Source organism: Cyprinodon tularosa, unplaced genomic scaffold (assembly GCF_016077235.1).
Source record: "Cyprinodon tularosa strain WSP-4 unplaced genomic scaffold, ASM1607723v1 ctg361, whole genome shotgun sequence".
In the NCBI taxonomy this organism is placed as follows: domain Eukaryota; kingdom Metazoa; phylum Chordata; class Actinopteri; order Cyprinodontiformes; family Cyprinodontidae; genus Cyprinodon; species Cyprinodon tularosa.
The window spans coordinates 321,735-381,358 of NW_024039076.1; the positions used below are offsets into that span (position 1 = coordinate 321,735).

The window sequence follows — 59,624 nt, forward strand, 5'->3', positions numbered from 1 at the left end:
CATAAACGCCGACTAAAGTCGAGAAGGTGAGAGAGAAGAGACGCAGTAACAAATAGCCGCTAACGAGTGAAGCTAGCAAGCCTCGAGAAGCAGCGCCTAAAAATGACCGACACCGAGTTGATCTTGCAGGAACTAAAAGGGTTTCGCCAAGAAAATAAAGAACAATTAGAGACGATAAAAGAAGAAATTGCTAAGATAAACACAAGAATGGAGGAGGTGGAGGGGCGTATGGAGAAGGCAGAAGAAAGGATTCAAAATACGGAGGAGGTCATCACGGCTATGCTAAAGCTACACGCTAAGATGGAGGACAAACTGACGGATCTAGAGAGTAGATCCAGACGCGAAAATATAAGGATGTATGGGGTACCGGAGGGATCCGAGAAGGAATCGACCATGATCTCATTCGTCGAAACCCTGCTACGCCAAGGTCTTGAGTTAAATGAGGACACCCCTGAACTTCACATTGAAAGAGCTCATCGGTCAGTGGGACCGCAGCCACCAGCCGACATTATTATCCATCATTATTAAGTTCTTAAGCTTCAAAACTAAAGAGATGATACTCCGCAAGGCCTGGCAGAGGAAGGGGTTTGAATGGCACGAAAACCACATAAACCTGGACCATGACTATCCACCACTCATACTTAAAAGAAGAAGAGAATATACAGAGATCCGCAAAGTTTTGAAGGAAAACAACATCCACTTCCAGACCCTCTTCCCCGCGAAGCTGCACGTTCGATATGAAGAGGGAACCAAAACTTACGATACGGCAGAGGAGGCATCAGAGGACCTGCTGAGACGAGGCTTCACCGTGTCAACCATCAAACCTCCGGAGACACTCATGGAGAAGGTGCAGCAACTGTCCTGGACGAGAGTGGAGAGACGAGTGGCGAGAGGCGCATTCAAAGCCGGCCGCGGTGCCGGCTACAAGGAGAAGCTGCGAGCCTTCAGGAGAACATCTGCGGCTCCCTCCGGGACCTAGCGGATCCTTTCCAAACTAACGACGGCGGGACGAACTGTGAAACATCTTCAACCAGATCCGTAGCTAGTGGTGGAAACTAATTATAGAATAATCCGGTTTGATCGGGACTTTTTCTTTTTTTTTTTCTTTTTTCCCGACATGCGACTGTGGCAGGTAAGGGCCCCTCCCTCCGGTCGGAGGAGGGGGAGTTTTCCCTTCGAACCCCTTGTGGGGAATCAACAGGGTCAGGTTAATAGACCCCTACCTAGGAAGTTACATGGACACACACTGTTCAGTTTTATGTTTATTATGTTCATTGTTTGTTCCCTGCTGGTTCTCGTGGGGAGGGGGAAATGCACCCGATTTCTGAGTAAGATGGAGGGGAATTCACATAGATGCAAAATGGATCTTTAAAAGTAGCATCTTTTAATATAAATGGAGTACTCAATCCAGTTAAGAGGGAAAGAATCTTATCAAAATTAAAAAAAGATCAAATACAAATAGCTTTTTTGCAAGAGACGCACCTAAACGAATCAGAACATGTTAAACTAAATAAACGAGGATTTAAGCATGTTTACTTCTCCTCACATGGATCAGGGAGGCGAAGAGGAGTGGCGACCCTCATATCCAAAGCTGTAAATTACGAGCACATCTCAGAATATAACGACAATGAAGGAAGATTTGTAATGGTTATAGGAAAAATAGAAGGAATGGTGATAACTCTCCTTAACGTGTATATTCCACCTGGAAGTGACTGGTCCTTTTATAAACAAATAGTCGATGTAATGACAACAAAAAGCAAGGGGATTCTGATATGTGGTGGAGATTTTAACATCAGACTAAATCCAAAAATTGATTCATCAAATGGGAAACCCGATACAAAAAACATTAGCAGGAGATTAAATACCTGGATGAGTGAGCTGGGGCTCGTAGACGTTTGGAGAGAAAGAAACCCAAATAAACGAGATTATTCACACTACTCACACGCTCACAATGTCTACTCCCGCATAGATTACTTCTTTATGTTCAAGGGAGATCTTTTTAGGGTAAACAGCTGTGAAATAGGACCTAACACTCTTTCAGATCATGGGCCTATATACATCTCAATCCAGCTGAATAACAGGAGAAGGTCCACTGTGTGGAGACTGAACTCTAACATTATGAACAAAACTGAAATCAAGGATAAACTAAAACGTGAAATTAACTTATATTTAGAAAAAAACGATAACGATGAAGTGACTCCTCCTATAGTCTGGGATGCTTTAAAAGCAGTGATTAGGGGTAAAATCATATCCATAACATCATATGAGAAAAGAATCAGAGAAAATAAACTGCAGGAATTAGAAGAGGATCTGAAAAGACTACAGAGAGAACATGCAAAGTCTCCCAAAGGTGACAATACCAAACATAAAATTAAAAAACTAAAAAAAGAAATAGAAGAAATAAACACTCATGAAATCCAAAAAAAGCTTACTTTTATAAAACACCAATACTATGAGACAAATGGAAAATCCCTGAAACTTTTATCATATAGGTTAAGAAAACAACAAGCCAACAGAACTATACACAAAATAAGAAACAATGTAACAAAGAAAATAGAAACTAATCCAGAAGAGATCAAAAACTGCTTCCAAAAATACTATAAAACACTATATACCCAACCAAATACAAGCAGCGACAGCCAGATCAATACCTTTCTGGAAAAGATCAATCTTCCAACGATCACTGACGAACAAAATAAGAAATTAATATCCAAAATTACAAAAGAGGAAATTCAATCAGCAATCAAGAGAACCAAGAAGGGAAAATCTCCAGGGACAGATGGATTCACTACAGAATGGTACAAAGTTATGCAAGACCAATTAATTCCTATATTAGAGAAAACATTCAACTGGGTTTTAGAAAATAAAAACATTCCCCCCTCATGGCGAGAGGCAGTGATTTCAATCATACCAAAGGAAGGGAAAGACAAGTTGGATTGCGGGAGTTATCGCCCTGTAAGTCTCCTAAACAATGACTATAAACTTTTCACCTCCATATTATCAAAAAGAATAGAAGTCATATTACCAGCTTTAATACACAAGGACCAGACTGGCTTTGTCAGACAAAGACAGACCCAAGATAATATCAGGAAAACATTGCACATTATGAGAGAAATCACACAGCAAAAACTAGAGGCGTTGGTATTAAGCCTAGACGCAGAGAAAGCATTTGATTCGGTGGGATGGTCGTTTTTATATAAAGTGCTCTCAAAATTTGGATTTCATACAACAATAATTGACACATTTAAATCATTGTATAGTAAACCAACGGCTAGAATTAAAATTAACGGAGACCTGACAAATTCATTCATCTTGGAAAGGGGAACGAGACAGGGGTGTTGTGCGTCGCCACTTCTCTTCGCCTTGTTTATTGAGCCCATGAGCCAACTGATCAGGCAGAGGCCGGATATAAAAGGGGTTACAATGACATCTGGGGAGCAAAAACTATCCTTGTTCGCTGACGATCTATTGATAAGTATAACACAGCCCACACAGACTATACCAAAACTGATGATGTTGCTCGAAGAGTTCAGTTTAATTTCTGGTTATAGAATAAATATAAATAAAACTCAGGTATTAATATTTAACTATGATCCACCGCCTTCAATTAAAACTGTGTACAATTGGAATTGGGAGGCTGAATCTATCAAGTATTTGGGTGTTTCACTACCGAAAGACCTCTCAAAACTGTTTGATAAAAATTATGGACCACTAAATTTGAAAATAAAATCAGACTTACATAGATGGAACGTTATTCCTTTTTTAAGTTTAAGCTCCCGGATAGAATCCATCAGGATGAACATCCTTCCACAGATGCTCTACTTATTTCAATGTCTACCAGTCAAAATCCCACCTCAACAGTTTTTAGAATGGGATAGATTAATAGCGAGGTATTTATGGCAGGGTAAAAAGGCCAGAATTAAGTTTAGAACTTTGCAATTAAAAAAATAAAAGGGTGGGATGGGCCTTCCCTGTTTACAGGAATACTATCATGCAGCCCAGCTGAGACCTTTAGTCTGTCTCTGTTCACCATCATACACCGCAGCCTGGAAAGAAATAGAAGGCACGACAATAACAGGAATCCCAATAACAGCCCTTCTTTATGATTATAAATTACAGGAAGAACAGCAGATCCCAGACGACTCCATAACAGGTAGTTTTTTCAAGTCCTGGCAGGAGTTGGCTAAAATTTGCAGAATAGGAGACCCGTCTAAAATCATGAGGTGGTGTGCCTATGATTCTGATTTTGCACCAAATAGACTGGATGACAGATTCAAACTATGAATCTCTAAAGGATTAACTTCCTACTATTCATTTGTCCACAAAGGGATATTTCAAAGTTTTGAAACCTTACAGAAAGATCATAAACTGGGAAAAGAGGATTTCTTTAGGTACTTGCAGGTGAGATACTATTTCAACAGTAACCTTAAAGAGGTGCTGAAAAAGAGCGAGTCAAGTTTCATGGAGGCATTTTTATCACTAATTAAACCCGGATCAGACGGCAAAATCATCTCCAAATTATATAAGGCCATACAGCTGTCTAAACAAGAGAATACAGAATACATTAAGAGGAAGTGGGAAAAAGAAATTAAGGTTAAAATCTCACAAGAGAGCTGGGAGGATGTTTGTCAATTGCAGTGGGTCTCGACCAGATCAAACACATGGCGGGAGTTCGGCTGGAAAAACATTTTGCGATTTTTGGTTACACCCATTCAGAGACGATATCAAAACAATGGGGACGCCTGCTGGAGACTCTGTGGGTCTGAAGGAGCGAACCACTTTCACATTTTTTGGGACTGTCAGGTAATAAAACCATATTGGGAAGAGTTCCACAAACATATTGAAAATATATTCAATGTAAGTATTCCATTAAAATGTGAAACATTGTACCTGGGAAATCTACAATTGGACACATGGACAAACAAAGACAAAAAACTTCTGGCTACACTACTGGTTGCCAGTAAGAAGGCCATCACGAGGAAATGGATGAAACCAGACCCACCCACTATTGATGAATGGATTGAAATTGTTTACCAGATTTATGTGATGGAAAGGATCTGTTTTTCCCTCCAATTAGACAAAGAAAAGTTTTATAAGATTTGGTCCAAATGGACTGAGTACGTGAAACCAGTTAGATCCGACTTCATTTGATTGTTATTCTGAAATATGTCTTGCCCTCTAATGTCTTTGTGGTTTTTATTACTCGAGGTGGTGCAATCCCCATTACTGTTTAATTCTGTTCATTTTTTGTTATCTTTACAACTACGTTAGTGATATTCTGTTAAAAATACCAGAAAGGCAACACGGACAAAATCACTTGATCTTTCTGCTTATATCTTTAGTTATAATCTTGAATGCTTGAAGCTGTGATTACTGATGTAATGGAAATCTGTCTTTCTAAATAAAAAATTATAAAAAAAAAGACACTGGGGACGCTGCCTAAACAGTCCCAGACATTGACTAGTACGCTTAATATTATACAGTAGTAGCCATTCAAAATCTCCCCACTTTCCTTGATGGGTCCATGGCTGGTCCCCTACAGTTCCTATTTAAACATCAATCTTTGTACTAAAATATTCTATTTTAGTAATAACAGCTGTATTAAACATAAATGTAAAATGAGTTTTAACGGGCCCCCAGGAAATTGGGGCCATAGGTAACTGCCTAGTTTTGCCTAATGATAAGTCTGCGCCTGAGCTTATTTAATTGGCTACTGGTTTTTTTGTATCTCACCAGCGTTTATCACACACGCACAATCTCTCTCTCACACACACACGTCAGGTACGTAAAGATATGTGTTGCCCCTTGCAATGATGTAATTCAGACAAAACATATGAGAGTATAGAGTGGTGTGCAAAAAGACAGATTTCAATTATGACCTTTAGCGAAATATTCAGTTGTTTTTAAAAGCCTTTAATTCTGATACTAAAATCAATTTAATACGCATTGCTCAATGAAAAAAATTAACGCTTCACAGCCATTCACTTGATTATCGCTCGTCTCTGAGAAAGAGAAAATGAATCAATCAATCTCTGCTCTGACTCAGTACGCCCCCTTTCAGTGCAGCAGAGTACTGCCCTGCCTAAGCGTGATGGAAAATGGATGGATTAAGACATTAGCCAGACTGGAAATCAGGGTATATAAACATAAAAATATATATGCAAACATTATATTTCAGCGAACCAGCAACAGGTACGCACCAATTGCATTCATCAACCCAGTTTGTGATGGCTTGCGCAATTGGAGGTGAGGTGAGGCTCCTTGTATTTGATCAGGAAATAGCAAACAGCAGCAAACCATTTGAAAACAAACGATGCAAAGAGCAGCATTACCAATTTAGCGCTTATGTCGCTATATTTTGCAACATTTCAGACACCTCTAGCGCCTAGCTCCAAATCTAGCAACGTTTTTCTGCTACAGGAGACTTTGGCGACAACATCTAAAAGCAGCGAACTCTGCTCTCCAGAGCGAGTAGATTGGTAACCCCGCCTCCTGCTCTCCTCTATCTTGTCTGCTGTCATGATTCATGCAGCTATTATTTCATCCAAATGAAAAATGGAGAACAGAGAAGCAGATCATGGCTTGTCTACAGTGAAAAGAAGGACTGGGTTATTTACTTTGGCCTTTTTTGGAAACAAAGGAAGGAGCAATCAGCTAAGTGAGCTTAGTGCTTGGAAAAAATCTTTCATTCCTTTAGAGACAGCATGAAAAGTCAGCTGAGTACAAAACATAGAGAGGAAAACAAGAAGAAAAGGGACAAGAAGAGAGGGACACAACCTAGAACAGATAATAGATGTCTATTCTATTAACATTTTTCTATCTGTATAATGGGTCTATTTTATGTGTTGTCTTCTCAAATAAAAGGGCCCCCTGTCGGTCTTTGCCTAGGGCCCCAAATTTCCACCCCTCACCTGCCTGCCTTGACCGCACGACCCTGGTGATGTCACAGATGTATCTCTGAGGATTCTTGAATCTGTCCAGGTAAGCTGGGTGGAATCATCTTTGACAATTACTCGCTGGTCTAAAGCAAAGCACAGGGTCAGAACCTAGAGAGCAGAGACAGGCAGAATGATCAAAGGGACAAACCAGAGTACAGAATCCAGGGGATCCGAGATCCAGAAACAATCCAGAGGGCAATTCAAGAGCAGGGTATGGCAGAGAAAGAGATCCAAAAACACACTATGACAGGTCTGATAGGGATCAGGCAGTCTCAGAGATCAGTCAGGCAGAATCAGGTCAGAATCAGGCAGATAGACAGATAACAGGAACGCTGGATTAAACTCACCAATGGCTTGTAACAATCTGGCACTAGTGACTGGTCTGAATGATGAATTAAACCAGTACTAGTGCCAAGAATCATAACAATATTGGTATAAAAGTTTTGACTCCTGCTAAGCTAACAAAGTGATGCCAGACAAACAACAGAGACAGATGTCTTTCATTCACATAGTGTGGGAATGTTGTTCCTATGTCCATCACCAAGCTATAATGAGCAGGTTTATTTGTACCTAGAGGATATGAAATGGGCTCTTCGTCATGTTATACATTCATACCATAAACCTAATTTAAACAGGAGTGGAACCACATCCTGCTCTAGAGGAGTCTTCCCTCTGATTTCCAAAGAAGGCTGAGGACAGCTGCTGCTCACCAGGAGACCAATGCAGGCCTTCACTGCACTGATAAGCTCCTTCTGATTACGCTCTTTCTGCCGCCATGCACCCCTCTGGGTCTGTCTCTTCGCTGACAGCACAAGCTATAGATTCCCTCTGCAGCCAGACGACTCCAGCTATTAATGGATTTGGATTTATTCCTGAGAGGGAGAGTAGAATGAGTTTGCATTGAAGCTAAATCTTCATTGGCAAGTTTCTGGTAAAACCTCCTGAGCTGTTTTCTGACAGATTTATTTTCTATTTACACGATCAAGCACAACATTATTATGAGCCTTTTGAAGCACCGATTCCCCTTGAGTTGGAGGTGTGCTGTGACTGTTTCCTGTTAGCCGTTCCTTTTTTAATGGCATTAGTAACCTTTGTTTTTTATTGAGTTTGAGGAGAAAAATGGGCAGCAAGAGGGAGGACCAACAGCCGAGGGTCTCAGGGAGGGATTTAAAACCCACTGTGTCGAGAACTAAGCTTTGCATATAATCACAGGCTCTAACTCTACACCACATATAGGCCCATTCCTCAAACCATTCTTGGTTTAAAGAGGGACACATTATTCTGTAAAAAGAGCCCATCTAGGAATACAATGTCTAATTAAACATATACATCTATGGTCTCAAATGCAAAACCCTTCAGGGCTGCTGTTCTGCAACTTTATGATATGTAACTTTCTCTTTACATCATCAAAAGCATAAAAGGTGCCGATGCTGTGTGAAATTCTGTTCCCTTAAAACATTCTGTTCCCTAGACTTTTCAAAGTATTTTTTTTCTATTGATGCTTCTATATGTTTAGGCTGCTGGAGGACATAGGGACCACTTTTCATTATTTTTCTTCATTCTATCTCTATTTTCCCATTTTGCAAATTTTCCACCCATAACTTTCCACCCTTTCTGTGTTTCTTGTCATAGTAGCTACATCTGTCCTGCCGCTGTTGGCTGTGTCTCAATGCTGGATTGAAATATAAGCAGTACTGCGGCCTGTTTTGTGTATTCCTGTTTCTCTTACTGTGACTAACTGAATGTGCTCTCTTTCTGACCCACTCACCCAATGACCATGATTAAGACATAAAAAAAAAAAAACAAATGAAATTGAATTATAAGATTAAATTATTTCGAAATATATTAATATATTTTTTTAGATGGGCAAGATAAAAATTTAGTCTTTAATGATGAGTAAAGCTGTTTCGTTCGTCGGAATGGTGGCTTATTTCTAGCCTGGGTGCCATTCCGAACTTAGTCCCGCCCACAAAGTTTGAGGTCGGGAAGTTCGGTCTGGCTCTGCTCCATAGTAGCGCGAGTATTATCGCCCACTGTCAGGCGATCCAATCAAATTGTCAGGGCGGGCTTTATACAATGATGGACAGATGACCAACAGTAACGTAATCAACCACGTGACCAATGCGCGCTTGGGTGACAACAATAATGGCTGCCGCTGGAGAGTTGAGGTGAGTAGATTCTGCTATTAGGTCTGTTCTAGAAGATATCGACAGCAAATTAATTTTAAAAGAGGAACAGAGAAACGCGATCAAGGCTCATCTTCTTATTCTAGGCGTGCAACTGCACGCTTTGATTTTTGTGGACAACAACTATGCCTCGCTTAACATACGTCACGCACTCCGTTGCTCTTATTGGTTGTAGGTCTATCGAATTGAGTGCAGAGGCATTTTTTTTCCTGGTTCGTTCGAAACACGCCCCATAATCACAGCTCTATGGAGCAGCATCAGACTCATATTCTGACTAGAATTGAGTAGGACTACGTCAGGCTAGCTTATTTCCGCCCTGGGGCGCAAAAAATCTTCCCCCATAGACTGCATCTGTGCGTGTCTGTGTGGCAGCGCACCTGGACTCCATTGGACTCTGAACCTGCCTGGGAGCTCTTGGATTCCTGGAAGCCTGGATCCTGCCTTATCTTTCTGTTCCTGCCTGATATATCTTCCCCTGACTCTGATCGGCTTCCTGCAAGTCCTCTGGGGCTACAGCACCGGGGACACTCTGGGTGACGCGCGCCGCGTCAGTTTGCAGTCCAGCGGCTGGATGGCGCTCCTTTCAGTGCTTGGACTGAACTGTTAAACCAGGTCAGTGATCCACTCTGATAATCGTCTTCTGTCAGAGGATCGTGGTCACTTACCTGTGTTTCTCCCACAAACAGAGTGTCTGAGCCTTCTGCAGTTGCCACGAGCCACAGATCATCAGCAGCTCCACTTTTGTTGCGTCTGTTTATGTCTTTGTTTTAATAAACGTTTTAAACTTTGTTACTGGCTGTCTCACCTTGTATACTGGGTCCGCCTGTCCCCGTTTTATGACAATGTGGCAACGTCACGCCAATCATCACTGGCATGAAGCAGGACCCGAGCAGATCTGGTACCTACACTGGCATACCTGACATGTAACAACCATACCATGCAAATGGTTGCTAATAACTACGCAGGCAATAAACACTACTGAAAATAAGAACAAATAAACAAATAAAAGGGGAAGAGGGGTTTCAGAGTCCAGGGTGTAAAAGGGGGTTGGTTTTTTTCGTGTGAAGTCATGGCTCTTCCTCAAAATGCGTTTTTTCCCCCTCCTCCTTTTGTTGCAATAATAATAGCTAATATTAGCCCATCCTGTATACACCGCTCCCGTCTCTATTAAATCTGAAGTGTCTATTCCAACAGTCAGGGACTCACCTGCAAGCAGTTGATAAGTGTTTGTGTTTGTGTAAGTTTTACATAATTGTGTAAGAGACAATGGTGAAAGAAGCATGGCTATTAATGTTGCTAACGCTACATCCAAATGAACACTCGGACACACAAGTCGAATTCTGGTCAGTACCTTCATGAGAATAAGAATGGAGGAATAAAAAGGGCTTCACATGAGCTCTATTAACTAAATGTTTTGTCTCTGTTCACTGTAGTCTATAAAGTGCCTTGAGATCACATTATAAATTTGCGCTATATAAATAAACTCATTTAAATTACTTTTTTATTCTTTATCCTTAAATTGATCAAACATTAATTTAAAGAAAATTGACAGTTGCATTGCATACATACCAGTTAATGATTCTTCTACACTTAGTATGTTCTTGTTCAGCATAATTTTTCTGCATTTCTTTGCTAAATGAACCCTTCTGTGTTTACTCTGCTGCATCAGAATTGCACTGTTCCTGTGACAGTTTATTCTTTGCACCATGTCATGCAAAACACTCACATGACTAGTACTTCCTGTGCAAGATATTGGTCACCTGACCCACCATCTTCAGGACTCCACAGCAAACACATGGCAAATGGCGGCCATCTTGGGAAGCGATTGTTGTCTTTGTTGTCGAATCACACCTACAGCCACATGCTCCCACAAGCACTTCACTTTAAAATATATGCATTTCCAGCTGCATATAAGGGACATACAATAAAATCTATCTTGGTAATAACCAATGTTAATGATTTTGTGAATGTAATAAATCAAGTTTATAACACAAATACCATAAAGTCCCTATTGTGGAACAATAAAGGGATTTTCTTTTCTAATAAATCAAGTTGTACCCTTAAAGTAGATGTGTTGTTGAGTTATATGACAGCTGTGTCTTCCTCCATTAGAATAACTCATTGACTAACTCTAACTGGTTAATCGATAAAATTTTGGGTATATTAGGTCTTTATTTGGAGGTTGACACCACAGCTTTTTCATAACATTTAATATCTTTAGATCAAAGTTGTCCTTCTTGACTGTAGAACAGTAAACAGCAAGCTTCACAGACAGACAGCTATCATTGGGGAACACTATTTGCACATTGAGGGTTGAATGTTTTTTGTCTATTTTAAGGGAACGTTTCAAACTGATTGTAATAATAAACACAGGCTTAAGAGTTTCTGGCTTAAGAAAATAAGAAAATCTCTGTGTTCAGGTTTTCCTCTAACATTTACATGGATAGTCATGTTTTCCCTGTGGAACATTGTTGACTTATAGCAGATGCTATGACATATAGTTTTTGTGGGGAAAGAGAAATGCTGAAACATCAAGCCGAAGGACCATCTTCCATTGGCCAATACCAGAGGTTTTGCTCAAACGCCCACTGCTGGAGCTACAGCTGGTAGCGTGGGTGGTGACTGGTCTGTTGGTCCCCTTACTAGTCCCATCTGGTCTCTCTTTGCCAGAACCAGGACTGCCTTCTTTCATCAATTAGGCCAATAATAGTTGCTCCATTGGACAGAATGTCTATGATCTCCCCAGGAACAGCGCTGACTCTTGGCTGCCTGTGACCTGTTCTGGTTCTCTGTTCTTTCTCTTGGATCGCCTTGAGTGGGTCCTGTTCAGGATATTTATGACCCGATGACTCCAGACTGGGAACAGCCACAACAACTGCCTGTACCGAGATGTTTTCCCAGTTTTTCACTCAGTGCAGTTGGGCGTGCGATCTTCATACAACCTCTTTATGGTGTATTCAGTGCGCCTTGTTAGTCAGTTGATCCCCAAAGTTTAAACAACTGTAGGTTCTCCAGTAACCCAATAAGATTTAATAATATATACAAATAGATCTTGATTTTAATTGTTTTTTGACAGCCAAAATGTTTATAAAACACTTTCATATGGTTTGGACACACATACATGCAAATACAACATTTCTTTTGCTTGCAATACAAGATATCTAGGCAGAGCTATTAAAAAGTATTTACATCTTATAGACTCCTTCTGTTTTCATTTTTTATCTCTTGAACCTTTTTAGATCATTAAAACACGTCAGATTAAGATGACCTGAATTTTTAAAATATTTTTCAATAGATTGAATTAGATTCTATTTTTAAATGTATCTTTTGAGGATATAAATTAATCTTGGCCAACGACTCTTTCTAGGAAAAGGAAATTGCCTCCTATACCTATTCCAAAAAGAAAGTTAAAAGTTTGAAGACATTTTGCTTCCCATCCAGGAAGCTTTATCAACTCAAAATGTAAGAAACGGTGTTGAGTTCGAGGCTCTTATACAGTAGACCGTTAAAAACTTGGATTTGTTTTGAAAACATGCAAATTGAAACGGACAAAGAGGTCCACCCCTTTGGAATGGTGGTTGTTTGGCTTCTTTTGTTATCCTGCAATGCCCCATACCCTAAGTCTATGGGTATGGGGGGTCATTAAAGGGAATGTCATTCTTTTGAGGACCAGAATGTTGACATTTTGGACAAAGAAAATGGGTTGTTTGAGGGGGATGTGAAGGAAGCCATCTATGTTAATAAAGAAAAAACAACCTTAAACAGAGGAGGTGGACTCAGATTTCAGCTTTCAAAAACCTACAATGCAGAAATAGAGTTGACCCCTTCATGCTATCATGGCAGCCCCAACCCCTTTACAGGGGAACAGAAGACCTTGTCGGTTCAGTCAAGCCAACAATTCCCTTTAACGACCCCCCCGTTTCAGAGACATAGACAGGTATGGGGCATTGCAGGCTAACAAAAGAAGCCTAACGACCCCCATTCCAAAGGGGTGGACCCGTTCGCCTGGTTCAATTTGCATGTTTTCCATACAAAACAAAGGTTTTGTTGGGCTACTGTATAAAGCCTTGAACTCGACGCCATTTCTGACATTTTGAATTGGAAAATCTTCCTGGGTGGGAAGCGAAGCGTCTTCAAACTTGGAAGACAAAGTCCAGTGGATTGTTATTCTTTCTTTTTTGGAATGAGTATGACCCGGATGACTGAGAATCTTCCCCCTCCTATACCTAATACCAGGTTGTAAGTGTAGCCATCAGGTGTTTTAAATAACAGAGTAAATCATTTAAATGGTCTTCAACTTGAGCCAACTTAAAACACATGGTTGAAGTCTCTCTTCCAGGATTTTCTGCTAGAGAGCAGAACTGATGCTGATCCATCGATTACAGCAAGTTCTCTGCCCCTCAGCATCACTTTACCACCACCATGTTGGTCTGTAGCTATGATGTTCTGTTTCTTCTAGGACTACATCCAAATAGGGATAATTATTTGACCCCTTTATAAAACATAAAATCATAATTTAGAAATAACTTTTCGTGTTTCCCCAGGTTTTCTTGCTCTCATATGAAATCTTGATTGATCACATGAAATCGTGGGAGAAAAAAATTAAGTAAACACTGAAGAAATCTCTAAGGGTTCACATACTTTTCTCAGTGCCCTCGCTAACTCTACCCATGCAATACTGACATTAGATATCAACCTGAAGCTGTTAACAACCTTCACTAACGTGCATCCATTGTGTTAATAAACACATTTTACAACAAAACAGACTAACTGCAGCTTCAGGAGGGAACAACAAACAAACACCAGGGGGTGGAAATTAGCATCAGTGGATAAATGGAAAGATAAATCTGAATAATGGACGTGATTTCCTGCTGTTGGGAAAAGCACCAAACTCTCTATGGAGAAGTCGACAGCTAACCTAAAGTTAATCAGTAGCTTTAGTGACTAGTTTGGTTTGCACAGTCGTAGCTTTGCTTTAGTTTAGTCCCTTTACCATGATGTACTTTTACTGTTTTAGTTATAAACACCTAAATTTTTTTACAAATTGTTACCAACTGATGATATAATGAATTCTTTTTCTAACCTCCATATTTTCTGTAAATTACTGTGACAGTTTGACTATATGAAAGCCACTTTCCCACTGAAAACCTGTGTTTTTCAAAACTGGGTTGACCCGCTAACAATCGGCTTTTGGCTCTTTACCCATTTGACCAAAAAGCCCAGTCAGACCCCCTGCTGGCAGCTCTTGACCACTGTCCCCTACCGATACGTATCTGATGTCTGAGGGCATCAGGCTGGGTGAGTGAGCGTTGATGATGTCGACAGTTCGATCGAAATCAGGGAAGTAAATAATGGAGAGCAAAATGGGCGGGAGCAAGAGCGTAGTCAGTATTCATTATTGTTTCGCTCTTTTATCCATCCCAATCCCTCTCACCAGAGCCGCTCCATGTTTATCGAATGTAAACAGAGTTGTTTCGGGTTGTTAGACTAGAAGCAACTGTCACGGTTTTTTGACATCCATACATTGCGCTCAGTAAGGACATGTAATTTAGGAGGTCAACCCAGCTCTGGTGTTCCCACAGCATGCCAATCAGAGACCGTAGATACGGATCAGTGAGCTGTTCCCACTGCCACTAAAACCCGATTGTTCCTGGTAGGGCTGCAACTAACGATTACTTTGTTAATCGATTAATCTGTCTGTTTTTTTACCTTAAAAGCAAACTGTTTGACTTTTTTTTGACAATCTTGGTTTAATTACTGCTTTAAGTGGGTTGCTCTGTTAGCTCAAGGCATGTTTTACAGTCTCTATACTCCATTTAACGATTAATTGGTTACTAAATTAGTTGACGATTTATAATCGATTGATCACAATTAATTCTTTCAGCCCTAGTTTCCAGGTTTAAACAGGTTTTTCGGCCAGTGGGAAACAGCATGTGAACGGAGTGGAGCGTTACGCAATTCTCGCTCCCTGTTCAGGAGGATGATCGCTCATTCGCTCCACCGCTCAAAGTTGCGACAGGACGCTCCACTCAAAATCGGCTCCGCGCTAACCTTAATTTTCCTGTTGCTCCGGTGAAATCGCTCAACGGTTGCTCAAATTTTCAGGAGAAGGCATTTTCTGACATTTTTCCTTCATGTAATTATGCCAGGGCCCTGGGACACACGGCGTTTGATATAACGATGTCACCGATACATGATGTGTATTGTCTTATTTAACTGGCTGTTAAATTATCGCACTGTTTCCCAGCTATGAACCTAACACCTCGCATCGGAATGTACTGGATCGAAGCGAAATTCTCACTCGGGCCTTTGAATTGAAAACCGCTCAGCGCTCCACCATATTTCTTCCGCTCCGCTCACATGCTCTGGTGGGTAAGTAATATGAGTATAAGTAATATGAGGAGTTCTTTGGAGTTATCTGGGTTTTCCCAAGGTTGTCTAATTTCATTAAATTCAGATGGCCTGACTTTTGATAAAATTATCTAAAATCCTGTTGGGAAAACGTGTCATTAAGTTAACAAAAAAAGGATATTTTCCACCATTTATCTTCAAATTTGTAAAAATATGTAGCTATTAACAGATTTGTAAACAGCTTAGAAATGTTAAAGTGACCCATAGCCATCAGCAGAATTCAGACACCAGAACCGGTTAGTGTCAGAACATGTGTGGATTAATAACAGATGATCGTGAGATTTTTTTAATAAAAAGACGAAACTGATGCACTTTTTAAAAAACCTAAGGCAAGTATTATGAAGAGTTGTAGCTTGTAACATGTTTATAGGTTAGTACATGTTGTTTAGTGAAAGGAGTTTACATTTCCACCCCTTGCATTACACAGAACCAAAGACGTGTATGAATAAATAAAATCTGTCCTTTATGTCCCTGGTGTTCAGTATCAGCTGATGATCCTGTAACATCCGCCCGTGTCTGCAGACGCAGCCACCCTCTGAGGTTCCTCCTGTTTATCAGTCGTCGACTTTATGAACTCGTCTGCAGAACGTCCAGTGATGCTCCACCGTGTTCTCGTTGGCTCGTTCGCTCATGTGAAGAACCCGTGTGTTTCTTATGGTGAAACCCTGAAATGCATAGACAGTCAGCAGATGACTGTTCAAAGCTCAGCGTCTGTTTTTCATTCAGACTGATGTGTTAAAACAGACGTACAGCTTTTGAGATGAACTCCAGCAGGTGGACACGCAAGCTGACCTCCTGCTGGTAGTCACACGGCCCAAACGTGAAGGAAACCTGGTAATCTCTTGTGTCCATCATGTGTTTGTTCCATTTGGTGAAACCTTTGGAGATGGACTCCAGGAACCCATGAACCTGAAGGAAAAAAAAAACACAGGGGTTCCTCATTTCTATTCGTAAAGTCCAAATTATCGAACTATTCAGGGAATCTGCATAAAACGCTGGTTTGGAACCAGTGAGGGAGTAAGTTTAGACAGACTGATCTGACAGAACCAACCAAATGATCAGGTGATGGCCTGAAAATTGGTGGGGAAAAAGCAATAGACCAGAAAGCCTGGAGAAGAAAATCAATCTAGACTGACCCTGAAACATGTGACTAAAACTCTACTAATGTAGATCTAGGTCGGTCACCAGCAACCCATGACTAGTTATGCACGGATTGCTCTGTTACTCATATGACCTATAAAGAACCTTGAGTTCTAGACTGAAGGAGCTTCAATTAAGACAGACATTTCTTACAGATTTGAAGATTTTAAAAATTGTGACTCCACCCTTAACATTATAGAACATCTAGGTCTTTGAAATTGTAAGAAAAGGAGTGGTTAGTTCATGCAGCCTGCAGAGGCGAGACAAAATAAGAAGAGGATGTTAAAGGACCTTGGTAGTGATGGTGAGCTGGGTGATTATGACTGCGACAGGGTTGGAATACTTTGAGAGCTTCCTGGTGCTGGATAGCTCCACCACCTCCTCATAAGTGTCTGTGGGGTACGGCAGCAGAGGTTTGGGGTCTCCCAGGCACTGGATCAGGGGCTCAATCTGGTAAAAGTCTGCCTCTTTCCGCAGCAGCTCCAGCTCCTTGAAGTCACACGGCAGCGTGAGCTCAGACGTCCGCAGGAAGTTGAGGATGTAGCTGAAACAGCAGGGAAAAAAAGGAAGGAGATCAGCGGAAAGACTGCTGAGCTGAGAGTTGTGTCTGACGGCTTGTGTCAGACAGGATGGAAGCTGAAGTCCTGCTGGTTGTAGAGCGAGAAAAGGCTTCTGTTTGGAAACATAACAGTTTAAACTGCCTGAATTCACTGAAACCTGTAAAACGTGGGTTAGTTACTGGGGAGAAAAGCTTTAGTTTTTTGTTTTTTTTTTGTTTTTTTTAGTTGCTTCACTCAACCCCCAATTGAAGCTTTGCTTCACTACCTTTTTTGTATTTAAAGCTTTTAAGGTACTTTAACCCTTTCTATACCCTAACTCTGACAATAATCTTAAGCCAATCCATTACCAATTCATGTCTCTAACCATAAAGCCTGGTTTATGCTCAGAAACCAGGTCGTCTGTGGGTGTGTCCCTTATGCAGACACTCTGAGGCACCTCCCTAAAATTGTAGGTGACCGCAGGTAGTGTAGCTATCGCAGGGAGGAGAGAAAGGAGGCCTCTGATTGGCCAATTTTACATCCACTATCCATATTTCTTGTTTGGTACCTAATGGCAGAAACTCTCGCTGTAGTGCCGTCCACAACGCCTGGCATACCTCAGACACTATCCCAGACACCGTGTAGCAGGGGTTCTTAACCTTTTCGACCTTGAGGCCCAATTTTTATAGTACAAAATGGCCCGGGGCCCATTATATATTAACACTGTACAGTTTGATTTGTATTCATTAATAAACCAAATCCACTTATTGCTTAACAAGCAAAAAAATTGTCTAATAAAATGGCATGATAAAAGGGGATCATCACAAAAACTTTTTTTAAACGTTTACATAAACCTGCACACATACATCAAGACACCGAACAGGCTGATAATTCATGGACCAAATCAAGCTGTGATAAGAAAAAATTTTAAGGATCAATTCAGGCTTTTTAATCATAATAAAAAAAGACCAATAGTAGGATTTTTACTTTAAATTAATAAAATAAATGATATATATATATATATATATATATAAGTATAAATAAATCATGAAATCAATAAAAAGGGGGTGATAAAATAAATGCTCAATAATTAATCTATAATAAAAATAAATGAAATTAAATGCAAATGAACATAGCTTAAAATTGCAAGCATGTAAAATCTCAGCATCTCCATTTGCATGCAAGAAATCTATATTGTGACAAATGAATGACCACATTCAACGTATTATCTCATATACATACTGCTTTCTGCGAATAACGTAATTCCGTATCTGGCTTTAACACCTTTGATAACTGCAAACCATTTCAAAATTGCATATCAGCATACTCCTACTTTTGTGCCAAAAGTCTAACTGTGACACATGCTGGAGTAATACCATGCCTAACACTGTTTAAATTGAAGTCAGAATGTCTAAAACATCTCTTATTGGCAGCTTAAAAACAATGATGACTTACCTGCCAAGTGGATGTCATAACTCCATCCAAAGCTTCATCAGTCAAAATGAATTTGGAGTGGCCAGGTGGCCATTGCTTTGTAGCCCATAATTAAAGCTTGTCATTTGTTTGAGAAGCCAAAAAAATGAACCCACTTCGGAATTAACTGGCTCCTGTTGGTAAAGGATGCTACGAACACTGTCAAATTTCAACAGAAATCAGCAGTTAATGAACTTTGGTTGCCGGTTGAATAGCATGTAGCCCGTTAAAGCTTGCTTCAAACATATCTTTGAGAATGAACACTGAAGGGATTAACCCAAATGTGATGAAGGGTCAGAGTCCACCTTGTTAAAGCTTGGTCTTTTTTGTTAAAACACTATGGCTAATGCATATATGTTTCCAAGTTTGAGGATGTTTCTCTTCCCATCCAGGAAGCTTTTTCAATTCAAAATGTCAGAAATAATGTTGAGTTCCAGGTTGTATACATTAGCCCATTAAAAGCTTGTTTTTGTTTAGAAAACATGCAAATTGAAACGGATGAAAGGGTCCACCCCTTCGGAATGGGGGTCGTTGGGCTTCTTTTGTTAGCCTGCAATGCTACATACCTGTCAATGTGTCTCAAAGAGGGGTCGTTAAAGGGAATTGTGGGCCAGGCTGAATAGGCGAGGTCCCTTGCTTTCCTGTACAGGGGCTGGGGGAGGTGATGATAGCACAAAGGGATTAACCCAATTGCTGCATTGTAGGTTTTTGAAATCTGAGTCCACCCCCTCTTTTTAAGCTTGGTTTTTCTTTCTTAACATAGATGGCTTCCTTCCCACCCCTCTCAAACCACATATTTTGGTCCGTCTTCCCTCATACTGATTCTGAGAGTTTCAAACATTTGAACAACTTTAAACTTGGAAATGTTAGGTTTATTCTTTATACATCATGTGCATTGTTATTCTGTTAGTCAGATTAGACAGAGCAGAAGGCCTTCCTTCACATTGTGGATGTCACTGTGTGTACGGAGGTCATCTAATCAGGACAGCCTTCGTGTCTTTAGAAGTACAAAGGATATGGGCACATCTTGGAGCCGGTCTGATAAAGGGAAACTATCTGTAATTCTTGGGCATAGAGGCAAGATGCAACCGGTAGGGAAGTTCCGAGGTGCAGCTGCCTTCAGGGGGACATAACTTCCACATATTAACAGAAACAAAGTCCGATGATTGTTTTTAATGTTCTTTTTTTGGAATGACTATGACCTGAATGAACGAACACAATCTACATAGCGTAGACCACGTTTCAAAATTGGGCATAAATCAGAAACATCTGCGTCATACCTTTGGCAAGCTAACTGACACACTGCTGGGGGAGTATAACCAGCCCTAAACTGTTAGTAAAAATGAAGGGTGGGCCAGAAGAATGTCCTTACTTTGGTAAAACATCATCTATATTATGAAAAAAGAAAATTAAAAACAATCTACTGGACTTTGTTTCCAAGTTTGAGGATGTTTCTCTTCCCATCCAGGAAGCTTTTTCAATTCAAAATGTCAGAAATAATGTTGAGTTCCAGGTTGTATACATTAGCCCAATAAAAGCTTGTTTTTGTTTAGAAAACATGCAAATTGAAACGGATGAAAGGGTCCACCCCTTCGGAATGGGGGTCGTTGGGCTTCTTTTGTTAGCCTGCAATGCTACATACCTGTCAATGTGTCTCAAAGAGGGGTCGTTAAAGGGAATTGTGGGCCAGGCTGAATAGGCGAGGTCCCTTGCTTTCCTGTACAGGGGCTGGGGGAGGCGATGATAGCACAAAGGGATTAACCCAATTGCTGCATTGTAGGTTTTTGAAATCTGAGTCCACCCCCTCTTTTTAAGCTTGGTTTTTCTTTCTTAACATAGATGGCTTCCTTCCCACCCCTCTCAAACCACATATTTTGGTCCGTCTTCCCTCATACTGATTCTGAGAGTTTCAAACATTTGAACAACTTTAAACTTGGAAATGTTAGGTTTATTCTTTATACATCATGTGCATTGTTATTCTGTTAGTCAGATTAGACAGAGCAGAAGGCCTTCCTTCACTTTGTGGATGTCACTGTGTGTACGGAGGTCATCTAATCAGGACAGCCTTCGTGTCTTTAGAAGTACAAAGGATATGGGCACATCTTGGAGCCGGTCTGATAAAGGGAAACTATCTGTAATTCTTGGGCATAGAGGCAAGATGCATACAGGTCAGGGCATGGATGGCGTGTCAGTTTCTGATACGGACAGCTGAGCTTCCACCTGATGCAAAACATGGACTCATGAGCTATAAGAAGAAGTAACCTTGTTCGGGGCTCAATCTTTGCTCAACTTTGCCGGACTCTTTTTTGAGCCCACAGCTGTGCAAACTCCAAGCATTTTCTCTGTCCTGTAACGACCTGATCTGGAATAAACGCTGTTACTTTTTTACTCCTGTTTTTGTAGTCCTTTTTTATATGGCTTTACCCAGTTTGAGTTAAGAGTAGTAAACAACTTGCTCCCAGGAAAAGAACCGGTAGGGAAGTTCTGAGGTGCAGCTGCCTTCAGGGGGACATAACTTCCACATATTAACAGAAACAAAGTCCGATGATTGTTTTTAATGTTCTTTTTTTGGAATGACTATGACCTGGATGAACGAACACAATCTACATAGCGTAGACCACGTTTCAAAATTGGGCATAAATCAGAAACATCTGCGTCATACCTTTGGCAAGCTAACTGACACACTGCTGGGGGAGTATAACCAGCCCTAAACTGTTAGTAAAAATGAAGGGTGGGCCAGAAGAATGTCCTTACTTTGGTAAAACATCATCTATATTATGAAAAAAGAAAATTAAAAACAATCTACTGGACTTTGTTTCCAAGTTTGAGGATGTTTCTCTTCCCATCCAGGAAGCTTTTTCAATTCAAAATGTCAGAAATAATGTTGAGTTCCAGGTTGTATACATTAGCCCATTAAAAGCTTGTTTTTGTTTAGAAAACATGCAAATTGAAACGGATGAAAGGGTCCACCCCTTCGGAATGGGGGTCGTTGGGCTTCTTTTGTTAGCCTGCAATGCTACATACCTGTCAATGTGTCTCAAAGAGGGGTCGTTAAAGGGAATTGTGGGCCAGGCTGAATAGGCGAGGTCCCTTGCTTTCCTGTACAGGGGCTGGGGGAGGTGATGATAGCACAAAGGGATTAACCCAATTGCTGCATTGTAGGTTTTTGAAATCTGAGTCCACCCCCTCTTTTTAAGCTTGGTTTTTCTTTCTTAACATAGATGGCTTCCTTCCCACCCCTCTCAAACCACATATTTTGGTCCGTCTTCCCTCATACTGATTATGAGAGTTTCAAACATTTGAACAACTTTAAACTTGGAAATGTTAGGTTTATTCTTTATACATCATGTGCATTGTTATTCTGTTAGTCAGATTAGACAGAGCAGAAGGCCTTCCTCCACATTGTGGATGTCACTGTGTGTACGGAGGTCATCTAATCAGGACAGCCTTCGTGTCTTTAGAAGTACAAAGGATATGGGCACATCTTGGAGCCGGTCTGATAAAGGGAAACTATCTGTAATTCTTGGGCATAGAGGCAAGATGCAACCGGTAGGGAAGTTCCGAGGTGCAGCTGCCTTCAGGGGGACATAACTTCCACATATTAACAGAAACAAAGTCCGATGATTGTTTTTAATGTTCTTTTTTTGAATGACTATGACCTGAATGAACGAACACAATCTACACTTTCATGGTGCAATGGGGAAAATGGTTCTAACTTTTATCCCAAAACAGCAGCATACACACACGCTAGGAAAAAAGAAAAAGACTCACTAATCCAATCAAACATTTGGAACATCCAAAATAAAAACCAGTTTAATCATCTTATTAGATGCAGAAAAATCTTTTGACAGGGTTAATTGTAATTTTTCTGTCTGTGACCCAACATACATCTGGGTTTGGATATAATTTCCTGTCATTGATCAGAACACATGGGTGCCTGCATGAAAAGAAATGATTGGATTCCTTTGAACTTCCATCCGGTAGGGAGGCACCATTCAAGTCCCTCCACTTTATATTGGAACCACTGGTGGCTGCAGTTCATCAGAACAAACATCATGGGACTGAAGCGGCTAAAAGAACCAAATTAAATACAGCTGCTTTGCTACATGAGACACACACAGGGCTTTGGGGCTGAGGGAACTCTGCATTTAGCCAGCAGTAGGATCTCCGTCGCTCCAACTGGATGCCTTATTTTCATCTATTGCAGAGAAACAAACCTTCATTCACAGCAACATTTCAGCACTACTCCACCAGTCTGCTCAGAAATCTGCTATAATGAGTGAAAGCTTGAGTTTGCAAGTGTGTGAGGAGAACCGACCTGACCTCAGCCACAGTCAAACACATTTGCATTTTCTGAGGTTGAGTGTGAACGGATAAGCGACTCTACAGATGTGGGTTGCCGACAGCCAATGAAAAAGAGGCTGTGACACAATGTCAGCTACAAGCCCAGTCATTACAAAACCTAAATAAATGTTTGAAACTCAGAATGAGTGTAAACGGAATGAAAATCTCCCCCATCAGTTCCCCTTCTGGGCTGAATGTAACATAATGTTTTCAATAGATGGGGGGAAAGGAACACAATTATAATATGCCAGAGTTCTGGGGATATCTTTCATTTTCGTACCTGGTGGTTTGTTTGTTTAAATAAAAAGTTTGATAGAATCAAATGGGTTTATCTGATCAATCATGTAGTCTGAGGTCCATCACTGGATACCACTTGCTTGGTCTTTTATCCATTAGTTGGTCCAATTTCTTTATTTGGGCTCCAACAGTGGGTCCAGTTTTTATATGGATCCTGTACTTGGTCCAGTCCCTATATTTGGGCTTCAACAGTTTGCCCAGTTTATTTATCTGTGATTCAACAGTTGGTCCAGTGTCTTTATTTGGGCTCCAACAGTTGATCCAGTGTCTTTATGGATCCAACAGTTGGTCCATTTCATTTATTTGGCATGAGTTGGTCCAGTTTCTTTATTCTGGATCCAACAGTTGGTCCAGTTTTTATATGTATCATGTACTTGGTCCAGTCCCTATATTTGGGCTCCAACAGTTGGCCCAGTTTATTTATCTGTGATTCAACAGTTTGACCAGTTTTGTTATTTAGGCTCCAAGAGTTGGTTCAGTGTCTTTATGGATTCAACACTTGGTCCACTTCCTATAGTTGGGCTGCAACAGTAGGTCCAGTTTCTTTATTTGGGCTCCAATGGTTGATCCAGTGTCTTTTTGGATCCAACAGTTGGTCCATTTCATTTATTTGCCATGAGCTGGTCCAGTTTCTTTATTCTGGATCCAACAGTTGGTCCAGTTTTTATGTGGATTCAACACTTGGTCCAGTCCCTATAGTTGGGCTGCAACAGTAGGTCCAGTTTCTTTATTTGGGCTCTAACGGTTGATCCAGTGTCTTTTTGGATCCAACAGTTGGTCCATTTCATTTATTTGCCATGAGCTGGTCCAGTTTCTTTATTCTGGATCCAACAGTTGGTCCAGTTTTTATGTGGATTCAACACTTGGTCCAGTCCCTATAGTTGGGCTGCAACAGTAGGTCCAGTTTCTTTATTTGGGCTCTAACGGTTGATCCAGTGTCTTTTTGGATCCCACAGTTGGTCCATTTTATTTATTTGCCATGAGTTGGTCCAGTTTCTTTATTCTGCATCCAACAGTTGGTCCAGTTTTATGTGGATTCAACACTTGGTCCAGTTCCTATAGTTGGACTGCAACAGTAGGTCCAGTTTCTTTATTTGGGCTCCAATGGTTGATCCAGTGTCTTTTTGGATCCAACAGTTGGTCCATTTCATTTATTTGCCATGAGTTGGTCCAGTTTCTTTATTCTGGATCCAACAGTTGGTCCAGTTTTTATGTGGATTCAACACTTGGTCCAGTCCCTATAGTTGGGCTGCAACAGTAGGTCCAGTTTCTTTATTTGGGCTCTAACGGTTGATCCAGTGTCTTTTTGGATCCAACAGTTGGTCCATTTCATTTATTTGCCATGAGCTGGTCCAGTTTCTTTATTCTGGATCCAACAGTTGGTCCAGTTTTTATGTGGATTCAACACTTGGTCCAGTCCCTATAGTTGGGCTGCAACAGTAGGTCCAGTTTCTTTATTTGGGCTCTAACGGTTGATCCAGTGTCTTTTTGGATCCAACAGTTGGTCCATTTCATTTATTTGCCATGAGTTGGTCCAGTTTCTTTATTCTGGATCCAACAGTTGGTCCAGTTTTATGTGGATTCAACACTTGGTCCAGTTCCTATAGTTGGACTGCAACAGTAGGTCCAGTTTCTTTATTTGGGCTCTAACGGTTGATCCAGTGTCTTTTTGGATCCAACAGTTGGTCCATTTCATTTATTTGCCATGAGTTGGTCCAGTTTCTTTATTCTGCATCCAACAGTTGGTCCAGTTTTATGTGGATTCAACACTTGGTCCAGTTCCTATAGTTGGACTGCAACAGTAGGTCCAGTTTCTTTATTTGGGCTCCAATGGTTGATCCAGTGTCTTTTTGGATCCAGCAGTTGGTCCATTTCATTTATTTGCCATGAGTTGGTCCAGTTTCTTTATTCTGGATCCAACAGTTGGTCCAGTTTTATGTGGATTCAACACTTGGTCCAGTTCCTATAGTTGGACTGCAACAGTAGGTCCAGTTTCTTTATTTGGGCTCTAACGGTTGATCCAGCGTCTTTTTGGATCCAACAGTTGGTCCATTTCATTTATTTGGCATGAATTGGTCCAGTTTCTTTATGGATCCAACACTTGGGCCGTTTCTCAATGTGTTCTTGTGCGTTCTTGTGTGCTCGTGTACTTGTGATACGTCATCAGCCCGACCACTGTTCCAATTGCAGAGAACGCAAGACCGAGAAGGCACCAAATCCCCGGATGTTGTTCTCGCCCCGCCCTCTTTACCCAGTATGCATCAGAGCAGACTTGTCCGTTCTTTAAGATTGAAAGCTGTCCCAGCATGCACTGCAGCAGCAGCAGCTTTCAATGTAGTGCTTCATTGAAAGTTAAAAGTTCTCTTTTCTTTTGCTTTTGTTTAATAAAAGTACGTTTTAAGATCATTTGAGGCGAGAATATAATACTTTAAAGCGTCACTGTATGGCCCATTTACAGATTTAATGCGTAATAAAGAAAAAAGATTTCCGAAATTGAGAGGACCGTGGCAACCAGCGGAGTTCCAAAGCTAGCGGCAGCCAGGGCTAACTGCAGCCCGTCTGCAGCAGCCCTTTCTCTGCATAGCCGTGTGTGAAGGACAGCTGGCTCTGATGGCGATTTTTTTTTTGTTTTTTTTGGCAAAACGTTCATTTGATTTGTGTTTATCTGACTGTGTTCATTATTATTCCCCCACTAAATGTAAAAAGTCATGATTTATTATTATCAAGAGACTATTAATAACAGGAGGTGAAATGCAGCTCTAGACGAGCTGAGCGTGAGGTGACGTCATGAGTACGCTTCTGTTCCAATTGACCCAGATTTATCCTGCGTGCTCGAGTTCTCACCAAGTCCAGACTTTCCTGTGTTCTTGCCAAGACCGGACTTAACGAGAACGCGAGTACGGCCTCGTGTTCTTGTGAATTGAGAAATGGCCTTGGTCCAGTTTCAATAGTTGGGCTCCAACAGTTGGTCAAGTTCCTTCCTTTATGGAACCAACAGTTGGTCCAGTTTTTTTATGGATCCAATACTTGGTCCAGTCCCTATAGTTGGGCTCCAACATTTGGTCCAGTGTCTTTATTTGGGCTCCAACAGTTGGTCCAGTGTCTTTATTTGGGCTCCAACAGTTAGTCAAGTTCCTTCCTTTATGGAACCAACAGTTGGTCCAGTTTTTTTATGGATCCAACACTTGGTCCAGTTCCTATAGTTGGGCTCCAACATTTGGTCCAGTGTCTTTATTTGGGCTCCAACAGTTGGTCCAGTGTCTTTATTTGGGCTCCAACAGTTGGTCCAGTGTCTTTATTTGGGCTCCAACAGTTGGTCCAGTGTCTTTATGGAGCCAGCAGTTGGTTAATTTCGTTTATTTGTGCTCAAGTTGGTAAAGTTTTTAATTGGATCGTACAGTTCGTGCAATTCCTATAGTAGGGCTGCAATAGTTGAACCAGTTTCTTTATGGATCCAACAGTTGGTCTAGTTTCTTTATGGTCAGTATTTCCACTGATGCTTATTTGGTCTGCAGACTGCTACTCCTGCAATTCAGTGTCAGCCTGACGTTGTTTGGTGTATGGCTAATCAGTAGGAGAGGCTGGTGCCTGCAGGCTACAGTGACCTTTAGGAACCGAGGCCATCTGTCCTTCACCTCTCCTGGCTGCCCTATAGTGAGGTTACTACCCTTCTAACTATTAAAGTTCAATCAGACTTACTCCACACACTCATCTAATGTGCTGCCGTTATTCTTTATACGCCTCGGCCGTATCTAGACCCACAGCTAGTTCGTTAAAGTCCCTCTTGCGTTGTAAGGAATAACATAGTGCAGACCATGCTTCAATATTGGGCATAAATCGAAAATATCTGGGATAAGTTGACTGAGACACACTGCTGCGGGAGTATAACCTGCCCTTAACACTACACCACACAGGATTTCCGTCTCTTCCGTGAAGCTGCCCGGGGGTTCACATCGGAAGAGGAAGCCAGCATGGAAGGCCCAGTCTCAAGTTTCAGATCTCCAGAAAGACCAAGGCTAAGCAGTAATGGTTGACATGTCAGAACCAACTAGCTGCAAAACAGACCTTTTGCAACATTTCTTTCAGAGTTTCAAAACTTACAGATGGAGAGTGGCGTTAGGAGCCTCCTAAGGGAGCTCTTTCCCTGATGTTTACCTAGCTGGAACAAAGGAACCTTTGATGTGTGTGACCTGCTTCTAAGTGCTAGAGGAAAACTCAAGCCTTCCAAATTGATTCACAGAAGTCTGCAGGTCTGGTACTGTTGGGGACAGCTTCTCCAGTAAACAGTATGTATTTTGATGATTTTTGATAATTTAATGTATTTACTGTGAAATAAAGACAAAGCTACGAAGATGAACCGCATGGTACACCACGCTTACATGTTTGAGTTGGGTTTTTCTTTAAGCTAAAACAAGCTTTATTTCACTAAGGGTTTAAACACTGACATAGTGGTAACGTTCATGTGTTTTCTAATATGCTCAATATATTTTGATTACAAAATTATGACCAAAAGTAATTTAATGGGAATTCTCATGTCAGCTCACTCAAAGAAGACTAAGAATCAATAAACTAAACGTTATTGGGTCCTAATTAAGCAAATTATTTAATGAAACATTATTTGTCTAAAAACGTTTTATTCACCTCATAGATTTTCATAGTAAACTGGTTGGATAAACGTTCCACTCAAAAAATTGACCTCAACATAAACCTTGATTCAGAAACACAAAATCCACATTAAACATTGATATCATTGCATCCTGTCATTGGTTATGGTTTTTAACCATGTCTTTCCTTTTGCTTTGTACATAGTAGTTTAGTTAAGTTGAGTTTAACTTGATTTCAGTCAAGAGTTGTTATCTGAAATATGTTTGGCTTGGAGCTGACTGATTTTTGTTAAAAACTTGTATATTTTGATGGTGAATTTATTCCATATATGAGCAGAATTATCTTTTTGACCCTTGTTTAAGCTCGGTTCACACTTTTATTTGTTGTTCTAACACACAGCTAGCAGGGCGTGGGTTTATAAACAACATATAACCAACCCTACTGGGGTGGTAAACTCTTAGCTAAGAGTATGCTAAGAGAGAGTATGCTATGTCAATGTCTCGCTAAGAGTGAGCGAGACATTGACTGACTGATCCACACCAGTGGGATCTACAGTAGGGACACTGGAATGTCATTCTGGCTGGAGAAATGCTGCCAGATGGTGACAAATGGGGCAAAGTTATCCACACTGAGGGGAATGCACCCCCAGATGGGAGAATGGATAGAATGGATTAGAATAGATGTAGGAGAGTAGGGCTGCAACTAACGATTATTTTAAAAATCGATGAATCGGCCGATTATTTTTTCGATTAATCGATGAATCGGACAAAAAAAAAATTTTTATATTAACCTCTTTATTCCAAAATAAACATTTTAGACAGAACAAACAAGCACACAAGTACAGGTTGCTCATTAACTGTACTGGTGCAATATGAAAAATAAATGTTTGTGTAAAAACTACGCAAACTTACATGAGAAATGTAGCTGTACATCCACAAAATATAGGCTACTTTGGTTCATAAAGCGCAAAAAGAGACAGGCATTTTTGTTTTTTAAAGCCCCTAAGGGGTTCAACAATAGGTCCCCCCATTTCAACAAATGAGTTTTTTTTTAGACTAGAAGAGTTCTGCCTTTTAAGACAGGAAAGTATAGCAGTTAAAGTTGCTGCTTGAGAAAATACTGAACCATAGAGATAAAAATAGCCCTGTGATTCAAATTATAAATTGTATTTGGAATAAAAATGAGAGAACTAGGGGTGGTAAAAAACACATCCTCCAAAGACAGATATTTACATGGGAATGTGGCAGATAATTAATTGACATATTACTGATCTTGCTGGATTTTATTCTGCTTTACTTCCATAAATTGCAGGATCTTCTTTTCTTTATCTTTGCCAGAAGATTTAAACTTTAAAAGCCTTGCCCTCATAATTTGCAAGTTAATTTATTTATAAAGAAAATATAAACGCTGCTTAAACAAATGTAAATGAAATTAAAAGTAAAATAAGTAGCCAACCTTATCCCTGTCTGTAACCTACTAACAAGGTAAGGAAAGCATCAGATGAGCTACCTGAGAAACTAACGTAACGTTTCCCCACTTTAAAACCAAACAAACATGGTTACTCATCCTGCTGATCAGCTCTCTTCACTGCCATCGAAGGCTCCAAAGTGTTTTCTTTTCAGGTGCTGCGTCATAACAGTGGTGCTTCCGTGCCATGTTAATTTCTTTTGAAAAAAGTTGCATGTTACGACTTTTTTCACTTTACAAAGCGCAGGCTATTTTAATTATTGTGATCAATTTGCGCCGTCAATCCCGGCGCATGCGCGCTTCATTTGCAGTCTGGACGCTGAGGGTAAACTCCTCACTAAAATCCTGCGGCTCTGACTGCCGCGCTGAGAGGGATTCCTGTGGGAGAGGGAGAAAGGCGTTGGGATGGGGGAGGCGCCCCACGGCAGGCAAAAGCCGCCAGTGACACCGTAAAAAGTCGGCAGATTTGTCGCTAGTCGCTTTTTTGAAAAATAGTCGCTGGAGGGGTCTGAAAAGTCGCTGAGTTGGCAACACTGCAACTGCGGCGCTGACTCGCTCCGCCATATTTTTTTTTCTTCCCCCGGATGACGGCGGCGGCGGATGACGCATTAATCGCGCGACACAACTAATCGATGATTAAATTCGTTGCCATCGCTTTTAAAAGTCGATTTTTATCGATTTTATCGATTCGTTGTTGCAGCCCTATAGGAGAGCTACAAGTACATTGGAATACCACAGGCAAATGACTGCAATGAAGAGGCCACAAGGGAAGCAGCAACAGCTAAGTACTTTCAACGAGTAAGGCAAGTTAAATGTCAGCTATGTGGCAAGAACAAGCTCAGCGCGAGCAATACCTTCCCAGTAATCAGATACCTTACTGGGGTAATATGTTGGCCAAAGGGAGAAATTCAGGCCACCAATATCAACATACAAAAGCTCCGCACCATGAAGCTTCATAGTCATTCCAAATAACGTTAAAAAACAATTCACTGGACTTTTTTTACAAGTTTGATGACGTTTCACGTCCCATCTAGGAAGCTTTTTCAATTCAAATGTCAGAAATAGCGTTGAGTTCGAGGTTTTATACAGTAGCCCAACAAAGCGTTGTTTTGTTTAGAAAATATGCAACCCGGAAGAACAGGTCCACCTCTTAGTAATGGGGAGTCGTTGAGGCCTGCAATACCCAATATTAGCCCCTAACTCTGAAAATTGAGTCGTTCGGGTCATTGTTGGCTTGGCTGAGCAGGACAGTTGTTTTGATTGCTGGTATAGGTATAGAGGTTGACATGATAGCGGGAAAAACCTACAACTCTATTGCGGTGTTGTCGGTTCTTGAGAGCTGAAACCTGAGTCCACCCCCTCTGTTTAAGGTTAGTTTTTATCTCTTAACATAAAAGGCTTACTTCAAACCCCTTTCAAACCACCAGTCTCTCTTAGTCCAAATTGTGAACATTCTGGAAGTTTAATTAAACTTAATTTTTTACTTTTACATGGGCTTGATTTTGCTTGTAGTAATTCCCTGCCAAATGTATACTAATTAAAGAAAAATAAAATTCTAGTTAAATGTAGGACACTGGATTAATTGAAGTTACCTTTTAGTTTGTTGATGTTAGAATATAGACTTGGTGTACGGAAATTATTAGGAGGTCTTCAAAGGTTGCCTGTAGCTAGATTTATTCTAAAACAATGGCCTTGGGGCCTTCTGGCCACTAAAACTTTAACTGGTCTGAGTAAAAAAAAAACTGTTGTTTGAGGATGAGGGTCTCTTAACTAGGTAAGGGTTCAAGTACGGCATTTATTTATCCTCCTCCCAGTATTATGCAAGTTCTGATGATTAGCATACTGCACAGTGAAAACCATTTGCTACAAGAACAATTCTGCTGATTTTGAAGATAGAAAACCATATGAACCTGGTTAGTTGATCAGCTTTGTAGTAGCTATGAAATTCTCTGTTTTATATGTTCTTAAGTAGATCTGAACCTTGGGATTAAAAATCTAACCTGTTTGTAATTTCTAAACGTTCAAAAAAAAAAAAAAAAAAGATATACTTTTAGACAAGTTTTAGACAAAACTTCTTTTGAGACAAACAATTTGGTTCAATAAATGTAACTCTTACCGAAACAGTGGGCCGTCCCGGTCAATGAAGTAGTTTCCGTGGGAGTCTTTGACTGTGGGGAGGTCTCCTCTGAACATGGCACCCAGCATTGAGTCTGGGTAACGCTTCAATGTTGACAGAGAAGTGCTGTAAACACAGCCACCCACGTTCAGACTTACTGGCTCTCCCATCTGGATATAAAAGACATGGAAAAAGTCACAACATCATTTTGGCTCTATTGATCAATAAAAACTTAGCCCAGGTATTTAGTTTGGTAAAGGTTTGTACATCTTTCCTCCCTTATAAGAGCAGCAGGAACTACTGAACTACAGCAGCCAGATTTGCTTTTGATCAGTTTTATATTCTAGATTAATAGCTTGGTTCTGGGCCTACATTTACTACATATCAGCAAAATGTAAAAAGCCTAATGCTACGTTCAGACTGCACGAGCTAGAGGCAGCAGTAGCAGCCAGTTTTAATGCAAAGTCAATGGTTGACACGCATCGAGGCGCAGCAAAAGTTCCTGCTGCACGCTTTGAGCAGCAGAAGCAGCGCCTCATGACCTTCTGAGTATTTGACCTGTGTGACGCGGTTCGAAAGCAGCAGCTGCTGGAGTTGGAAAAATTTAATTTTTGCTGCTCGACGTCGACATCAACTAATAAGAGAAGCTGATTTGGGAGCTGGCAGGGAGACAGACACAGCACTGCTGATGCAGAGCGCTATGATCACTCCTCTGAAACAGTTTAATAATGATTAAATTAACTTAAAATTTGGAAACTTGCTGGTAAAATATGTTTGCTTTTATTATTCTGGTGCCTGCAGTTTGGATCACGTATATGAAAAACGCCGTTCAGCCGCCACGAACAGTAGCAGAAAATCGGGAAAAGGCGACCGAGCCAGAGGCTGCCACTGAAGGGGATTTCCAGCGGTGTACTGGGGTCTGAGGGGCTTCGACAGGGAAATAATATTTAAAGGCAGGACCGTAATCTTGATGAACTGACTGCAAAGATAAAATTTTCAGGACTTTCTCACTTAAAAACATATTAAAACTACTTTTTACCCTCTGATCACTGCTAATATAGCAAAGCCGCTCTGCCATTTAACACAGGAGCAGCAGATGCATCTGGACACACTTTATTAGATGCAAGACAGGAGCGTCAAAAATGCTCTTGACACGTGTCTGATCTTAATGTGAACAAGCATCAAAAAGGCTTATTTCCAGCGCTTGCAGGCTGAACGTAGCATTACCATTAACAGATCATTTATAACGATAACTTATAGTTATAGCTACAAATCTATGTGCATAACAATCAAATGTTGCAAACAATCTTTCCATCACACTGTGCATCTATGATACTTTCTGAGGGGTTTAAAATTAGCTTTGAAAAGTAAAGTCATCTTTAAATATATTTCACTTTGATAGATGTTATAGGATTTTAAGAAATATTATCTATAAACAGGAAGTTACATTTTAGTAAGCTTGATTAGATCAGGGGTCCTAACCAACCATTTATTTCAAAGCGGGGCTGCTGTTATTCTTTATTATCAGGAAGTCTTTCGCTAATCCAAAACGCTGCAGCCAGAGTCCTGAATCAAATCAAAAAGAGAGATTGCATTTCTCCTATTTTAGCTTCCCTTCATTGTTGTTCCTTTAAATCATTACATGAATATATAACATACAAACCCCTGATAATCCAGCTCCACAATACATCAAAGATATTGTTTCATATTTTTCCAACAGAGGATTTTGCTGTCAAGCTGCAGGTTATTAATGAGCTCTTAGAGCTTCTAAAGAAGAACATGAAGCAGAATTTTAGTTTAATACTGTTTATATTGCAACAATTAACAATACATACCACCTCAAGACACTTAACAGTGCCTTAATTCAAAATCTCCTGTGGAACCAACCATCACATTCTAAGTCAGATGCAAATCTAAATTATTCCTCTGGATTGTTGGAGCCTTTTATTGTGCATGGATTATGCGATTGGTCTGTGGAGCCATAATGGGAGTGCTTATGTCATTTCTTGGGGATGAGCTCCATGAATCTATTGTAAATGCTTGGAAGCTGAAATCCCAATCCTCCCCCTCTATTCAGTGATGGCTTCCGCTTCTCCTCTTTCAAACCATCTGTCATCTTTGCCCAAAATCGTAACACTTTGGTCTTCAAAAGTTTGTCCTTTGTTCTTCAGGTACAACTGTACAGCTGAATCTTGCCCAGAGCAACCGGCTCTCCTCTGCTTTCCCATATGTTTGTGTTGTTGTCTGGTTTCTCCAAAATATAATAACATATCCTGAGCTATCTCTATAGCTATGCTGTTATAGGCTTAGACTGCCGGAGGACATAGGGTCCACTTTCCATAGTGTGTTCATACACAATATATAACAGCCCAAATCATATCTGATTAAATAAAATATTTACCACTCCTACTGAGGAGGGCAATAAACATCTTAAAGTATCAGAAAATTATAAATTCCCAGCTGGCTGGGAATTGAATATAACCGTTATTCACAACATTAATATGACATCCAACCTGGATGGGAATTGAATATAATATAAAATCATACTGATAATGCATCGCCTTGATTGCAAAACAGTAGCTATTAAAAACACCCCCAGACTTTGTTTGTACATCATGTCTTAAGTCAGGGGAACACACCTGAACGCAGCTCAGTGCAGAGCAGCAACATATTTGCAACTTTATAACTCAACTCATAGCACCAACTTTATTTGGTTTTTAATTATTCAGAATTAAAATTATACAGGAAAAAAAAACTTGGTCACAACAGTGTAATTAATCTGATCCTCTGGCCTTTATTCTGAATCATATCAGCTGTATGTGATGGGTTTAGGTCATCAAATCAAGACACGCACCATGTGACCCAGGTCTCCATTCTCCATCTGCCAGCGAACCTTGACCGCCGTCTTCCCCCTCTGCCTTTCACAGCGCCGAGGCAATCATTTCTGTGTTTCCACCTGCAACAAAAAGCGTGACATCTTGAGCTACGGTTGCTATGGCGACAAACTGTCGGTTGATCCAGCGTGATTGGAGAAGGAGGATCCCCGCTGATTAGTCACGGTGTCCCTGATGTGTCCGCACATCTGTCAGCTGGTGGGGAAGAGGATGAGGGGGGGGCGATGAATGGAAGCAGATTAAAACAGGTGAACGATCAGCTCGCCTGCACCAGGACAAATTAGCCCCACTTCAGCAGCGATACCGCCACAATTTGAGACCGCAGCCATCAGAGGTTAAAACCCTGATTTCAGATTACCCTGCTGCAGACTGAATAAGAAAGTAAGCTATAAAACAGGGAAAGCCAGAGAGCAGCAAGCCCCAAACATCCACAATGTTAAAGCTTCCTCGGTTCATTTAAAGCGTATAAACTGATGACTCATCTTAGGTTTAAACCTGAATTAAGTAAGTCTTGCTGCAGTTTCTCAGTTGAAACTTGGTCTGGACTTTGACTAGGCCATTCTAAACCATTGATCTGCTTAGATCTAAGGATCCATCATATCTGTCTGTAAGTTTAGGGTGGTTCTTCTGCTGGAAACTAGGACTGGTCGATTCCTAGATTTTATTTATTTACCAAATTTATTTGTTATAAAATTTAGATTTTTTGGAAATTACTATTTTTTCCACCAATGCTCTTCTTGACCTTCCATAGCTCAGAGTGTCATCATTTCATTACTTGTTGACTTTCTGTTCTTCATCTATAGATCAGGGCTCGATGTTGACGATCACCCGATCTCCCGGGGCAAGTAGTTTTCATTGTTGGGAGAGTTCAAATTTTATTGCATTTGCCCGCCGATTTAAAACTATTAGTTTAGTCTTTGGTCTGAAATAAACCATCATCCAGTTGATCAGTCAGTAATAAAGACTAAAGGAGCCACAGAGTCTGCAGGTTTGAGCAAAGTCTGACAATGAGGCAAAAACAAACAAGTGCAATGATCGCAAAAAAAAAATCCATCACTCAAAATTACTTTAAAATCACCGACATTCGATGAAAACGCCCCAGAAGCGTTGCCGCATGATTTGAAAAAGCTGCGTGATTTTCCGCCAGATGGCGTGATTTTTGTCCACCTAGCGGTAATTTTGATGTAGTTACCAAAACGACAAACAAGCTAGAAAGCGCTATTGTACTCGTGTTTCTGAATCATTTTATTCGCATAATCACTCAAACATCACCTACATTCGAAGAAAACGACCCAAAAGCGTTGTCGGAGCGATTTTTGTTGTTTTGTACACATTCTCGCATGATTTGAAAAAGCCGCATGATTTTTCGCCAGATGGCGTGATTTTTGTCCGGGAATTGGAGCGAATCAGACACATTTTTTCGACTTGGCAGGCTAAAAAACAACAAGGCAAAAAAATGTAAGCACAGTAACACACCCACCACCTATTTTACCCTCCACACACTTAGCATCGGAGATCCTCTTTACCCACCAACCATCCTCATCCATTCACTAAACATTTTCCAAGCACTCAATAGTTTAAAGCAAAGTTTAGTTTGAAAAGAATGTGCAGGAAGGATTGAAAAGCATGTTAACACGGTAATGTAGGCTTGAGTTCATTATCTGACGCATGCAGATACACACCAGGAACCTGGAAACTTAAAAAATACTGAATTACAAAAAACATTTCAAAAACAAACATGTTTCATTGATATATATACAAAAACGAATATTAGGAACTATATTTATCAAACATTATACTGGGCAAGTAAAAATTGTTTCTGGGCAAATGAAATGTGAAAGTCACTTGCCCAAAAGGCAAGTGGTAAAAATCCTTAATGTCAACCCCTGTAGATGATCCAGTTGATCCTGCCTTTCAGTAATTACGTCTGTCTCTCTTACAGATTTTATTAGAGCGTCTGGAAAACTGGGTCAGCCTTTCTGGTACAGAACTGGACTGAACTGAATGAAGATTTAAATCAGAAACCAGAAAAATCACATGCGGTGTTCCTCAAGGCTCCACTCTGGTGCCCCTGCTATTCAATATCCGCTTAGCTCAGATAATAGCAAACAAGATCAGTTACCATAACTATGCAGACGACACACAATTTTACATCACAACGTTAAGAGGTATCTATGAACCCATCAGAGCGTTGGTTAGATGATATTTCACAAATTTTTCCACCAATGCTCTTCTAGAGCTTCCATATCTCAGAATGCCATCATTTCATTACACTCTGATATTAAAACAAGTGCCGGTAGGTTGCTTGATGGCCACCCCTCCTCCCTCATAATCAAAAGCAACTACTGTGTGTTTTGTTTTTTTTCATTTCCTTTAACAAAACTTTATTTACACAATTCAAAACATGTGAACAATTATTGATGTAAAACAATTGTCAGCTAAACATCATTAAATGAGGAGCTTGTTAAATTGTAGCTGTCGTTCATCTGACACAGACATGTCGATGCATCGATACAATTATACGATTATTATTTACACCCCTAGTGTGTGTATATGAAGAACTGCATTCTACTTTGATGTAAAATAATCGCCATCATGGCTTCGTCAAGCTGCTGCCTACCTTTATGAAGCAGGAAAAAGACTAATACAAAGTGAATCCAGTGGAACTTTTTATTGCCTACCTGGAATGGGTGAAAATAGTTGACTAAATTTTTGGTTCTCAAAATGGTATCAGTGCCCTATTTGTTGGTATTCTTCGATACCGATACCACCATGTAAGTGCTGGATCGGGAACCCGCCTGATACTGGTATATCAGTATCGGTGCAACACTAGATGTAAACACTTTAAATAGATTGAGTTTCTATATTTTTAGAAAATTCAGAAAGGATCACCAAGTTGTGTTTCTGCATCAGTATCGGAGTATTTCCTGGAGCATTACTGAACACATTTAACAGGCATTTTAACCTGATCTGATGGCGATGATGGAGGTTATGGAGACTTTAATCCCTTTGGCTGGAATTTTGATCTGATCTCATCTAAATAAATGAACATCTTTAGGAAATATAGTCTTTTTATACATATTGTGACTGATCACTAATTATCTTTCACACACCACAAATACAGACTGACTGCTTCTGAGGATTATATTTGTAAATATGCAGCTTTAATTGGATGTTTCTGACGTTTAGGGGGGAAAAAGCATCCAAATCCAGATTATGATGATAAAAATTCTCCTTCCACAGATATCGACTCTGTTTTCCTGCTTTACTTCCATTAAATGTTCATATTTATGTAAAGAGGTAAGAAATCCCAGGTTGGAATCAATGGCATGAAGCAGAGCAGCTTTGTCTCCCAGAAGCTAACAGTTAGCAGCTGTTAGCAGCTTCAAAATCGGTCTCAAAACAAGTTTCGGTCAAAATATAAAAACTCTGCCAGTTCTTACCTCAGACGGCTTCATATCACCCAGATAAACCGATTTCATGTAGCAGTTTAAAGCCGATAGCGACGTTTGTTTACATCCTTTGTTTTTGATGGATGACACTTCCGGTAAGGCGTTTCAAAATAAAAACCTACAAAATAAAAGTCGTTCAACTAAAAAAGAAAGGGGCGCATTATAAAAGACTAATAGACACAAATTAGTCAGTTTGGGGGTCCTAACAGCTGTTAGGATTCATTTCATGGTTCCTGTTACACCATAAAAAGCCTAAAATATGTAAAGAAAAAATATGTTTTTTTTTTTTATTGTTAATTTATTTATACCTGATAAAACAAGTAAAATAAATAGAAAATACAATAATTACTAAAAGATATTTTAAAATAACTTTTCACAGCATATAATCTCTATGTTTTGTTCAAAATGAGGTAGCAAGAGATTAATGACAAACATAATGCTTTCTGCTTGCACAATATTAGCTGCAGGTGGCTGTAAGGTGAAGGTTTGCAAACCAAATTTGTCGCGACCCCCATGCAGTACCTCCAGGGAACCGCTAGGGGTCGCGGACCTCCGCAGGAGAAAAGCCAGATTCTTCAGTACTGGCCTCCCACCGCACGGGGGCGTTTAAGCGGTGCGTGAAGGTTTTCGAAACAGGAAGCTGTTTTGTTTATTTTACTCTACATCCTGTTTCTGCAGTTCTCCATCTGCTCCAGAGTTTCTCTTCGAGAAAACATTTATAGCTTCATTCTGATCAAGTTTGAAAACGGTTCTGGTTCCGATTAACCGACCTGCAGGTCCAGGTTACCGCAGACCGTCTACTGAGACCCCCCCCCCCCCCCCCCCCCCCCTCCACCATGGAAACCGATCACCCCCGGATAGCAGAAGGAACCGGAGCTGCAGCCGAATCCAACGAGCATGACTACGCTCACACCACCGACCCACCAGAACCTGAGCCGAACTCCGCGCTTCAGCCGCCCGAACCCGCCCGGCTGGAGCTTCCAGAACCCGCCCTGGGTGCGGAGGTGGACTGCCCCGGTGTGAGCGAGCAAGAGGAGCCCGCGGTGAGCTGCGCTGAGGCGGCGCCGCGCGGCGGCGGCTCGCGGCGGCCCAAACGGCCGGAGGACAGAAACTGCAGCGGCTGCAGGCTGCTGTTCCAGCGGCAGGGCCGCTCCTTCAACCGCAGGGCGGTGTACACCTTCACCACCCCGGACACGGTGCGCTGGGTCTTCCCGGACTCGGAGGTCCATGAGAAATCCTTCCTGTGTGAAACTTGCGCGCAGATCATCCGGACCAAAGGGAGGCGGAAGCAGAGCGGGAAGCGGCTGCTGTGGGTGAAGCCGCCTGAGGTCACGAAGGTCAGTCCTGGGCCGTTACCATGGTGACCATAAGGTCAGGGGACTTTAAAAGCCTTGCTCTATAGAGAAACTAAACATGATGCTGTTATTATAAATGGCTTCCTGCAGGGCGTAGCTTTGTGATAAAGGTTGGAGGGAGACTCTAAGGGGGGAGCTGATGGAGCTACAGTTACTCCACCTGAACACTTTAATTTTTCTATTTTCCAAAAATGAGCTTAAACATATATTTACTGAATGCTTTCCTATAGTTGAGAACACAAGAGAACCACAATAGACTAATAGTTATACTTATGGATGTTAGAGAAGTGCTTTATAGTGCATTATACATATATATATATGGGACTCTTTTCCCACCTGGATCCCCGCTATTTTTGTCCCTCATGTCCCCCTGTTGTCGGACAAACTTGCCCCCACTTCCTCACCACCTCAGCCGTATCTAGACCCATTATCGGGGAGGGGGGGGCTTTTTCTAACTTTTCTAACAAAATTTTCTAACTTTTGGGACAATATCGTCTGATAAAGAGCACATTTATACACATGTTTAAGCCAGAATGATTTGAAAATTAAATATGGTTTCCCTCCGACTTTAAGATCCTCCTCTTTGATCAGAGAAACTCCTCCATCAGGGTGTGGATGCGTTCAGCTCGATGATTCTGTTTCCAGGTGAAGGACAAGCAGGTGACGGGCCGCAGGATGGGGAAGAAGAGCAAAGCTGCTCTGCTGGTCAGCAAGTCCAGCTACAAAGCCGCTTTCCAAATGCTCTGGTCGTCCAAAGGTGCCAGGAAGCCCATGATGGATTTCTGGAGGAAACAGCTGAAAAACGAGGTGAGTGAATGAATGTGGCGCCGAGTCTAAGCGTAGGTTTCTCGTTCTCATCACATCTCCTGTCTGCAGATGAAGCTGCTGTCACGGAAGGCAGACAGTCCCTTCCACCAGAAGGTTTCTGGCAGGAAGCCGCTGTCCTCCTTCCCCTGGAGGAGGTGTCTGAACTGGGTCCAGGAAAACGCGCCGCTCGTCACCACCTGCCTGCACTCCATGTTCCCTGACATCAACACCCTCTACAAAAGCAGCCAGTGAGTCCGACCGGATCCAGCTGGTTCCGGTTCTGTTTGCTTCCCATTCTGACCGCCATGTCTCCTGTTTGTTTAGCAGTCAGCTGACGGAGGATCAGGCCGTCACGCTGCTGGAGCGCCGCACCGTGGTGGCGCTCTCCATCCCGCTCTTCACTAGAAACATCTGGAGGAACAACTTCCTGCAGGCGGCTCTGGGGGCGGAGCTGCGGCTGCAGGGCTGCTCCGGCTCCGCCCTCGACACCTTGAACACCATGGGGCTGTGTCAGAACAAAGACACGGTCCGGTTGCTGCTGCACCGGCTGCGGAACGGCAAAGACATGGTGAGTTTCCACCGCGTGGAATCCATGGTGGAACTCTGCCACAGCAAAACAGAAGCTACCAAACCTACTAGTCACTTTTCTCTGTGCTTTTGGGGAGTTTAGGACCTTTATGAGAAAGCGGGAATCCACCCAGCGTTACAGAGTCAGAATTCTGACTTTAATCTCAGAATTCCGACTTTAATCGGAGAATTCCGACTTTAATCTCAGAATTCCGACTTTAATCTGAGAATTCTGGCTTTTTTTCTCAGAATTCTGACTTTAATCTCAGAATTCTTACTTTAACCTCAGAATTCTGACTTTAATCTCAGAATTCTGACTTTAATCCCAGAATTCTGACTTTAACCTCAGAATTCTGACTTTAACCTCAGAATTCTGACTTTTTTCTCAGAATTCTGACTTTAATCTGAGAATTCTGACTTTAATCTGAGAATTCTGACTTTAATCTGAGAATTCTGACTTTAATCTGAGAATTCTGACTTTAATCTGAGAATTCTGACTTTTTTTCTGAGAATTCTGACTTTTTTTCCCCCAGAATTCTGACTTTAATCTGACAATTCTGACTTTTTTTCTCAGAATTCTGACTTTAATCTCAGAATTCTGACTTTAACCTCAGAATTCTGATTTTAACCTCAGAATTCTGACTTTAATCTCAGAATTCTGAATTTTTTCTCAGAATTCTGACATTTTTTCTAAGAATTCTGACTTTAATCTGAGAATTCTGACTTTTTTCTAAGAATTCTGACTTTTTTTCTGAGAATTCTGACTTTTTTTCTGAGAATTCTGACTTTTTTTCTAAGAATTCTGACTTTTTTTCTGAGAATTCTGACTTTTTTTCTAAGAATTCTGACTTTTTTTCTGAGAATTCTGACTTTTTTTCTGAGAATTCTGACTTTTTTTCTGAGAATTCTGACTTTTTCTCTGAGAATTCTGACTTTTTTTCTGAGAATTCTGACTTTTTTTCTGAGAATTCTGACTTTTTTTCTGAGAATTCTGACTTTTTTCTGAGAATTCTGACTTTTTTTCTAAGAATTCTGACTTTAATCTGAGAATTCTGACTTTTTTCTAAGAATTCTGACTTTTTTTCTGAGAATTCTGAATTTTTTCTCAGAATTCTGACATTTTTTCTAAGAATTCTGACTTTAATCTGAGAATTCTGACTTTTTTCTAAGAATTCTGACTTTTTTTCTGAGAATTCTGACTTTTTTTCTGAGAATTCTGACTTTTTTTCTAAGAATTCTGACTTTTTTTCTGAGAATTCTGACTTTTTTTCTGAGAATTCTGACTTTTTTTCTGAGAATTCTGACTTTTTTTCTGAGAATTTGACTTTTTTTCTGAGAATTCTGACTTTTTTTCTGAGAATTCTGACTTTTTCTCTGAGAATTCTGACTTTTTTTCTGAGAATTCTGACTTTTTTTCTGAGAATTCTGACTTTTTTTCTGAGAATTCTGACTTTTTTCTGAGAATTCTGACTTTTTTTCTCAGAATTCTGACTTTTTTTCTCAGAATTCTGACTTTAATCTCAGAATTCTGGATCTTAATGTAGATGGGCACCATGAAGGCAGAGATGTGGGGACACCCAGCTTCACTGACAAAGATGTGAGTTGTTTGGGAGGGTCAGTGACACATTGGAGGAAAATAACAGAATTAGGCAACTTTTTATGTGCCCGAGGGTCCCCTCATTAATGGAGGAGCAGAAGGTCAATAAAACAAGAGAGCTAGTCTCTAAAACAGACATGGCTATGGCTTGATGCTAACATGTTTGTTATCTATTAGAATTCTGAGATTAGACTGAATTCTAATATTAAACTGAAATAAAATTTAAAAATCGGTTAACTTTTTTTTTTTTTTTCAGTGGCCCTAATCCTCTTCCGTACAGATGAACAGTTTAGACAACTTTCAGATATTCAGGATTATAAGACATTGAGAACTAGGAGACGATAAGGCTTTAAAAAGATCTAACCGTTTTAGGTTTATTTTGAAAAGTCAGATTTGTGTCTTTGTCATTTTTGCACAGACATAAAAAGTCCATCTACTCAGTTTATTTCATGTAATTCTTGTTTTGTGGTTTTTTAACTGTATTTTCTGTCGGTGGTGCAGGACGGGGAGCACAGTTTGATGCTGAAACACGAGCAAATGAAGGACGATATCGTATCTGTGACGACAGAAGAAGAAGAAGAGGAGGATGAGGAGGAGGAAGATGATGAAGAGGAGGAGGAAGAAGAGGAGCAGCAGGATGAAATGATGGTGGCGGTGGAGGAGGAAGTGGAGCAGGAAGAGGTTCAGGACGGACTGCAGGAGGAGGAGGAGGACCCGGCTATGATGGAAAAAGAAGAGAGGAAGAGGAGGAAGAAGGCGAAGAAGCAGAGGAGGGAGGAGAAGAGGAAGGAGAGGAGAGGGAAACAGAAGGAGAGGGAGGAGCCGGAGGAGGACGAGGAGGAGGATGAAGACGGGTTGGAGCAGAAGAAGAGGAAGGTGGTGGTGGTGAGGCTGGGCCTGTTGAAGGGAACCTCAGAGGTGGGACGCTCCGACCTATCGGCTCCCTGACGATAACAGGCCCCGCCCACAAACTCACAGGCCACACCCTTATCTCAAAGCTGCACTGAGGCCCCGCCCACTAATGTTTCAGATGGATTCTGGGAACTGTAGGAGGCCGGCAGGTGACTGGTGGAGGTGAAAACTAACAGATTGACGTTCGGATCAGAACCGGTTCTGAAACCGGATCCGATGGAATCCGAGCCGCACCGTTAGACGGAGGCTCCAAGCCGAGCCTCGGTTCTGTTCAATGCTGGCAGATTTCTAACATTTGTAATCTGTAAGGAGAATAAAGAGCGATGACTGTTGAACTGCAGGTCGAATGCGGTGGTTTTTTGTTCGGGCTCCTCAGAACCTGGGCTCCTGCTCTCAGAGCGACTCGGTTCTTCTGAAATAAAAGCATGAAGCAAAGATCTGATCCCAGAAACCAGTCCACCGGGTCCAGCTTGTTGGTTCTGAATATATTTAGGCTGTGAAATATGACTGAAGCTCTGCAGCTCAGAATGATGCTGATGGAGTTTCTAAGGTTCCTACGATTTAGAAAGATGAGAAGCAGCAAAGAATATTTATATTTCTACTCTGTTCCCTTCCTCCTGTCTGTGTCCTTTATTCCTTGTTTCCTTCCTTCCGTCCTTTGCTCTCCTGTTCATTACGTCGATCCTACCTTTCCTTCATTGTTTCCTATATTCCTCGTGTTCTGTTCTTCCTTCCTCCTCTCGTTTCCTTTCCTCTGTCCTATCCTCTTCTTTACTTCTGTATCTCCTTACACCCTACCTCCTTGTTTGTTCATTCACTCTTTCCAACTGTCCTTGCTTTTTTTTTTTCTGTCCTACATCCTTACTCCGTCTTTCATATTCTCCTTTCCTAGCTACATATATAACAACTGGAAATTATGAACCATCAATTCCTTAATTTGCCCAACTGTTTGTTTAAAAACAAAGCAGTTTGTTTCCAGCTAATCAGGATCCGTCTATAGTTCAGTTATGAGCTCCTGAACCTCCAGTCAGGGGCAGATTTAGGAAATTTGGGGCCCCAGGCAAAGACAGGGCCCTCTGAGTTGAGAAGACAACACATCAAACAGACCCATTCTACAGATAGAGAAATGTTAATAGAATAGACATCCATTATCTCTTCTAGGTTGTGTCCCTCTCTTCTTGTCCCTTTTCTTCTTGTTTTCCTCTCTATGTTTTGTACTCAGCTGACTTTTCATTCTGTCTCTAAAGGAATGAAAGATGTTTTCCAAGCACTAAGCTCACTTAGCTGATTGCTCCTTCCTGTGTTTCCAAAAAGGCCAAAGTAAATAACCCAGTCCTTCTTTTCACTGTAGACAAGCCATGATCTGCTTCTCTGTTCTCCATTTTTCATTCGGATGAAATAATAGCTGCATGAATCATGACAGCAGACAAGATAGAGGAGAGCAGGAGGCGGGGTTACCAATCTACTTGCTCTGGAGAGCAGAGTTCGCTGCTTTTAGATGTTGTCTCCAAAGTCTCCAGTAGCAGAAAAAAGTCTAGATTTGGCGCTAGGAGCTTTTTAGAAATCAAAGTGCTAGAGGGGTCTGAAAAGTGACTAAATATAGCGACTAAAGAGCTAAGTTGGCAACACTGCTCTTTGCATGGTTTGTTTTCAAATGGTTTGCTGCTGTCTGTTTGGACCTTTCTGAACATGTGCAGCAAATGGACTGATCCAAGATGGTGGACACTGAAGGGGGGATGAGACACACTTAATATTATAAGAGTTCTGAGGGAATTTTAGCGAAAGGTTTTTTTTTTTTATCAAAAACGATGTGCACACAGGGAATATTGTATTAACTATACATGTTAACAGATTTTTATGGGGCCCCCAGGAACTTGGGCCCCTAAGCACCTGCCTAGTATTGCCTAATGGTAAATCCCCCCCTGCATTCAGAACGTTATTTGGATCATGTTGGCTCATTTTGTTCCTCTGCAGATTTAACATCCAAGGTTGAACTCAGACTGAAGGATTTCTATTTCCAGAATTTTTATATAATTTAAATTTGATTTAATTTGTCCCAAAAGACTTAGCAGGATTTAGCGGCTGATGAAGTATTTATTGTTTGCATATTTCAGGCTGTTTATTTGATTTTTGTTTCCCCATTAAAATCGACTCAGCTCTGTCTCCTTCCAGGTTCTTTGATTTTCAATCTTGATGTTTTTTTATGTGTGGACAGAAATCGATACCAAAATTCACCCAATTTGAGATTAGCAGTTATAACTTTTATTTTTGCAGTATGTAGGTTTAAAAAGAAAGATTGATCACATTTATTATGAGAATAATCAGCAGGTTTGAGAACAGTTGAACCCTTTATTATCAACCAATAGCTGTAAAGTGGCAGCAGACTGTGGAGCCTTTCTGAGATTTTAAATGCAGGCTGATATACACTCACCGGCCACTTTATTAGGTACCCCATGCTAGTAACGGGTTGGACCCCCTTTTGCCTTCAGAACTGCCTCAATTCTTCGTGGCATAGATTCAGCAAGGTGCTGGAAGCATTCCTCAGGGAGTTTGGTCCATATTGACATGATGGCATCACACAGTTGCCGCAGATTTGTCGGCTGTACATCCATGATGCGAATCTCCCGTTCCACCACATCCCAAAGATGCTCTATTGGATTGAGATCTGGTGACTGTGGAGGCCATTTGAGTACAGTGAACTCATTGTCATGTTCAAGAACCCAGTCTGAGAAGATTCCAGCTTTATGACATGGCGCATTATCCTGCTGAAAGTAGCCATCAGAAGTTGGGTACATTGTGGTCATAAAGGGATGGACATGGTCAGCAACAATACTCAGGTAGGCCGTGGCGTTGCAACGATGCTCAATTGGTACCAAGGGGCCCAAAGAGTGCCAAGAAAATATTCCCCACACCATGACACCACCACCACCAGCCTGAACCGTTGATACAAGGCAGGATGGATCCATGCTTTCATGTTGTAGACGCCAAATTCTGACCCTACCATCCGAATGTCGCAGCAGAAATCGAGACTCATCAGACCAGGCAACGTTTTTCCAATCTTCTATTGTCCAATTTTGATGAGCTTGTGCAAATTGTAGCCTCAGTTTCCTGTTCTTAGCTGAAAGGAGTGGCACCCGGTGTGGTCTTCTGCTGCTGTAGCCCATCTGCCTCAAAGTTCCACGTACTGTGCGTTCAGAGATGCTCTTCTGCCCACCTTGGTTGTAACGGGTGGTTATTTGAGTCACTGTTGCCCTTCTATCAGCTCGAACCAGTCTGGCCATTCTCCTCTGACCTCTGGCATCAACAAGGCATTTCTGCCCACAGAACTGCCGCTCACTGGATGTTTTTTCTTTTTCGGACCATTCTCTCTAAACCCTAGAGATGGTTGTGCATGAAAATCCCAGCAGATCAGCAGTTTCTGAAATACTCAGTCCAGCCCTTCTGGCACCAACAATCATGCCACGTTCAAAGTCACTCAAATCACCTTTCTTCCCCATACTGATGCTCGCTTTGAACTGCAGGAGATTGTCTTGACCATGTCTACATGCTTAAATGCACCGAGTTGCCGCCATGTGATTGGCTGCTTAGAAATTAAGTGTTAACGAGCAGTTGGACAGGTGTACCTAATAAAGTGGCCGGTGAGTGTATTTCTATAATTATTTCATATGTGATATCAGTGTCCCATCAGGACACCCCTTATTTCTAAAATAATATTTAAATCAGCCCAATCACAGCTTACAAAAAAGTTATTTTAGAAAAATAAAAATGTCACTTAATGATCCAGGCTCAGAATGGACACAGAGGCTTTAGTCATACTGCGAACATTTCTGAAATGGGTGTATTTGCCCTTAATTTGAAATTAATAAGGATGGATGGGAGCTTCAACCTTAAAATTTGACATTATGCAATTGAAATAATGAAGTTAATCAACTTTTTCCATTGGTAAATCATCTTACCTCTTTAAATCTTTTTTTCTAGAGAAATTGACTTTATTTACTGACTTTAATGTGGTTTTAGTTTAGACCCCAGAAAAACACTCATAAGGACAAATGTATTTTGTCCTTTTGGTTAAAGAAAAAGTCCAGTCAGCAAGAAATAATAAATGGATCATTATTTATACCTAAAACTAATGCTTCGAAGTGATTTAAATTTAGCGTTAATCAATAAAAAGCATTAAAATAATGAGTCGGGGAGCGGCCATTTTTGCCCAAATATAGTAACCCCTCCCTCCTGCCATCTTCCAGCAGTGACGTCACGGTGCGGTAAGCACCATTCTCCCCGCTTTACAAGCTAAATCAATGGGAACTACTAGACACATCTGCAATCAACAACAATTATGAAGATTTCCAGAGGACTTCACCATTGAAATTCACCAGAGCTATAGTGAAACTGACAATGCCCACGTGCATGGCAGCTGGATGCTGGAATACATCGGGTAAAAGTGAATAAAAGAGTTATTCCACCTTTCTGATTCCTGATCCTCCACGGACGGGTTGGTCGTTGGATCGCCAACTTGAAGAGGGAGGATTTGCCATCGAACTTCTGGCCAGAGAAAAAACCCGTAATATGTAGCCAACATTTGGAAGAAGAATGTTTTCAAGATGACTTGGATAATAGCGCGTTGTGACAAACACCAGATACAGCACTGGGACTTGATCAACAGCCGATACCGCACCGTGACGTCACTAACCAGTAGGTGGCAGTAATATTTATTGACAAAGCACATTCAAATGAAATTACTCTTAATTAAAAAAATTTATTGAAGGGTATGGAATAATAATTTCTTCTGAGATCCGACCCAGGCAATAAAACGATCCTTTTCTAAATCTCAGATAAGTTTGGCGGTTCCATTTTTAAAGCTACAACAAGAAGAACAGAGCAAAACAAAAAGGACTAAGATGATTTTATTCGTGTAACAGAGTCACTTTCCGTGACAGAAACAACCACTCAGCTGCTGCAGCTACAATAAATATTCCCGACACGCTTTCAGCGACCCGATCAGAGCCGAGGCGGCGAGAAGATGAAGGTTGAAGGTCTGGATGTGAGAGGCGGTCGTTAGAAGAGTGTGGAAGCTGGAGAACAAACTGCAGAGATGTTCTAAGAAGTTCTTGTTCTCACTCAGAAACTTTAAACCCTCGTTTCAATCAGGAAACTTTTTAAATCATTTAGTGAAAGAAACATTTCTATTGATTCTGCAGTTTGGTCCCAGACGTCCCCACAGACAGAGCAGCTTTTATTCTGAAGGGGAGGAAGGGAAAGGTGGAGCTGATCCGAACTCAGCGAGTCCACATAGAAGATTCATCCAGAAACTTGGCAATCAGGAGCGTTTAGAATTGGAGATTTATCGTATTTACACCGAGGTCGACTCTTCCTCCCGCCTTTCAGACGCCGAGGGTTTTCTTGACGGAGAAGATGATGTCTTTGATCTGAGGAACGCTGTTATCCTCCAGGATTTTGGCGTACGGCATGGGGATGTCCACGCCTGTTACCCTGGTAACCGGGGCGTCCAGATAGTTAAAGGCCGGACCTGAAACCGAAGAAGAAAGGAGAGCAAAGGTTAAAGAGCAGAGCAGGTGGGAGGCAGATCGGAAACAACTGGTGCGAAAAACTGTCCGGATATGGGGGGAAATTTGTTCCATTATTGTTGCAAAGTTTTAAAAATGTAAATTTGAAATAATTATTATAACATTAAAAAAGGATTTAAAGAAATATTTGCATTTTTCTTTAAAGTTTAGTTTTAAATTTATTCTGACAGATTCTATATTTTCAAATGTTATTTTTAATTTTTCTCTTTTCTAGTTAAAGTGTAGCAAACAGAATCCAAGTTATTTCCTCTTCATTCTGACATCCTAAAAACACAAAGCATCACTAGATGAAGTCAGTCCTTCCGTCACCTTCCATGACCCGTGCGCAGATCTCAGCTCCGACGCCAAACTGTGGCCAGCCGCCCTCCACCGTCACCAGGTGGTTGGTCTTCATCACGCTGCCTTCGATGCACTCCACGTCTAAGGGGCGGATGGTCCGGAGGTTGATCACCTGGAAAACATCAGCGTTAACAGGCGGCCGCGGGTCGAGATCAGACCCATCCAGCAGAAAACAAGTCGGTTTCTCTACCTCACAGTCGATTCCCTCCTTGGCGAGCACGGCGGCGGCGTCCAGGCAGTGACCGACCATCCGCGAGTGGGAAACCAGGGTGATATGAGCGCCTGAAGAGTAGAAGAGCAGCTGAGGAACAGATTGATCACACCCTCACCAGGATGAAGCCCGCCCCTCTGAGACGCACCAATCAGCTTTCTATCATCTGACCTCTGGTGACCTGAGGGTTGAGCTGCAGCTTCATTCATGACAAAAACAGATTCCACTCGGTTTAAATCCTGCAGTTTGATGCAAAGAATCACAACCAAACATCCAAATAGAGAAACTTCTACTTCTTCAATAGAAGCAGGAGTTTAAAAAACTAAGAATTTAATTAAAGATAATCTTCTCTCTAAATCAACACATCCATCCCTAATGGGACGGATATCCGCTCAGACAGCCAGAGATGATTAGAAGCAAAGCAGCTCAAGTTAAAAGACCCGGTTCTGGTTCAACGAGCCACAAAAATAAAAACCCCACTAGAAACCAACCGGTGCGTTTATCAGACGCTCAGAGAGATGAGGAGAAAATCAGACTTTTTTTCTACATTATTATATGTAAGCTTTCTCATAAATGAAATAATAACGCTCAAATAAAATAAAAATGCAGAAAATATTATACTTTTATTAAAATGGAAAAACTATAAATTGGTCAGAAATCAGAACCATCCAATATTTCCTAGAGCTGTGTTCAGGAAACAATTAGGTGACATTTTATTTCCCATCTATTAAACATGTTCATTCTTCCACGGTTTTCAGTCTATAAAAAAAAAAACAAAAAAAAAAAACCTCTCAGATGCATAAGATAACTGGAATGTTTATAGGCAAAAAAAGCAAAAGGTAAAATCAAATAAAGCTCAGATGATGTGTTGAGATAATCTTAAAATTTCAATTTTCTGCTGGTTTCAAAGCTAAATCTGAAACTTAATTCCTCCCATTGAGAAATTCCCAGAACCGAGCGGTTAGAAATTCAAGGTACTGTGGAGGATTTTGACCACTTCTTAAAAAGACCCGCCCTCTCCACTTAAAAAAAATGCACGTGCGAGGGAGTGCAGGAGCCCGTTTCTCCTCGTGAACGCTCCGTTTAAAAGTTGCTGTTCTTATGTCACCCTAACCCCTAAATCCTTCAATCACTATATAGTGAACTCAGTTAACTGACCGTTTGGACAGATGATCACTACTTTTTGCTCTCTGTTGGTCACGTAAGTCCAATGCACGGTCTTTGTAATTAGTCGCTGACAGCAAATCCCATAGTGCTTTGCAAGGGGAGCTCTCTGTGCAAAGCATTCTGGGATACATCTGCTGCTTCTGAGGCCTTTCTTTTCTTCTAAAACACTTCGTAGACACTTTTTCCTCTTCCGACCTTCTTTCTCTTCTTCTTTTCAAAGATCCGCAGTGAGAAAGGCTAGTTTCAATGACTGCCTGAAACCGTAGCTCACTACAGATATACGCCTGAAAGTGCGCCTGCGCAGAAAGGATAGCTAACAGGGCGACCACGTGGGACGGCCTTACGTAAACATGTCGCCACAATGATTGACAGTTAGGAGAACCACTTATTTAGAATATCCACCAGGAAATAACAGACCGTCCTCTATGCCTTTAAGTGTTTTGTTAAAGAATAGTGGATTATACTTAAAATTATTCGTAAGAAATACAGATTGTATACATTTTAAAATGAGTAAAATTGGTGTTTCAACTAATGTTGTGATTCTGGAAAATACTGGAAGAAAACTTTTCAACATGAACTTTGTCATGAAAGAGACTTTAAGGTTTTCCCAGAAGGCCCGGCGGTTTGTTACACAGATGGTCTGATCATCTGCAGCTTCATTAAAGGAAGCAGGAGGAGCGAAGCACGGCGTGGTTCTGATTCGCCACCGAAACGCCCGCAGAGCATCAGACTCACCTTGTCTCTCGATCTTTGCCTTGCCGATGGGAATTGTGAAGTCTTTGGACAGCGACTCCTCGGACATCTCGAAGGGAACGCCGTACATCAGCTCGTTCTCCAGGAACACCACTGCAGCAGACAGGAGGAACGGCGTGTTGCAGTAACCCATAATCAGACAATTACAACAGAATTGATGGATTTAAATATTTGTGCCAGAAAAAAATTGTTTTTATTTATGACCTTTTGACCCAAGAAAAGCCAGTTTTTCAATGGAATTACATCCCCATGGGCAATTACTGTTTGGTTTCAGGCTAAAGTGCCTGAAACCAAAAGCATTGTGACAAAACTAAATTCATAAATTAAACTAGATTCATACGGTCTTTTTCACAATAAGATACTTGTAGAATTTTTCTAATAGGTGGCATAATTTCACTGGGATGATCGTTTTCTTAAGACGGCAGAGTTTCTATGCAGTATCATCAGCGTGTTACTTTCTGCCTCATGTATGGAGGACTTTTCCTGCCAAAAACAAAGATCACGCATCTTAAATTTGACAGCAGGATTTCTTCTATTTGCGCTCAAAACTTCTACTTTCTCTCAAATATATTCTTCTCTCCATAAACTCTACTTCTGCTTTCAGGTCTGATGCTTCTTGCAGATATTTTCTCCTCTCGTTTAATTCCTCCTCCTCAAGGATTTAGTTGCTAAAAACTGTTGGAGCTCAGGGCAGCTGCCCGTGGATGGCTTCTCACCGGGGTTATCATCTCTGATGGCCGTTTTCAGGAGACCCCTGGCATCTTCGGCATTCCAGGGACTCACAACCTTCAGACCTGGACAGTGTGCGTACCTGCAGATCCAGAAGACGACGAGACAAGAACCCCATCAGAAAACCATTTAAAAGTACGGCGCCGATGTTACAGCTCACTCTGGACCATTTACAGAGGTGATAGGTGTTTTTTAACCCACCAAGCAGCGAAGCACTGGGAGTGCTGGGCGGCGACGCCTGCCGACGCTCCGTTGGGTCCCCTGAAGACGATGGGTACCGGCTGCTGCCCCGCTGACATGTAGTAGGTCTTTGCGGCGGAGTTGATGACCTGATCGATGGCTTGCATGGAGAAGTTAAAGGTCATGAACTCACAGATGGGTCTGAGGCCGGCCTAAGGGAAACGGAACCGCCACGATTAACCTTCATCTGACCGAAAAACCTTTAAGCTGGAACATCTGAAAGGCTGAGAAACGAGCTGTAAACGGGACTCACCATAGCCGCTCCGACTGCGATACCAGTGAAGCCCATCTGCAGCGGAGACACAGAGAACATGAGTCAGCTGGGACCAGCGTTCACTTACAAAGCTTCAGCTTTCAACACCAACGCTTACCTCTGAGATCGGAGTGTCGATGATCCGCTTGTCGCCGTATTTCTTCCACAGACCTCTGCTGACCTGCAAACGAACACCGCAGACTTACAGACAATCAACCACGATAAACAAAGCGGTTCTGTTGAGATTCTGATTAATTCTGTAGTTTTATTTATCTCTAATACAACTACAGCAGATACTTATCCCTGCACTTTCTGAGAACATTTGGGAAAGCAAAATGAAAGTTAGGGGAGACTCAGCTTCAAGCTGATTCCAGATGACGCGTCTCTCCGGGAACTCTGAGGTTCTGTAAACCAAACCTTCCTAGTTCTGATCTCACCTTGTAGGCGCCGTCATACTGAGCCACCTCCTCTCCCAGCAGGAACACCCGCTCATCCCTCTCCAGCTCCTCGTCCAGCGCCTGGTTCAGAGCGTCACGGACGGTCACCTGTATGACAGCGGCCACCTGTAGTTAGCGTCACTGACAGCAGGAGCAGCTGCTGCTTCCTCGCTTTATTCTAATGTTTTCCATACATAAGGTTCATTTTTATTTATGTGTTATGGCTGCCTTTCTGTAAATATTTACACTCCCTTCAAGATAATGGAGAACAAGAGCTGCAGGGGAGCATTTTCTCCTTTAAAATATTACATTTGGGAAAAGCTGCTTTTAATGAGATGCTGTGTTCTTGGATATTCAGTGTCTCACTAACTGATGTTGCAAACAGGCATTTTCTGTCTTTTACAAAAAAAATTGTTATTGGGGGAAGGTTTAAGTCTTTATTGATGTAACTTATTTTTTCTGTTCTCACCACTCTCTTTTTTAGGTTACCTGTTCAGGTGTTGCCATGGAACCACAACCATCAGCAGAGACCATCACAACCATCAGCCACAACCGTGCCATCAGGTTAGCAAAGCGGAACCATAACCAGAAAATCCAGCATCTGTTCCACGACGCCAACAACACCAGGAGCATGTGGCAAGGCATACGGGCGATCACAGACTACAACACGCCCCCTGCCCCGGTGGATGAAGTTGATGCTGACTTCCTAAACGGACTAAATAACTTCTTTGGGAGGTTTGAGGCACTAAATCGCACTCCAGCAGTGAAGGCTGTCCCACATCAGGAAGAGGAGGTTCTCTGCCTTGACACAGCCGACGTGTGGAAGACTCTGAGGAGGGTCAACCCGCGGAAGGCCCCAGGTCCCGACAACATACCTGGGCGGGTGCTCAAGGAGTGTGCAGGTCAGCTAGCTGGTGTCCTCACGGACATTTTTAACACCTCGCTGGAGCAAGCCACAGTGCCAGCATGCTTCAAGTCTGCCTCCATCATCCCAGTGCCAAAGAAACCTCAAGTCACCTGCTACAACGACTACCGGCCCGTCGCACTGACTCCCATCATGATGAAGTGCTTTGAAAGGCTGGTAAAGGAACACATCGTCTCCAGTCTCCCCCCAACACTCGACCCGTTCCAGTTTGCCTACCGGCGAAACCGCTCCACTGAGGACGCCATCTCCTCTGCTCTTCACCTGAGCCTGGCCCACCTGGAGGAGAAGAACACCCACGTGCGGATGCTGTTCCTGGACTTCAGTTCAGCGTTTAACACCATCATCCCACAGCACCTGGTGGGAAAGCTGGAACATCTGGGCTTCAACACACCCCTTCGAAACTGGCTGCTGGACTTCCTCACCAACAGACCTCAGTCAGTCCGGGTCGGTCAGAACACCTCTGATGTCATCACCCTCAGCACGGGCTCCCCTCAGGGCTGCGTCCTGAGCCCCCTGCTGTTCACCCTGATGACATATGACTGCGTCCCCAGGTTCACCACCAATCACATCGTGAAGTTTGCGGACGACACCACGGTGGTGGGCCTCATCAGGGACGACAACGACCGGGACTACAGAGAGGAGGTGGAGCAGCTGGTGGACTGGTGCAGTGAAAACAGTCTGATCCTGAACGTGGAGAAGACGAAGGAGATCATCGTCGACTTCAGGAAAAACCGCCCCCACCATGCTCCACTGCTCATCAACAGCTCAGCTGTGGAGGTGGTCAGCAGCACAAAGTTCCTGGGGGTGCACATCACGGACAACCTCACCTGGACTGTAAACACTTCATCTCTAGTGAAGAGGGCACAGAAGCGCTTGTACTTTCTGCGGAGGATGAGGAGAGCCCGCCTGCCCCCGCCCATCCTCACAACCTTCTACAGAAGCACCATAGAGAGCGTTCTGACCAGCTGTCTCTCTCTGTGGTGTGGAGGCTGCAGAGCTTCTGACTGGAAGAATGTGAGGAGGGTGGTGAGGACAGCGGAAGGAATCATTGGGGCTCCTCTTCCCTCCATTAAGGACATTTCATCACAGCGCTGTGTGTCCCGAGCCCGTAATATCATCAAAGACCCCTCACACCCCCACCATGGACTGTTCTCCCTGCTGCCCTCTGGAAAGAGGTTCCGCAGCATCCGCTGCAGATCCACCAGGTTGTGCAACAGCTTCTTCCCCACTGCCATCAGACTGTTGAACCTTTGATCCACAATCCGAACTCTGCACCTATTGCACATTATCGGGCATCAAATGCTGCTGAACTTTTAACTTTTAGCCCTTTAAATTGTTCATCTCATTGTATTTTTCAATAACGCATTTTTTGCACAAATGCCATTTTGCACTGAACCACTGCAACTTGCACACTGTCTCTTATCCTCTGCACTGTTCACACTTTGACCACTGCTGCACTTTTTGTATTTTTCTATAACTCGTGCCATTTGAAATATCAATGCAACGTTCATAAGCTGTATGTAACGCAATTTCGTTCTGTATGCACCCTGTGCATACAAAATGACAAATAAAGAAGTCTAAGTCTAAGTCTAAGTCTAAGATGATAAAGACCTGGTATTTCCAATCAGCTTCATACTGACTGAGAGGGAGGGGAGATGCTTTGGGTTTTGGAGTATTGTTGAGCTTCAATTTGTTTAATTTAATTGTAAATGTTTTTTTCCTCTAGAGGTTTAATTTAGTTGGTTGCTTCCAAAGAAAATGTAAATATTAAAGTTTCCACTCCTTAGAGATGATGCTTTAGAGAGCTTTAAAATGTGGGTGTCTTTTTTTTTTCTTTGTGCTTCTGCTGTGATTGAAGAGAGTGGAACCCTTAACTCTCTGCTTTGAAATGTAAGAAGTTTTTGGGGTATTTGTTTTTTCTTTTTACAAATTATATATATATATATATATATATATATATATATATATATATATATATATATATATATATAAACAGAGCTCTACAATTTTTTGATCCAGTCTGATGGGTTTTTTTTTCTTTTTTTGTGTGTTTTCTGTGCCCAACTGGCCAATTTAAGTCCAAAAGGTTCCTGCCTCTGTCTGCAAACCTTACATTCAGGGATGTCAAAAACAAACAAAGAAAATCAGTATTGCTAAATTTTACTTTTTGATTTCCAGGATGCAGACAGAAAGCTCTTTAACTTTGACCGGATTTTAGGAGAAACTTGTTTTATCTCAATTTAATATTTTTATCCTAAAGATGATTCCATTTCTCTGCTGGTGTTTTGTCAGATCAGCATACCTACAGGTGCTGGTCATAAAATTAGAATATCATGAAAAAGTAGATTGATTTCAGTAATTCCATTTAAAAAGTGAAACTTGTATATTATATTCATACATTACATACAAACTCATATATTTCAGATGTTTATTTTGTTTAATTTTGATGATTACAAATGACAACAAATGAAAATCTCAAATTTATCATATCAGAAAATTAGAATATTACTGAAGACCAATAAAAACAAAGGATTTATAGAAATGTTGGCCAACTGAAAAGTATGAACATGAAAAGTATGAGCATGTACAGCACTCAGTATTTAGTTGGGCCTCCTTTGGCCTGCATTACTGCAGCAATGCGGCGTGGCATGGAGTCGATCAGTCTGTGGCACTGCTCAGGTGTTATGATAGCCCAGGTTGCTCTAATAGTGGCTTTTAGCTCTTCTGAATTGTTGGGTCTGGTGTATTGCATCTTCTTCTTCACAATACCCCATAGATTTTCTATGGGGTTAAGGTCAGGAGAGTTTGCTGGCCAATTAAGAACAGGGATACCATGGTCCTTCAACCAGGTACTGGTAGCTTTGGCACTGTGTGCAGGTGCCAAGTCCTGTTGGAAAATGAAATCTGCGTCTCCAAAAAGTTGGTCAGCTGCAGGAAGCATGAAGTGCTCTAAAACTTCCTGGTATGTGGCTGCGTTGACCCTGGACCTCAGAAAACACAACGGACCAACACCAGCAGATGACATGGCACCCCAAACCATCACTGACTGTGGAAACTTTACACTGGACTTCAAGCAACGTGGATGAAGTGCCTCTCTTCTTTTCCTCCAGACTCTGGGACCTTGATTTCCAAAGGAAATGCAAAATTTACTTTCATCAGAGAACATGACTTTGGACCACTCACCAGCAGTCCAGTCCTGTTTCTCTTTAGCCCAGGCAAGACGCTTCTGACGCTGTCTGTGGTTCAAGAGTGGCTTGACACAAGGAATGCGACAGCAGAAACCCATGTCTTTCATACGTCTGTGTGTGGTGGTTCTTGAAGCACTCACTCCAGCTGCAGTCCACTCTTTGTGAATCTCCCCCACATTTTTGAAGGGGTTTTGTTTCACAATCCTCTCCAGGGTGCGGTTATCTCTCTTGCTTGTACACTTTTTTCGACCACATCTTTTCCTTCCCTTCGCCTCTCTATTAATGTGCTTGGACACTGAGCTCTGTGAACAGCCAGCCTCTTTAGCGATGACCTTTTGTGTCTTGCCCTCCTTGTGCAAGGTGTCGATGGTCGTCTTTTGGACAACTGTCAAGTCAGCAGTCTTCCCCATGATTGTGTAGCCTATAGAGCTAGACTGAAAGACCATTTAAAGGCTTTTGCAGGTGGTTTGAGTTAATTAGCTGATTAGAGTGTGGCACCAGGGGCCATCAATTTTGAACCTTTTCACAATATTCTAATTTTCTGATATGATGAATTTGAGATTTTCATTTGTTGTCATTTGTAATCATCAAAATTAAACAAAATAAACATCTGAAATATATGAGTTTGTATGTAATGTATGAATATTATATACAAGTTTCACTTTTTAAATGGAATTACTGAAATCAATCTACTTTTTCATGATATTCTAATTTTATGACCAGCACCTGTATAGTCAACACGCAAGATGTCAGATTTGCGTTTATCCCTTTAGTTTTGTAGGAAAATAGACTTTAAACTACCTCGATGGGTGTGCATCCCTTTAGTTACGTGCAAAAAAAAAACTACGCTTTAAAAACACCAAAAAGTAAGTAATTAAATAGCTTTTTTGTACATGATTAAAGGGCTACACGTCCGTTGAGGTAGTTTAAAATCTGTTTTTAATATAAAACTAAAGGGATAAACTAAAGGGTTAAAGGGGTATTGACTATGGGGGTAGCACAAAAAAAAAAGACTAATAAATCATATTTAAAGTTTTTTTATCACAAGCATTTGGCTGACAATAGAGCCATTAATAAACCTCAGTTAAGATCACAAATATCAGAAAAAAAATGATTCTTTAAAAAAAATATTCATTCAAAAACATGTTATTTTTTGTATCTTAAATTTAAACATAGGTTAAGAGTTAAAATAATAACCTGAAAACATATAAAATTGGATTTTCAGCGTGTTTTCTGAGAACAGTCATTAAAACTGAAGGATATTAGTAAATATTAGTGATTTCTAAAGTGAGTTTAAGGTTATTTAATCTGGTATAAACAGGTTTTAGTTACATGACTAGCTGTAGTGAGATGCTGCTGCTGCTGTAGTCGGCTAACATCTGTAAAAACATTTTGTTCCCAGACATTTTTCCTGAACAACTGAACGCAAACATTTAAAGATTTGAAGTTATTAAGTGTGTTTATCGGTTATTGTGTACCTTCAGCTTCATGCTTGGATTTTCATCTCATTTTGAACAGAAACTGTGTTTTATTTAACAGGTTTAGCTGCTAACCGACTGACCTGAACAGCGGCTGGAGAACTCCTGTGAAAAGCCCGCCGGCCAACCACCAGCACGGCCTGCTGTGGGGTGAAAAGAACCGAAACTGACACTAAACACCACCGAAAATTATTTCAAAAAACACAGAACCTTTCAAATATCCCTTACCTTTCCGGAGCGCAGAAGACACTTCAGGGACGTCGCCATCTTTGCCCTGTCCTCTGCCGGGAGAAGAGGCGGGGCTTCAAATGAGGCTAGAGATTTCATCCAATCAGAACAGCGGATCAGCCGCCGGTCGGAATGTGCTTTGACAGTTAGCCAATCACAGCCGTTCATCGGAGCGAGAGGCGGGAGAGTGAGCCATGGTGGAAGTGAACCCAAGGACACCGAGCTGCTGTCATAAGTATGGAAAGCTAAAGGTGCCAAAATACTGATAAACCAAGTAGAGAGAAAAACTCTGGTGATAGTTATAGAACTCAGCGTCCCACAGTGGGGACAATTAGGTGTATCAACAGAAAGGGAAAGTTTATAAATTAGACAACTTTTATTGTAATTTTGTATACACTCTGTGTATACAAAATTGTTCCCAATTGTTCCCAAAATTACGTTTGTAAAGCTTTCATAACATTACTATTTCTTAAAGTGCAGCAGTAATCAAATGTAAACAGTGTGGGAGAAAAAACATAGTGCAACAACAAAACACATTAATATGGAAGTTCATAGCATTAAATCTATATGGTGCAATTATGCAGTGTTTTGGTTTGATGTCAGTTTGATGCAGAATCTGTGACATTTAGTTTTCTCAACATTCATCATTCTGATGGCGGTTGGGGAAGAATCTGTTGCAGAACCTGCTGGTCCAGCATTGAATGCTGCGAAGCCTCTTCCCATAGGGCAGCAGGGAGAACAGTCCAAGGTGGGGGGGTGAGGGGTCATTGATGATGTCACAGGCTCGGGACACGCAGCACTGGGATGAAATGTCTTTAATGGAGGGAAGAGGAGCCCCCATGATCCTCTCTGCTGTTCTCACCTTCTTCCAGTCTGAGGCGCTGCAGCCTCCACACCACACAGTGAGACAGCTGGTCAGAACGCTCTCTATGGTGCTTCTGTAGAAGGTGGTGAGGATGGGCGGGGGCAGGTGGGCTCTCCTCATCCACCG

The 59,624-nt window shown here is 41.4% G+C and overlaps 3 protein-coding genes across 4 annotated transcripts; 1 reads left to right on the forward strand and 2 right to left on the reverse strand.

The window, feature by feature from the left end:
- Positions 1–15,913: 15,913 nt before the first annotated feature.
- Positions 15,914–38,000, reverse strand: kctd6a (potassium channel tetramerization domain containing 6a). The gene is made up of 6 exons (XM_038295854.1): positions 37,854–38,000; positions 34,371–34,472; positions 31,517–31,686; positions 16,967–17,219; positions 16,286–16,444; positions 15,914–16,200 (listed from the first exon to the last, which is right to left on the reverse strand). Exons 2-6 carry the CDS (start codon positions 34,395–34,397, stop codon positions 16,090–16,092), a joined length of 720 nt encoding a protein of 239 aa, XP_038151782.1. The 5' UTR covers positions 34,398–34,472; positions 37,854–38,000; the 3' UTR covers positions 15,914–16,089.
- Positions 38,001–38,685: 685 nt separating this feature from the next.
- LOC119790334 (nucleoporin GLE1-like) lies at positions 38,686–43,547 on the forward strand. Of its 2 annotated transcripts, none has more exons than XM_038295851.1 (5): positions 38,686–39,199; positions 39,863–40,024; positions 40,094–40,272; positions 40,349–40,592; positions 42,690–43,547. In XM_038295851.1, exons 1-5 carry the CDS (start codon positions 38,699–38,701, stop codon positions 43,134–43,136), a joined length of 1,533 nt encoding a protein of 510 aa, XP_038151779.1. In that variant the 5' UTR covers positions 38,686–38,698; the 3' UTR covers positions 43,137–43,547. The 2 variants fall into 2 exon arrangements, with proteins under 2 accessions (XP_038151779.1, XP_038151781.1); XM_038295853.1 differs by having other exon boundaries at positions 40,352–40,592.
- A 4,439-nt stretch (positions 43,548–47,986) lies between these two features.
- pdhb (pyruvate dehydrogenase E1 subunit beta) lies at positions 47,987–58,783 on the reverse strand. Its single transcript, XM_038295871.1, has 11 exons — positions 58,634–58,783; positions 58,489–58,548; positions 52,815–52,922; positions 52,496–52,558; positions 52,378–52,413; positions 52,086–52,276; positions 51,872–51,966; positions 51,138–51,248; positions 49,215–49,306; positions 48,995–49,136; positions 47,987–48,627 (listed from the first exon to the last, which is right to left on the reverse strand). Exons 1-11 carry the CDS (start codon positions 58,730–58,732, stop codon positions 48,482–48,484), a joined length of 1,143 nt encoding a protein of 380 aa, XP_038151799.1. The 5' UTR covers positions 58,733–58,783; the 3' UTR covers positions 47,987–48,481.
- Positions 58,784–59,624: the final 841 nt, after the last annotated feature.

Excerpts from the sequence above, each read along its gene's own strand:
- pdhb (XM_038295871.1), bottom strand. The coding sequence starts at position 58,732 with ATGAAATCTCTAGCCTCATTTGAAGCCCCGCCTCTTCTCCCGGCAGAG. Across the intron at positions 49,137-49,214 it reads AGGAGGGAATCGACTGTGAG|GTGATCAACCTCCGGACCAT; the intron begins GTAGAGAAACCG and ends GATGTTTTCCAG. Across the intron at positions 48,628-48,994 it reads CTGCGCACGGGTCATGGAAG|GTCCGGCCTTTAACTATCTG; the intron begins GTGACGGAAGGA and ends CTTCGGTTTCAG.
- LOC119790334 (XM_038295851.1), top strand. The coding sequence starts at position 38,699 with ATGGAAACCGATCACCCCCGGATAGCAGAAGGAACCGGAGCTGCAGCC. Across the intron at positions 39,200-39,862 it reads AGCCGCCTGAGGTCACGAAG|GTGAAGGACAAGCAGGTGAC; the intron begins GTCAGTCCTGGG and ends TTCTGTTTCCAG. Across the intron at positions 40,025-40,093 it reads GGAAACAGCTGAAAAACGAG|ATGAAGCTGCTGTCACGGAA; the intron begins GTGAGTGAATGA and ends TCCTGTCTGCAG.
- kctd6a (XM_038295854.1), bottom strand. The coding sequence starts at position 34,397 with ATGGAGAATGGAGACCTGGGTCACATG. Across the intron at positions 17,220-31,516 it reads CGGGACGGCCCACTGTTTCG|CTACATCCTCAACTTCCTGC; the intron begins GTAAGAGTTACA and ends CTGCTGTTTCAG. Across the intron at positions 16,201-16,285 it reads TGGAGTTCATCTCAAAAGCT|GGTTTCACCATAAGAAACAC; the intron begins GTACGTCTGTTT and ends TATGCATTTCAG.